This window comes from Mixophyes fleayi, chromosome 9 (assembly GCF_038048845.1).
Source record: "Mixophyes fleayi isolate aMixFle1 chromosome 9, aMixFle1.hap1, whole genome shotgun sequence".
Taxonomy (NCBI): domain Eukaryota; kingdom Metazoa; phylum Chordata; class Amphibia; order Anura; family Limnodynastidae; genus Mixophyes; species Mixophyes fleayi.
In genome coordinates, this window is record NC_134410.1 from 107,359,053 (window position 1) to 107,431,141 (window position 72,089).

The following is a 72,089-nucleotide window of genomic DNA, read 5'->3' on the forward strand; positions in this document are numbered from 1 at the left end:
AAAGACCAAAAGTGATTTGTATACTATATGATCCAGTCACACAGCAATGATGGTTAGGGGGTCAGAGTGCTTTTCTCTTGTGTGAATTGTTTAAACAGTGGTAATAGGGTAACCTAGTGATATTAATGGGGTGGTAGAGGAATATTATAAGCTTGCCTGAAGAGGTGGGTTTTCAGAGAATGCTTGAAGGTTTATAGGTGCGTGGTAGGGGAATTCCACAAAGTGGGTGAAAGCCTGAAAAAAGTCCTGTAACTGGGAATGGGAGGATCTAATAAGTGGATGAGACAACACTACTACATAATAGCAGACCCTGCCCCTTTGCAGTTTATAATGTAAATTCCTTATATACACAGACTAGGGTCGATTTTTTTTCTACAAGTCTGTTTTTGGACTGTGGGATTAAATTGGAGCACCTGGAGGAAACCCCACGCAAACATGGGGAGAATATACAATCACAAAACAGATATATCCCAGGTTGGAATCTAACTCATAATCATAGCACTGTGAGGCAGCAATGCTTACCACTGTGCCACTATGTCACCCACCTATTTCCTATGCTGTGTATGCAGCTCAGGTTGGAAGTACTGTAGAGGCACAGAAATCACCATAATTATAAAGGGTTGAAGTGAAACAAGTGCTATATTTTGTGCTTCTTAAGTAGTACAACAAGGATATTCCTGTGTTTGAGAGATGCCTAATTGAAACGTTGGAAAGCCAAGCAAGCATTTCGTCCATGACAATTGTAGGTCTCTATTCCATGTTTTTCTATTTAGTGCTATTCACACTCCATAAATAAAAAGTTTTAAATGGTTATTATATGTTAAGAAACTGCAGACTTCTTTTAAATGTCTGTATTTCCCTCTTAACGTATATATGTACAATACATCACCGACTATTGCTGGTTCCTAGTGGATGGTGCTCTTGCCATGTGTTTTTCGTTACAGAGGTAGAGGTTACTTATTTTAGGCTTTACTCATTTATACACTTATTAGAATACATTTTGCAAAGGTTTTTTTTTTTGTGTTTTTTTTAATGTTTTCAATTACACTCATCCCAGAATAAAGGTGATGCTTACTGGGGTCGTGGGAAAGTGTAAGACACGTGTGTGGTATGATAATCCCAGCTTTACGAAGGTTCACTTTCCACGCACCTTACTTACTGGTCCTCTACGATTCAGGTTGCCCTGTTGAAATATAATTAGTGGTATTGACAGTGAAATCAATACCAGATAGCTGCAGTAACAATATACCGCTATCTCTGCTTTTCTTTCTTATCTTAACTATCGCAAACCGCAACAAGTCACTAGAGACGCAGCCGCTGGTTAGTAAGAACCAGGGAAAATGGACCTACCGCACTGGAAGCAAACATCAACTATTAATATTATTATAAGTTATCCCCTTTCTCTGCCTCTCCTATGATCTTTTCTCATCCTACTACCGAGTACCAGTTAAAAGGTGGATTTTAGTTTTTTGGGCATAAGATTTTAAGAAAAGCTTAATACAAGAAAACTAGAGAAACACATAAAATAACGCTTAATCTAAGTATCCCTGCTAACAATCCCAAGGGTTTGGTACATAAAAATGGTGTGGTCTAATGTGGAAGGGGCGTGTCCTCATCTGCCAGGCAGATATGGTCTTGGTTTCGGGGTATCAGTTATTTGGACGATCTGGGTGTGGCCTAATTAGTCAGGATTTTCCAGGTGGGAATATTTCCAGGTATGTATGTAAGTGACATTTCTTACTGGTATAATCATATAACCGTGATCAAAGTGGGCTGATATACAGTGGTATCCCATATAGCCACTTCTCCTACTGCCTTCATTGTAAAACTATCAAATTCCATTCACTTGTATTTACCGTACAGCCACATTTCCACGCGACGACTGATAATAAACATATAATAATGTTGTTGTTTTTTCTTTAAAAAAAAATATTTTATCTTTAAATGATACTAACCACAGTTCAGAATAGAAGTCTGGGAAACTAGGCTGGTAGCTATTAATTAAACATTTGCATCCCCAGATATCACTTCTGGGCACCAAAGCTTAACGATTGGGGGGATTGCTGTGGTAAAATACAAAACACTGTTGCACTCTACGGTGCAATGTGAAATCAGATAGTGTGCGGCTGACTTTGCATTTTGCTAGTTCGGCAAATAGTGTTTGTAAGTGAAATGGCAAAAGGTGTGGCGTGTAAGGGGATGTTGCAAATATTTGTAATACAGTTTATATACAAAAATTGGGTTAATAAATGATAAAAGCAGTAGCTGTGCTCTAAATCAAGATAAAACAGTGAAATCTGCAATTTAATGCATTTAAAATTAGGAGTAAATCCACCTGGAAGGTATAATTTTGCACCTTGGTAAAACCCTATTGTACAGCATAAAATATCAAAGCTTACTGTAAATTAACAGAAAGTGATGTGTTTGATTTTTAAATGTTTAATGAATAAAAACCGATCAACAGTGTCACTAATCAGTTGTCTATTGTGTTAAGCTGAATACACACCTATGCAATCATACTTCACATGCAATGCCTCTAACGATTTTACAAACGATGAAGTCCCGATCAGCATGCCAATCCATACGTACACACAGGGCCACCTTAACAACAGTATGGGCCCCCGGGCACAGCAGTGCACTGGGGCCCCTATATATAAATATATTAAGTAAAAAAAAAAAAGGATTATATATACTTACCTTTCAATCGCAATGCGTGGAATCCTCTTCTGTGCTCCTCCATGCTGTGCTCGCAGTGAATGTCGGGCGTGATGACGTCATCACGCCTGACATTCACTGCAAGCGCATCACGGAAGAGAGGACCAGGGAGTGAGCCGAATCGTCACCTGACCTGAACGGTCAGATGACCGCAAAAAGTAAGTTTTTGGTTTTTTTGGGTTTTTTTTCTTTACAGGATTTTTTTTTACAGCAGACCTGCCAGGGCCCCCTTTCCCCCTGGGCCCCCGGGCACCTGCCCATCGTGCCCAATGGGAAAGATAGCCCTGTACACACCTACACCATTTATCTTCAGATCTGTGATCTTTATCTGTTATAACCATCTGCTGACAAAATATTGTTCTATTGTTGATCGTGAGTTTTAGGAAGTTTATGAAACCAAATTGACAGATGCGATGTGATTTGATGCCATGAAGCATGATTGTGGCGTACACACTATTGTTGTGAATCATGTGGTCTGCACGATAATTGCATGGGTGTGTACCCTGCTTAACTGGATACAACAAGATTTGTGCTTTCTGTTAAAGCGGACTATTTGTAACACAGTTAAAATTTGGCAATACATCTCATAGCTTGGCATAAAGGCTAGAGGTGGCTTTTTTTTATTAGTGGACACAGTAACAGCTGAAGTACTATCCGTTTCTAATGACTGTCATTTGTGGGGAACTGTGCTGTGGCAGACCAAGCAGTTTTCTTGTGAATTTGTGATTGTGATTTGAAGTTATTAACATGTACTGTACACCCCTCTTACCATCTGTGTGTTAATACCCAGTCTTGCATTATTACTGTGTGTGTTTGTGCTGGAGCTATATAAATAAATGTTGATAATAATGATGATGATGTACTGGGGCAGCACAGTGGCTAAGTGGTTAGCACTTCTGCCTCACAGTACTGCGGTCATGAGTTTGATTCCCAACCATGGCCTTATCTCTGTAGAGTTTGTATGTTCTCCCCGTGTTTGGTGGGTTTCCTCCGGGTGCTCCGGTTTCCTTCCACACTCTAAAAACATACTGGTAGGTTAATTGTCTGCTATCAATATGACCCTAGTCCGGCGGTTCCCAAAGTGTGCGCCGCGGGACCGCTGTCACTGGGGTGCCGCAGGCCAGCCATAAAAAAAAGAAAGAAAACAGAAACTTACCAATCCGCGCGGCGCCGGGCGGATTGGTAAGTTTCTGTTTTCATTCTTTTTTTATGGCTGGGAGAAGGATCGTGACAGTGGGCAGCAGAGGAGGACAGAGGGCAGCAGAGGAGGACAGCGGGCAGCAGAGGAGGACAGCGGGCAGCAGAGGAGGACAGCAGGCAGCAGAGGGGGAACAGCGGGCAGCAGAGGGGGAACAGCGGGCAGCAGAGGGGGACAGAGAGCAGCAGAGGGGGACAGCAGGCAGCAGAGGAGGACAGCAGGCAGCAGAGGAGGACAGCAGGCAGCAGAGGGGGAACAGCGGGCAGCAGAGGGGGACAGCTGGCAGCAGAGGAAGACAGCGGGCAGCAGAGGAAGACAGCGGGCAGCAGAGGGAGACAGCGGGCAGCAGAGGGAGACAGTGGGCAGCAGAGGAGGACAGCGGGCAGCAGAGGAGGACAGCGGGCAGCAGAGGAGGACAGCGGGCAGCAGAGGGGGACAGCGGGCAGCAGAGGGGGACAGCGGGCAGCAGAGGGGGACAGCGGGCAGCAGAGGGGACAGAGGACAGCGGAGGAGGACAGGGGGCAGCAGAGGGGGACAGTGGGCAGCAGAGGAGGACAGAGGGCAGCAGAGGGGGACAGCGGGCAGCAGAGGGGGACAGCGGGCAGCAGAGGGGGACAGCAGGCAGTAGAGGAGGGGAGAGGGCAGCAGAGGGGGACAGCGGGCAGCAGAGGGGGACAGCGGGCAGCAGAGGAGGACAGCGGGACAGCAGAGGTGGACAGCAGGCAGCAGAGGGGACAGCTGGCAGCAGAGGAGGACAGAGGGGAGAGGGCAGCAGAGGGGGACAGCGGGCAGCAGAGAGGGGCAGCGTGACAGAGGGGGGCAGAGTGACAGAGGGCTGCAGAGGGGGCAGCGTGACAGAGGGCTGCAGAGGGGGCGGCGTGACAGAGGGCTGCAGAGGGGGCAGAGTGTCTGGATACAGAGGGGGCATTTTTGCATACAACTAAATAAGTATTTCTGTCCTGACCTAAATACTTATTACAATTTTTTGACCCAACTACTTCTAAAACAGGACTGCTCAGTAATTATTTTGGAGGGGTGCCTTGAAAAAATTTGGAGACTCTAAGGGTGCCATGAACTGCAAAAGTTTGGGAACCACTGCCCTAGTCTGTCTGTGAGTGTGTTAGGGAAACTAGACTGTAAGCTCTATTGGGGCAGGGAATGATGTCAGTGAGTTCTCTGTACAACGCTGTGGAATTAGTGGCGCTATATGAATAGATGATGATTATGTACTGTACTTTTAAATTACTAGCATGCACTTCAATAACAAAGAAGCACAAAGAATAAAAACACAAAACAAATGAAATTTATTCAGGTTTGTAGCACTTCATTAGTATGATCACTTTTTAAGTACTGTGACTGAAATAAATTTCTACTTCATTTTTACTAAATCCCTACTTCCATCAACACTACTTTGCTTAGGGACCCCGGCCCCAACATTCTCTATATACTAGGTCCCAGCATTTACATATAGTATACATGGCTTTCAATCAAAGCCACTATGTTGGATCTGCCCTGCAATGGAGAGGGTTGAGTGGGGCCAAAGGTGATTGGCAGAGGGACCCCAATAAATACAGCAAATGGTCGAGTCTCAGGTGAAAACCCCTTTAAATCATGGGTAGGTTGTGTGTTTTTCTGGCCCACTAACCAGCATTTGCCCTTCCAAATTCAAGCCAGAACCTCTTGAATTATAATTTGAAAATTGTGATTAGTAGATGACAGTTACTTGAGCTCTTGTGCATTGGTTTTCTGAGGATTACTTTATAATAGAGAAGTTCAATCATTTGGATCTGTTTCGAAATATAATCAAACTTCACAGTTTGGATGCCATGATCATGTTCGCATTATAAATGTAAATAAACACCTATTCAAATTTGTGGTTCAAAATTTCCATTTCGCTTTGGATTTTCATCACTCGCATTTGGGGGTAAATGTATCAATGTCCGGATTCTTCAACTCCGGCGTGTTCAGCGTCTTCGGCGATTACATTTAAAGCGGCGCTGTATTGTAAAGGGAAGTTTCCCTTTACAATGCAGCGCCGCTTTAAATTTAATCGCCGAAGACGCTGAACACGCCGGAGTTGAAGAATCCGGACATTGATACATTTACCCCTTGAAGTTTGTTGTCTGTGTTTGAGGTATGTGGTCACTGTCTTAAAATTAATGTGTTTAATTTTTTTTAAACACTATTAAATGAATATTCTTAATAAACAAAAAAAGTATTTAAACATTTAAGATCAAATCTTGATAACGCGTTTGAAGTTCGTAGCTTGAGATTTGTCATTTTGTGTGCGAGGTTCGCCAGCTGCATTTATAAATCACCAAAATTGTATACATTTTCGCTTCAATGTGTGCAAACCGGCTAAAGCTGACTCAAATATGGCCAATCCGGCTGGAATATATTCAAACCTGTTTAACTATCTTGAATTTAGCTCTATTATTTTAATTGGTCTAAAATTTTGGCAAACATTAGATTTTTAAAACAAATTCTTTGATTTGGTTTGAGAACCAATATGCAGCCAGTTTCACATCTCTACTATATAAATGAACATACATTTTGTGTTTTACTCTCCTAAATCTGATGCTGATAAAGGTAGATAATATTATCATCAAATCTTAATGGATTTGGCACACTCATTTCAGACATAAATGACATCAGACTCTAGTTCTTTTCTGGCTGTGATGATTAACAATACCCCCCACAGTCTGAGGAAATCACCGGTGTGGTTGAAACTTGTTCTGAAAATCTGTAAGATCTATAGTACGAGCGATCCAGACCTGGGAGGCAAAAAACGTCTCTGGAGTGTGAAAATATGAAACACCGAGAAACTGTAGCAACAGGAATTATTAATGGGACACATCATTACGTTACAAACTTACACCCTTTCCCTGCCAAATAGGCAGCAAACACATTAGATATTCAACTACTTATGGAAATTCATTCTGTAATGGAATTTTAACACCACCTTAAATGATTAGAATTGTAGCTGCATTCTAAAATCTTTCAAGTAGTAACTTAGCCACAACATGAACGTGTTCCTGCTCTCTCATAGTACGCAATACTTGAATACAAATTCTAGGGACACTGCCGCGGGACACAGGTACAGTGGCTGCATGACACTCACTGTACGCTCCAGGACTAGCATATCGAACATGGACGCATTCTGGTGAAATTTAAAACCGTGTACTAACCGTAAGATTCATTTAAACTTCCGATGGAATCCCACAAATCTTACAAGTTGTTTCATACAGAGCAGCAACATACATCATAGTCAACTGTCACTTTCTAGGTTCCTGTCTTCTGTGCGTTTCAAAAGTTACTTTATTACAACTTTACAAAACACAGAGTGCAGTAGTTGTTGCAATAAGCATATAAATAACAATATTCTAACATATCACTCGACAACGGCTTATATAATTCCCATCTTGGTTATGAGTTCTCCAAGTCTGGGTCTTGGTTGTTGCTTTATCAAAGCATCAACTAAAGCAGTGGTTTCCAAACTGTGTGATGTGGCTCCCTGGGGTACCGCAGCGATCTCGCAGAGGTGACGCAGCCAGGGCCGACGATAAGCAAGGGTGGGGGACTACTTGGTAATTATTTTATCTTTGGGTGTCTTGAAAAAGTTATGGAGACTCTAAGCGTGTCTCGAACTGAGAAAGTTTGGGATCCACTGAGCTATAGACTAATCGGTCTCAAAGTAAACAAGCACAACCAAGCCACATTCCACTAGGTCCCCTTCCAACCTCAGATAATGCACCTTTGGTTACTTACTTTATCACCTTAAGCTGCACTGATATTTGCATTCTGGTTGAGTAGAAAAGTTCCATCGTCCTCTGTTGGATTCCCAGATAGTGAGCAACATCTTCCAGGCCCTTAGTTTCAAAGCCTTTCTTGAGAACTTTACTTTTGACTATTTTGTGAGCTATGATCTGATCATCAACATAGAGAAGAAGGTACATCTATTTTTCATCTTTACACTTGGGGCACAAGTTCAGTGACTGGAGCAAGTGTCATCATAAATTCTACTACTTTTTTTGAAAATATGCCTCTAGCCTTGAATCTGTGAACTTCACCTTCAGAGTCACACTTTAACTTAAACCCATTTACATCCAATTGCATGCTTGTATAGTGATAACTTGGTAAGTTTCAAAGTCTGGAGTTGGTTGAAAGGTTTAATTATATCGTCAGCATCTTTTATCCACTTCTGATTCTCGTTGATAGGTCTTTCAATGACTCTTACTCAGGTTGTGGTGTTGGTCAGACCATGTAGGCGGGGGTGGGCTGGGCCGGGGGGCAGGGGGGCATCGCCCCCCCGGGCCGCTCAGAATCACGGCTGTTAGGGCCGGCCGCCCCCCGGAAGTAATATAAATGGGATGCGGAAGCGCAGGCATGTCATGTGATGCGGCCGCCTGTGCGGCGTGTGCCCCCCGGGCTGACGGACGTCAACCCGCACCTGCATATAGGGCAGAAAATTAGAATGATTAGAATGCTCTTCTACCTTCTTGAGGTTCTCCTAACTGTCAGTTTGCTCATTTCCTGTATTTCTGGTTGAGCTCGCTACTCTAGAACTAATTGTGATATTTTGTAAATTTTTCACATATTGGTATCTTGGTGCAGAAATTTTGTATACTTTGTGGATCTCTATAGCTTACCAAAACTCATTCCTTTGCATTAGCTTCTTCACACTTGGCCCAATTTTTTTTGGAACGTGGACATTGTCTTTGCTTCCAGACATTCTAATATTCTGACTTTTTTTGTGTTCCACTGCTCATATCTAGGTTTCTATGCTGCTTAATGCGGTTTTGGAGATAACAGTGTTCTTATTATATCTGTTTCAAAGAACATACTGTGTCTGCTTTCACTAAGCTCTCTGTCCTATACCGTTCTAATTAGGTTTGTTTGGTACGGTGATCTAGAACACAATTCTGATTTTTTTCAAGATGCCTTGTACTTTACCACTTGGGTATTCAAACCCATTATCTGTACGTGTTATGTTTAGCCTTCTACCAAACTTGTTGCTTACATGAGCAATATAAACTTTCAGTTTCTCCAGAATTTCATCCTTGGTGTGAAGCAGGAAGAGTATTGTGTATCTTGAATGATCATTGATGAACATAAGAAAATACCTTCCTTCCTGGGTCTCAAAGCTTATTGGTCCACATACATTTGTGTGTATTCATGATGTTCAGCTCTACTAATGCTGGATCTTGTAAAAATGTCATTTTTGTTTTCTCTTTCAAGCAGCTACTGCAATTCAGCATCTGATTGCACTGGTCAATCTTGATGACAATGTTAATGAGCTATTATTCATCTAGCTTTCGTACTGCCTCAGGATTCCTATGTCCTAGCTATCAGTGCAACATATATCATTGGTGACTGGCACTTGTGTGCAGCTATTGGTGGTGTAGTACGGTTGGTTTAAGAAACAGCAGAAGACAGAGACATGAAACTTGAACATTGTAGAAATCTTTGGACAGTAAGCTGCTGGCAACCATAACGGTCCATCATCATCATTTATCTTCACTGAGCTCCTTCCTCCGCTGGCGCTAGAGGAGGCTTTTGCTTCCATGCCGCACAGGCTCTCTTGTGGTTCTCTGTCAGTATATATACAGCTCCTGTTTGGTGGTATTGACTTCTTTGTATTTCAGATGGTTCAATTCATCAGTGGTCTTTCCTTCTACAAGAGTGGGATTCCCTTTTGTAATAATTAGCGATATGCGGGCTCGGTTCCCCGAGACCCGAACTTTGCATAACCGAGTACCGAGCCGAGGAGGCTCGGTACTCTCCCGCACGCTCGGAATCCAAATCGAGGCCGAACATCATCGTGACGTCGTCGGATCTCGGGGCTCGGTTCTCCCGATACTTGGAAATTATAAATATCTGCCTCCACAGCAATCCATCGCCATTTGACAGAGGGAGAGAGCAGGGTGTAGTCCCAGGCTGATTAGAGCAGGGACAGACAATACAATTCTGATTCCATTTCTGATAACAATCGATAGAGAAGAGAGGAGGATAGAGGAGTCTTTTTTTTTCTTTCAATATTTGGCACTACAATTGCTTTGGGGTGTCCCCCATTCTTTGGCATTAATATTTCTGGCTGTCAAAAGTACTATCTGTGAGCAGATTTAAAAACTAATTTTTAGCACTCCCAAGTGCTTTTTTGGGTGTCACCCATTCTTTAGCATTAATATTTCTGGCTGTCAAAAGTCCTATCTGTCAGCAGACTTAAAATATAATATTTAGCACTCCCAAGTGCTTTTGGGGTGTCCCCCATTCTTTTGCATTAATATTTCTGGCTGTCAAAAGTCCTATCTGTCAGCAGACTTAAAATATAATTTTTAGCACTCCCAAGTGCTTTTGGGGTGTCCCCCATTATTTTGCATTAATATTTTTGGCTGTCAAAAGTCCTATCTGTCAGCAGACTTAAAATATAATATTTAGCACTTCCAAGTGCTTTTGGGGTGTCCCCCATTCTTTTGCATTAATATTTCTGGCTGTCAAAAGTCCTATCTGTCAGCAGACTTAAAATATAATATTTAGCACTCCCAAGTGCTTTTGGGGTGTCCCCCATTCTTTTGCATTAATATTTCTGGCTGTCAAAAGTCCTATCTGTCAGCAGACTTAAAATATAATTTTTAGCACTCCCAAGTGCTTTTGGGGTGTCCCCCATTCTTTTGCATTAATATTTCTGGCTGTCAAAAGTCCTATCTGTCAGCAGTATCTAAAACAATTTGTAGCACTACAAGTGCTTTGGGCTCAGAATTGATTCAAAGCAGTCCACATATGAGCAGAATGAGCAACCAGGTTCTGTCACCAGTCCTGATGTTAGTGTTCCCAGTACGTCATCTGGGAAAGGTGATGTCACACTACACAGTCTTTTGAAATCTGTCAAAAAAACACACACTGAAAAAAAAATTACCGTGTTGAAGGGAAAAAGAAGTGTAACTGAGAAAAAGTTAACTGGCGATAAAAAAAAAATTGCCAACATGCCATTCTACACACGCAGTGGCAAAGAAAGAATGAGGCCTTCGCCTTTCTCTATTAGTGGCAGATCAAAAAATGTTACCGAGCCTTCTTCTTGTACAGACACTCGTGAGAAAGCAAAACCAAGTAATTTGGAGTCTAAAAGTGGTGCACAAGTACTGTTACGCGTGAAAGCCGAGCTGCAAGAAAACAGTAAGGCATTAGAGGATAATGTTTGCTCTGAATCAGAAATGACACCAATCCCTGTGGAGAGTCCATCCACCAGTGGTATGTCTAATCGTGAGCATTCTGTTAGTGACAGTGTACCCATAAAGAATGGCACTTTCAGCAGTTCTGCTGATGTGTGCCTGAACAGCCCGAGTGTAGATGTGATACACAAATTGAGGATGCCACTTTGGAATTAGAAGAGAATGAGGGGGAGATTTGTGTAGGCGACGAGGGCACTAATGATGATGTTGATGATTATGATGCAGACAGATACCAAATTGCCTTTCTCAATTTCTATTTATATTCTAGACTCTATAACGGCTGAATAGTTTTCTATTTTACTCCTAGTGGAGAGGGGGTCTGATGCAGACAGATACCAAACTACCTTGGTCCATTTATTTTTACTTTCTAATTCCACAGTCTATGCAGGCTGCTTTTTTTTCTATTCAACTACAAGTGGAGGGCGGGGGGGCATAGATAGCCACCAAACTACCGTGGTCCATTTATTTTTACTTTCTAATTCCACAGTCTATGCAGGCTGCTTTTTTCTATTCAACTACAAGTGGAGGGTGTAATATACACCCAAAGACGATGGCTACATTGCCATTGCCAATAGGCAAAGATGGAGGAGGTAGACAACCAGGTCTGTCTGTACAATTTGCAGGCAAGTGTTCGCATTAAGAACGGCCTACCAGGGATTAAACTGTTTTTTTTCATAATTTATTAGCTTTCTAATTCCACAGTCTATGCAGGCTGCTTTTTTTTCTATTCAACTACAAGTGGAGGGCGGGGGGGCATAGATAGCCACCAAACTACCGTGGTCCATTTATTTTTACTTTCTAATTCCACAGTCTATGCAGGCTGCTTTTTTCTATTCAACTACAAGTGGAGGGTGTAATATACACCCAAAGACGATGGCTACATTGCCATTGCCAATAGGCAAAGATGGAGGAGGTAGACAACCAGGTCTGTCTGTACAATTTGCAGGCAAGTGTTCGCATTAAGAACGGCCTACCAGGGATTAAACTGTTTTTTTTCATAATTTATTAGCTTTAGAATTACCTCACTTATCCAAGAAACTAGTGGAGTATTAAATTAGGTTATTTTAATTTAATTGTATTTTTTTCGAAAATGGCAAAACAAAACCAAGCAAAACCAAAACCAAAACACGCAATGGCGGTTTTGCAAAACCAAAACAAAAACACAACGGTAATCCAGATCTAAAACCAAAACCAAAACCCCGGGGTCAGTGAGCATCTCTAGTAATAATGCAGCTGTCGTCCTAGAAAGTCACAATATTCCCTTATTTTGTGAGTTTGTTCACTGAAAGCACTTTGCTATCAAGCCTAGATAAATAGAGGGTAGGCTCGGCCATTAAACTATTAACAGCATTTTGTTCCTGAACAGTTAGTATATTTCCTAAAAACCTTACACATAATAGTTTCATGTAAAATCAGGTTGATGAAGAATTCCAGCAGGACAACAGTTTTCTAAGGGGTATATTTACTAAACGGTGGGTTTGAAAAAGTGGAGATGTTACCTATAGCAACCAATCAGATTCTAGCTGTCATTTATTTAGTGCATTCTACAAAATGACAGCTAGAATCTGATTGGTTGCTATAGGCAACATCTCCACTTCTTCAAACCCGCAGTTTAGTAAATCTAGCCCTAAGTCTTCAATGGTTCAGTGCTGCAATGCTCTCTTCCACTACTTACCTAGTATAAACAGGCAGCAGGGTTGTCGATGCCCCTCCCCCTGTGACCTTGCCATCCATGCGCATAAGGGCTCCTGTAATTTTGAAATTATAATCTGGGACACTCATGTGACTGCAATAAAATCTAGCCCATACTTTCTTTTAGTTCCCAAATGTTGTTACATGACATATTATTATGTTTGTTATTTTGGTTCCTTAAGAGTTTAAATTATAAATATTGCAAGTTAAAAGATTTTGGGTTGAAGAAAAAGGGAAAAAAAACAGGACATATAGGTACCCTATAGGTAAGGGGTATAAATGGCACTGTTAGTTTGATAACGGCCTGCATCACGGCAGGTGAGAGGTGACAGGTGAGAGGTGACAGGTGAGAGGACCACACAGCATTTAAAGTTGAACCTTTCAAGGAGACTGATTTATCAATGTAACACCAAAGGGGAGTAGAACTTGTATGTTATCTTTTCTTAGTAAATTCCAACAAAAACTATTTTTTTTATATTTTGAGTGGTGTTATCTTTTACTTTTGTCTTTAACTCCTTATTTAGTAGTGGATCTAATCTCCAGGCACACAACAGGACCATGGAGGACTTCAATATTCCACCACCATCTAGGTTGACCTCCTCATACCCTCACTCACTCTTCACCCTATACTCACCAAATATTGCTTACAGAAGCTTTACAAACTTGAATACTTTTTCGTGTTTTAAACTTTTTTCCAAGTACATACAGGCATATTTATTAAATAAATATTATATTTATTAAAGACCGCATTTTTAACACGATCCCTTTCAATCTTTATCGCAAAGATGCGGATTGAAAGTTTGTGTGTATTTATTAAAAATCTTCAACAGGAACAGCAGTCACGAAAAACTGCTGTTCCTGTGGAGACCCCTCTCCTATCTCTTCCATGGTCACTATCGCAAAGTGACCTCCCTCTACCGCAGTGCTCTCCCCAGGAGCAGAGTTGAAGAATTACACATCCGGTGATGTACGCCAGCCTGAGCCGTATGTGTAATTGCATTTTCAGAACTTGTTAAATTATGGTACAGAGCAGTCCCCGTACACATTTATGGGGACTGCTCTGGATTCCGAAGCAAAAGGCAAAGCAGCAGATTGCTACGTTACCTGCAGTGATGCGCTGTTCATAAATTTGCACATTACTTAATGCTATAAAACAATAAGAAATAGACCCCAGCGTCTTAAACTTGCCACTTGGATGATTTTTTTTTCCTAATCTAATATACATGGCACTGTAAAATGTATTATGTTTTTATGTTTCAAAATATGCTTTTATTACCTAGATTCAACAATTAAGATGCCTGCTTCTGTGATATCATTGATGTTCATGTGTGTAACAGTGTGTTTTATCAATGCCTATAGAGTGGCCATAGCACAATATATATATTATGTATTTTGATACACACACGCATGTATATGGTAAACAAACACATTTTTAGTGTCTCCATTCATTGAGCAGAGAAGTGAAATATTTTAAATTCTTGGACCTTTGGTAAGTTTTTCACACATCCTTATCCTGCTTTCTATATAAAAGAGCTTTATCTTGAGTGTTAGGACAATATTTTCATGTTTAGATTTTTATCTTCTAATAACACTCTTGAGTTTCAGAATCCAAACTGCCCTTTGCTGAACAATTAATACCAGATTTGCGGTGAGGCCGGCAGTCATTCCTAATTAATCCAGGGGTTTAAGTCCAGGCCAGTGAGACGTCATTCATTAGCAGCAGAGATAGAAAACCTCTACTAAATGGCTGGTTTTTTGTGTGTGTGTGTTTTCTTTTTTCACTTCAAAACATCGGTCTGACTCCTACTGCAGTTATCATTTCAGGAGCATTGGAAGGACTGGTATAGACTAGCTATAGTCATATATAGATAAATAAAAGTGAGTGTGTGTGTATAATATATATATTTATATATAAAAAGGGGCAAAATAGCAGCACTAACTACCTAAATCCAAAAGACCTGGTGCAAGGGGAAAGAGATATTATCAGATCTTTGCTGAACACAAGTAGCCAGCATTTGCTAAAGTAAAAAGTTAAGTAAAAGTACGGTTTTTAGTGTTCAGCAAGGATCTGTATATATACAGAATACACTGATGCCGAAAACCAGAAGGGAGAAGAAAAAAAAGGTTTACTTTGCTTTGGTTATTATGTTATATGCACAGATATGTTAATCAAGGGTCTCCTTCTACATTATTACAGTTAGATGGGAGGCAGTGTAGTATAACAGGACAGGGATAATGTTTAAAATATAATGTATTCGATTTTCGGCAGGGTGCTCCAAATTATGGCAGAAACCTTTATCTAGAAAACTGTCAGATAGATATATAGATAGATATATAGATAGATATATAGATAGATAGATAGATAGATATGAGATAGATAGATAGATATGAGATAGATATGAGATAGATAGATAGATAGATATGAGATAGATATGAGATAGATAGATAGATAGATAGATAGATAGATAGATATGAGATAGATAGATAGATTGATATGAGATAGATAGATAGATATGAGATAGATATGAGATAGATAGATAGATAGATAGATAGATATGAGATAGATATGAGATAGATAGATAGATAGATATGAGATAGATATGAGATAGATAGATAGATAGATAGATATGAGATAGATAGATAGATAGATATGAGATAGATAGATAGATATGAGATAGATATGAGATAGATAGATAGATAGATATGAGATAGATATGAGATAGATAGATAGATAGATAGATAGATATGAGATAGATAGATAGATTGATATGAGATAGATAGATAGATATGAGATAGATATGAGATAGATAGATAGATAGATAGATAGATATGAGATAGATATGAGATAGATAGATAGATAGATATGAGATAGATATGAGATAGATAGATAGATAGATAGATATGAGATAGATATGAGATAGATAGATAGATAGATTGATATGAGATAGATAGATAGATATTAGATAGATAGATATTAGATAGATAGATAGATAGATATTAGATAGATAGATAGATATCAGATAGATAGATAGATATTAGATAGATAGATATTAGATAGATATTAGATAGATAGATAGATAGATAGATAGATAGATAGATAGATAGATATGAGATAGATAGATATGAGATAGATAGATATGAGATAGATATGAGATAGATAGATATGAGATAGATAGATATGAGATAGATAGATATGAGATAGATAGATATGAGATAGATAGATAGATATGAGATAGATAGATATGAGATAGATAGATATGAGATAGATAGATATGAGATAGATAGATATGAGATAGATAGATATGAGATAGATAGATAGATAGATATGAGATAGATAGATAGATATGAGATAGATAGATATTAGATAGATAGATAGATATCAGATAGATAGATAGATAGATAGATATCAGATAGATAGATAGATATTAGATAGATAGATAGATAGATAGATATGAGATAGATAGATAGATAGATAGATATCAGATAGATAGATATATATTAGATAGATAGATAGATATCAGATAGATAGATATATATTAGATAGATAGATATTAGATAGATAGATATTAGATAGATAGATAGATAGAGAGATAGATATTAGATAGATAGATAGATATTAGATAGATAGATAGATAGATAGATAGATAGATAGATAGATAGATAGATATCAGATAGATATCAGATAGATATATATTAGATAGATAGATAGATATTAGATAGATAGATAGATAGATAGATAGATAGATATTAGACAGATAGATAGATAGATAGATATCAGATAGATATCAGATAGATAGATAGATAGATAGATAGATAGATAGATAGATATTAGACAGATAGATAGATATCAGATAGATATCAGATAGATAGATATTAGATAGATAGATAGATATTAGATAGATAGATAGATAGATAGATAGATATTAGACAGATAGATAGATAGATAGATATCAGATAGATATCAGATAGATAGATAGATATTAGATAGATAGATATTAGATAGATAGATAGATAGATAGATATCAGATAGATATCAGATAGATAGATAGATAGATAGATAGATAGATATTAGACAGATAGATAGATATCAGATAGATATCAGATAGATAGATATTAGATAGATAGATAGATAGATAGATATCAGATAGATATCAGATAGATAGATAGATATTAGATAGATAGATATTAGATAGATAGATAGATAGATAGATAGATAGAGAGATAGATATGAGCATGCCTTGTCACTCTCCCCTTTTCTTTATCAAAAATGCGCCCTATAATCGCAATAGGCTTTTGCTGCTGCCACCACTGGACTCCTTCACCGGCACCTAGAACCGCATTCTTCTGGGTAACTCCCGCTGCTAGTGTACCCCCTTGCTGGGGACCTCTTCTGGTACTCCTGACCTCTTGCCTTCAGATCAGGGTTGCTGTGGATGGTTCCCTCTGCCCTATCCCGCTGGCCAGAGCTGCAGGTTGCGGGCAAAGCTTTGGTACTGGAATGCTGGATCCCAACATCAGAACAGCCGGATAACGGATTAGATTGAGCTAATCTGTGGTCACGGGAATTACAGCACGTAAGTAGCCGTCAAAGCAGGTTCTTGAAGCAGTGATGTTTTATTAGCTCAAGTGTCCTAATAAGGACAGTTACATACACTAGTTTAAGGTACTAGTGATATCAAGAAGTACAGACGGTATAATACATTTCAGTGTAAAACAGGGCTCCTTAAATACAATTTTGGACACTAGCTTGTCAGGATTGCCCCTTTAACCAATCCAGACTGACTCATGCAACCTGCACTTAAATCAGCATGGAGGGGTTTAACACCTTTTTACATTGCTACTAGCGGTGCTTCTACATATGAGGTTTTCTATTGAATGTTTACCATCGAAATATAACATTTCTATAATCTTGCTTTTAACGCAACTTAACTTGCAAAATTCACATTCATCTGTGATCACTTGCATAGGGAATCTACCAGCAAGTATAATTACATCCTCCTGTCTTTCAGGCTCAAAAGACATTTTGGTCACTGAGCAATGAAAAGGTCTAATTAACATGAGATTACCTGTGTCTAAACAGTTGCAAAACCCAAACATGACATACTGTCTCAGAAGTCCATACATTTCCATACAAAACACATATCAATATAAAAGGATAAGTACATTTGCAATGATATACAGAGGTGCATTGCACTCCTAATTAAAATAAATATATTCAATCAGTTATTTCTATGTGATCTATCCGCAAATAAGTTATTTATAAGTGATCCAGTGATAGAGGCAATATGATTTGTGGGATATTTTAGTCACAGTATAGTGAGGGGCACTATAGTTTACAGGTTTTACAGTAATAATATTATGAAGTAAGTAAGTCCCTTGCATCCATGTCACATTCAGTTAGACATCACCAGTTCTGTGGCAGATTTGTTACCTATATGTGCTGCCAAGTCTACCACAAATCTATTTCATATTTGCCAACTCCGGAGAGGGGGCGTGACTGGAGGGCGGGAGGGGGCGGGACGAGGCCAATCGCGGCATTTTGGCCCCACCCCCACTAAACCGTAATTTACGTCGCAGGGACGGGGCCAAAATGACGCGATTGGCCTTGCCCTGCCCCCTCCCTCCAAAATGGTGTGAATCACTGAGAATCGCGTCAAATGACGCGATTCTCTGTGAAATCCAGGATGCGGGAGAAATGCCAGCTCGCCCGGGAGACTCACCCGAATTTCGGGAGTCTCCCAGACTTTCCGGGAGAGTTGGCAAGTATGATCTATTTGTCATTTAGTCTAAATAGATGGATCTGAATAGCTTAGATTTATAAACAACATTCCAGGAAGTGGTTTAGTATCCTAGTTATTTAACAAAAGCCTAATGCACGAGCTATCACTGATATTTCCTGCATTAGGCTAAGTATTGCAGAATACCACAGTCCCCATCATTCCCAATGGGGGCTGTGGTCGGGGCTTAACTTTATGGACCTTGACCCCGATGGTTAACGCCATCTGAAGATGGTGTTAGCTGTTCTGTCCTATAGGGAGAGCGTCATAGCAGAGGAATCTGCGGATCCCTTTCCAGCAGGGTTTGTGCTCTCGCCTCAAAATAAGGAAACTGAGTCTGCACAGTAAGGTCGGGCTTCAGAAACAGAATTTGTCAGTAAAGCAGAGTTATTGCTAGGACAGCCTTTTATTGGAAGGGATAATAATAAACAGGGGCAGGGGCGGGGGTCCGTCAATAATAAATTGGCCCCTATGTATTGGAGAACGGCCAATATCATTAAATACTGACATCTAAATTCAGGAGGATAGAATGCCAGTCATGTAATAAGCATCAGAAGGAATCAAATAATCCCAAATGCAGCGAATGACAATTACTAATATTAATGAGGCCAGTCCAGATCATATAGTGCCACAGAAATGTCTTGAAGGGTCTCAGCTGGCCTGTAATGCTCAGACTAATACTACTGTGCAGATAGACTATATATTTATTAGTCATAGACTAATTACTTGACTTTTACTTTCAGATACTTCTTTTTTCCCCAGTAAATATAAAACATCAACTACAGCAATATGAAGATAAACCATATATAATGACAAGATTATAATATAAACAAACATCATATTTACACAATATACTGTATGTGACAGAGTGTTTTAATAGACATATGTTAAATGGATGTTTTTACACTAAGGGCTAGATTTACTAACTGCAGGTTTGAAAAAGTGGAGATGCTGCCTATAGCAACCAATCAGATTCTAGCTGTCATTTATTCAGTACATGCTACAAAATGACAGCTAGAATCTGATTGGTTGCTATAGGCAGCATCTCCACTTTTTCAAACCCACAGTTTAGTAAATGTACCCCTAAATCTGTGGGGTACATGTCTATAGGAATTCACCAAAAATGTTTCTGATTTATCATCGTTAAAAAGTTCGAGTAATTTAGTTTTATTACATGGTCTTCAAGTCACACCCTCGTTTCTGCAGATGATGTATTTTTATGGGGTTAGGATTCATTTTTATATATAAGGAAACTTGAAAATAAAGGGCTAATATAGAAGAATTTGTGGGCAATGCTTATCAACCAAGAATAGAGATGAGTGTTACTGTTCAGTAATTTTGGTAGAGTTGTTATGAATAGCAGTATTTTCTGTTAGTTTAGTTTGAAGTCACACCGAAAAAGTTAAAAAATTCTGAAGGAAATTATCCTTTAAAATGTATGATTTTTACCAAATATGTCTTTTAGGGGGGTATTCAATTGTTAGCATTAACGGAAAAAAACGAGCGCTCAAAAAATATTACCGTTTATAAGGTAATATTGCACGAGAAAAGCGTTAATACGGTAGTTTACTCGCGGAATTTCAGCTCGCTGCTCAGGGAGCGGCGAGCTGAAATGCCGCGAGCAATTACCGTATTAACGCTAAGATTTTTTGAGCGCTCGTTTTTTTCCGTTAACGCTAACAATTGAATACCCCCCTTAGAATGTTGTTTTTAAACAAACATATCTAAAAAATAAAATAAAATAAAGAAATGCTTATTAAAAATGACCTTATAACAATTTGATTATGAAATTCTAAATTCATTGTATTCTGTTTTACCTTAATAATTCTGACTTCAGTTTTGGGGAAGAGATTGCTGTCCTCTTTTACCATCCCCCTCTTCCCTCCCCATTTTTTTCTTCCTATATTTATATGTATATTTATATAATATTATTAACAATGTATTGTTTTCTAATTTTTGTTTATTATACTTTTGAACAAAAATACACTTTATTTTAATTGATTATAAGGTTTTTGTAACATTGTTTTTTTTCTCTGTCAATGAAAATGTATAAAATCTTTATTTAAAAAATTACTTTAAAAGGTATACTAAAGGGTATTATCATAGGAGCAAACACAGGATGTTTATGCTCACCATTCTTTTTGTTGTTTTGACATACAAATAGTATAAACACAAGTGTGGTATATAAGAATCCAGTCCTAGAGTAGTCTACAAGCTACATTCCACTCCAGGTCCCGGGTGCCCATAAGAATTATGGGGCCACTGATAAATTTCGGAAAGCTTTGAACTGGGTATTCCCAGTTACTGCAGGTCAGTAGATCAGCTGTAGACTGTAGCTGGTAGCAAATTTCCAGGAACAAAAGTAGCAGAACGGTGTATTGGTGGTTGGGTGCAGGGTCCAGTGATCTTCTCACTTAAGAAAGGACAAAGCTGCAGCTGGCAGCCACACGTCACTTGACAGACATGTGGCTGTGCCACATTGGACTTGGGGCTTCGGAAGCAGGGTGATTGAATGCCAGCAGCATGTTTGAATTCTTCCAGGACCTATAAGATTACAGTTTCAGTAGTAGTTGCCACGAGCCCCCAAACATGATGGGCCCCACAACAGTTGCCCCACGCCATGCAGAGGTAAACGCAGGATTTGTAAAGGGGGGTTTCCACACCATGCCACCAGAGGGCGTGACCAGCATGCATGTGGGTGTGGCTATAATATTAGACAGTGCTTGGCTGTTCTCCAACTCTTCCTAGCACTATAATATACATACATAGGCAATGCTGCATGCACTACTGTTAGGTGCACACAGCTCTTCATTTTCAAGCAGAGCCGTGTGAAGCAGGGGCAGGGTCCATCCACCTCAATTATACAATGCCCCAGGCTTGGAGGGGGGTTTTCACGCACTAGAACCCCCCGCCCCCTCAGTTTGCCTATGCCAAGTGCACAAGGTGTCTGTAGAAGGGCTCTGCATCACTAACTTGTAAAGGGTGCAATGGTATTTCTTCTTCACATCCCATGACTTGGGAGTAATCAAAAAATCGGTATGTCTCCTTATACTCCAAACACTTCAGAGCTCACATGTGCCCCCAATTTAAAGTAGAGTTTATATGACACCTCTCCTGACGTTAATGCCATCTTTGGGAACTGTCTGTATTAAGTCCTCTGTCTACAGCTGACCCCTTCCATCAAATAATCTTTCCCACATTGCCGAATCTGAACAAAGTAGTGCAAAAATCTCTTCATGCTAATCCCTTTAAACCCAACAACATCAGGTTTGCGACATGAGGGTAAATGTATCAAGCTGAGAGTTTTCCGGCGGGTTTGAAAAACCACTCAGAATCTAGCTATCATTTATTTAGTACATTCTACAAAATGACAGCTAGAATCTGATTGGTTGCTATAAGCAACATCTCCACTTTTCAAACCCGCCGGACAACTCTCAGTTTGATACATTTACCCTGTGGTGTTAGGGGCCTGCTGTAGACAGCGGACTCACTATGATTATTCCCAAAGATGGCAAGAACTTAAGGACGGGGACTATATTTGTAAAATAAAACCTTATGGCCTATTTTGCAAATATAACCATATAAAAACCAACCTAGATTATGGCTCTACTATTCTCTAGATGACACAGGTGCATGTTTATAAAACAATGCAAGACTGATAAATCTGAATAAAACATACACAGTTTATAGGTGCATGCAAAATATTTTACCAGACCAATTCTTATTGATTTTTAGAAGGTATTAAAATCTGTATAAAATGTCACATTTTTGTACCATGTTATAATCTTCTTGGAAAAGGTCTAATACTAATCTGAAGTCTAGCAGCAAATTAGATCATATTTTCCTCCTGTCACTAATATAAACTAAATACATCTTGTTAAAGAATATGTGCCATCTGGTCACAAGCTTTCAAACTCCTGATTTTTTGGACACATTTGTTTTGATAAATCTGACATGAAAAGCTCTCCCAATGGCAAATCAATAACATGCAGCAATTTTGAACTTGGTCCTGCATGCAATCAATCCTTTTTGAGTCTCTGTACAATGCTATATCAAAATATCATTTATTAACATGGAATTTCTGGCTGCTCTTTACACCAGTGGTTAAAATTTCCTGGGCGTTTTGTTTCTTCTTCGCTAACTTCCAAAATAATAAAAGAAAAACTTTTTATTTTTTTTCCTGCAGAGTCGCAAATTCCTCAGCTTGGAGAGGAGCACTGAAGAAAAAAAAGGGGGCCTTTTTACGACGTGAAAAGAGAGCGCATGTTTTAGATCCTATAAAAGACTAATCCATCTTTTGCTAAGACACTTCATTGCCTTAAAGCAGAAGACAAACTACATCATAAAAAAAGAGAACCTGCATAGAAAAAGAAAGAAGTGAGTCACAGCTAATTTGGGCAATTTGCCCGAAAAACAGAGATTTTCATTTAACCCCGGCAATTTCAGAGCGGGGCGCTCGTACAGCAGATTTTTCTCAGCCTTTGGTTATTCAGCTATTGTTAAACTACAATTCCTAGAACGCTCCACCAGCCAGTTTCAGTTCAATAAATGTTATACGGCCTGGCGATGGCAAGTCAACGGTTGTGACGTGATTTACTCCTCGCTGTGATGATACAAAGTGAAAAAACGGAACAAAGCGATAGACGGTAAAGTTGCCTCCATGCCGCTTGGATTCATTTGAAGGCGGCTTCTGGTGTAATCATTTGAGCATAATTATAATAGCCATGCCAGACCACAGTACCTTATTACCTTTGTTTGCAATAAATAAACACATTTGGAAGTCTTCTTTTCTTAGGTAGTATTGGTACAATAGAGTCACTCTGCCCATCTCCTAGTTCTCAATATGGATGCGGCAGAAAGTTTTCAGTCCTCCATCAGGAGGACAAGCTATAGTGCTCCACCCAGAGATGTTACCAGACATGAATAGTCTATGTGAAGAAAAGAACAAGAGTACAATCCTTTGATATTTTAATATAAATTACAGGAGCAACGTACGTACGTACATATATGTATGTATGTATGTAATATTGGATTTTCCCTGCATTTCTGCTACTTAGATGGCATTAGCATTAGAGATGCCTAGGCTCGGTTTCCCAAGAACCGAACACACCCGAACTTAGCAAAACCGAGTACCGAGCCGGCTCAGCTCAGTACTTTCGCGCGCCCTTGGTATTGAAAGCGAGGCAAAATGTCATTGTTACATCATCGAATCTCGCGAGTTTTGGATTCTATAAGTACTGCCCTCCATGGCGATCCAGCGCCATTTCACAGAGGGACACAGAAGAGGTAGCACAGTTCTTGGCAGCCCCAAGTGCAGTTGGGCAACGTCATAGGTAGAACAGAAAGAGGAGGGGGAGCAGTGTTCTTTAAAGTCTCCAGTGACATTCAGGAGAGCTCCATTGCTCCATTGCTAATTGTCATTGCTGAAGTAGAAATAATAGGGCTGGCAGTGTCTTGATCTAAATCTGCAGTCAAATTGTACGGTGTTATATAGGTAAGACACAAAGAGGAGAGCTCCATTGCTAATTGTCATTGCTGAAATACAAATAATAGGGCTGGCAGTCTTGGTATTCTAAATCTGCAGTCACATTGTACTGTGTTATATAGGTAACACACAAACAGGAGAGCTCCATTGCTAATTGTCAATCACATTGTACTGTGTTATCAAAATTTATTCACAGCAGTACACAGAAGACCAGGCGCATCAAGCAGCTGCTGGCACCAGTCATGATGATAGTAATCCCTCTACGTCATCTGCTAAAGCCCATGTTATAGTGCATAGTTTTTTTAAGTCAGGGAAACAAAAATGTAAAAAAACACCTTTAACCTTGGTCAAGAAAAAAGGCCTTTAATCCAGGCAAAGTTATCTGCAGAAAAAAATAAAATTGCCAACATGCCATTCTAAACACGCAGTGGCAAGGAAAGAATGAGGCCTTCGCCTTTCTCTATGAGTGCTAGTCCTGCAACTATCACTGAGGCATCTTCTTGTAAGGTCAGTCATGACCAAGCAAAACCTTGTCATTCTGACTACAAAAGGTGGTGTCCAAATACTTTTACGTGTAAAAGCAAAGCTGAAAGAAAACAGTAAGGCATTAGAGGAAAATGTATGTTCAGATTCAGAAATGACACAAATCCCTGAGGAGAGTATATCCACGAGTGTTATGTGTAAGTCTGTCCTTTCTGATAGTGTACCCATAAAGAAAGCCCCTTTCAGCATTTCTGCATATGTGTGCATGAACAGCCCAAGTGTAGCTGGTGATACACAAATTGAGGATGCCAATTTGGAATTGCAACAGGATGAGGAGGATATTCGTGTAGCTGACGACGGCGCTAATGAGGATGTTGATGAGGATGATGTTGTTTGTGTAAGTCCTGCACCAGTGGAAGCAGTTCTTGCACATGATAAGAAGTAGGCCATTGTCATACTTGGACATAAGACCAAAAAATCCACCTCATGTGTGGAATTGTTTTTACCCAAATCCTGACAACAGTTGTATAGCCATTTGTAGTGTTTGTAAAACCACAGTCAGTAGAGGTAGGGACCTTAACCATCTAGGAACCTCATCCATGTTACGCCATTTGAAGTGAGTTCATGGCAAGTTGTTGAGAAAATTGGAAACATGCTAAAAAATAAAAACAAGCAGTCCATCATCAGCTAGGTCCCTTCTCTCAGCTAGATCCCTGCAATCTACACCCACAACACCGTCCTCATCAATATCCTCAGTAGCGATCGGAGTTAGTCCTGCATCCAAGTTGCTAAGGCTAGATGGCTCATCCACTATCCTGGATTCCTCAGAAGAATTCTTGAGCATTAGTCACACTGCTGCTGCTGCTGGGGGTGGATCTTCATCCCAGAAGCAGACCAAGAAGAAGACTACTAGTAGTTTACAACAATTGACTGTTAAACAATCCTTTGCAAGAGGAAGCAAGTATGAAAGCTGTTACCCAGTCTCAAAGCGGATCACGGACGCCATGGCGACTATGCTATCAATAGATCTACGTCCATTATCCACTATTAATGAAGCTGGTTTTAGACAGTTACTTGAGGTCTTGCGTCCCCGTTACCAAATTCCATCACGACACCATTTTACTAGAAAAGCTATTTCTCACCTCTATAAGAAGGTTTGTAAAAATGTAATTATTGGGCTATAAAATGCCATTCTACCACAGTACACTTAACCACAGATATGTGGACAAGTGGAACTGGGCAAACTAAAGATTATATGACTGACAGCCCACTGGATTCGTGATTCGCCTTCCCCAGCAGGAACAGCAGCAGCATGTACCTAAGAACGTCACATTTTTCAGAGGCAGGCTACTCTGTGTATCACTAAGAAGCATACAGCTGACAATCTGCTACAATAACTGAGGGTTGTCATTGCAACATGGCTTTTCCCGCTTGGACTCTCCTCAGGATATGTCATTTCTGCTGGGTGAATTACATCACATTCCCTGTTTTGCTCACACAATAAACTTGGTGGTGCAGAGCTTTTTCAAAAATTACAGGGACATGCAGGAGATGCTGTTTGTGGCCTGCAAAATATCTGGACATTTCCAGCATTCGGCAACAGCATGTAGGAGATTGCAGCAGCTACAAGAGCAATTTAATTTGCCCTGCCGCCAACTGAAGCAAGAGGTGGTGACAAGGTGGAATTCCACCCTGTATATACTTCTGCAGATGGAGGAACAGTAAAAAGCCATCCACGCTTACTCCACAAGCCATGACATAGGGAAAGGTGGGGGGATGTATTTTACTCAAGAGAATACTTTTCGTTTTGTGCAAGGTGCTGAAACCATTCGAAGTAGTCATCTGTGAAGTGAGTTCAGACACTGCTAGCTTGAGTAAAGTGATTCCCTTGATTAGATTTTTGGAAAAGCAACTTGAGAACCTGAAGGAGGAGATGAAACAAAGCAGTTACGCTAAGTATGTCGGCTTGTAGATCAAGTACTTTATTCGCTTTGCTTGAATTCAAGAGTCATCAAAATCTTGAAATCGGATCACTACATTTTGATGAATGTGCTTGATCCTAGGTTTAAGAGCTATGTCTTCTCTTTGTTTACAACTGACCCAGATGTGAAGAGATGCAAGGAGCTCCTGGTGAGCAAGATGACAGCTCAAGCGTTGCGTGACAGGATGGCGTCTCCTCCTTCAGTTTCTCACTCAAGTGCTGCTAGGAAAAAACTTAGCTTTCCCAAGTGACCCAGGGATGATGCAGATGACTCAGCACAACATTTTGACATCTGGTCTGGTCTAAAAGAATTGACCAAAAAACCTGACACCTCCTCCGTAACTCCATCTGATCCTACTACCAACATCCAAAGTATGATGAGGGATTATTTTAATGACAGCATAGAAATAGACACATCAGACAGTCCCTTTACATACTGGGAGGAAAAAAGGGAATTTGCTGCCCACCCTCCAGTGTGTACTCGGAAAGAGTTTTCAGCCCAGCTGGGAACCGTGTCAGTGATTGGCGTAGGAGGCCACTTCCTCAAAATGTGGAAAAGATGATGTTCATAAAAATTAACTTCAATTTCCACGAAGAAGGCCTTTCCTTCATAAAAATACTGAGACTTCTGTAATGGTGGATTCCAGCGTGATCAATTAATAATGTGTGAGGAAGATAAAAGTGGACTTGCACTTTAAATACTGTCCCAGGACACAATGGATGGAGAGTTGCAATAGAGACTGCTGGCTGAAATAATGTCTGCATGTGAATAAAATGTGCTCCCATGCTACCAAAATGTAATGTAAGAAGTATTCTTAGTTGGGATGAAGAATTTGTTTTGCTTTTCATAAAATAACTAAAAATACACAGCACACATGAATAAAAAATATAAAAATGTGCATATTATTTTTTTTTAGCATTAAATACTTTCAATATATGTACAATGTAGATAGAATAAGGAAAAAGTATATCTGATAATCCAGCAAATACTGTAACCTAATAGGATGTTACACATCACAGGAGAATTCAGTGACCACATAAAGGCACCGAGCTGCCACACAGGATGTATTATTTCTTATATTACATATGGTTTCTTAGTAAACACCAAAGTGATGACATCACAAGAGGTGAGTGATGACAACACAGCATATACTCTACATAAGGACCTCACTGTTTCTAACACTTGAGCAAAAAAAAAATTAATTACTTTTCAACATTTAAAACGCCAATATTGAGAACATTCTAATGTGTCTTCACTGTAAACAACCAGCTCCTAATCTCCCCATTGTGGTGCTTTTGCACATCTAGTCCACACATGATTAGTGTTAATGGAGTCATGCTAGATTTTATAAAATGCGTCGGGTCATTGTAATTTTTGTGAGTATGAAAGGGCCTAACTAATTATTACTTTTACAGGTCAATTGTAGGAACAGATATTGCTATACATTCCAGGGCTATCACATTCCTTGCATTAAACAAGATTTCCCTAAAGAAATTGCATTGGCGTCTAGGGGGTATATTTACTAAACTGCGGGTTTGAAAAAGTGGAGATGTTGCCTTAAGCAACCAATCAGATTCTAACTGTCATTTTGTAGAATGTTCTAATGATAACTAGAATATGATTGGTTGCTATAGGCCACATCTCCACTTTTTCAAACCCGCTGTTTAGTAAATATACCCCTAGTTTTATTGTATTTATTTATTTTTAATAGAGATGGTCACTGACCCCGTGTTTTGGTTTTGGTTTTGGATCTGGATTACCTTCGTGTTTTGGCTTTGGTTTTGGGCTAAAATAACATAATTTAGGTATTATTTTGTACCTAGATTATTATTAACCTCACTAACACTCATTTGCAGTCATTTTCATTTAATTTTAACCACCTCACAGGTCACAATATTATTTTCATATACTTTCAGCTAAATACTGCAGCGAGCTGGTTGGATGTTAAGCGACAGAGCAATGACACAAAGACCATGCAGTTTATATCACATCTAGAAAACATTGCCACACACCAGTGTCACAAACTCACCGGTACAGGACTTACACAAACAACATCATTGTCATCAACATCCTCATGATATCATAGCATGATACTGCAACAGTAAAAACGCACTTTTTTTTTAATAACGTTTTTAGAAAATAATATTTTTGAAGTTTGGCAATCCTACATCATATGGCGGAATTGTACAAGAAAAATACATGTTTTCCTAGAAAGATCATAGAAACCTGTATTTCAACATGCTAATTGCATGCAAAGCATCTCATATCTTGGGCTATTTATCATTCAAGAAGAGTGAGTGTGTGTTTGATTTATGCTTGTTGCTGATAAGTGTAACCCTGCCACTTTTTCTTAATTCTGACATTTCTTGATTAATGTCAGCGTCATTTGTACACAAATGATAGTAAGGCGACTCAATAGACCTTTAGGGGCATATTCAATTGGCTGTGTTACTGTCAAAAGTAACGCGGCTTGCGCACTAATACCGTTATTACGGTAATAGTGCGCATAATTACCGTTATTACGGTACCTTTAACGCCGGCTTTCTGCTCGCAGCTCAGGGAAATCCAGGTTAGAATTACCGTAATACCGGTAATACTTTTAATGCTGCGTTACTTTTTCGAGTAACGTGGCTAATTGAATATGCCCCTTAGTACTATATAAAGAATAAAATTCACTGCATTACAACAGTTTTGTTTTTGGACACATAGTAAATATTAGGAATCCATACACAATGCCATAACAAAACTAATGTAGGAATCATCATAAAGCCATATATATCACTAAACGTACAATTGACAACTAAAATATGGCATTAAAGGAGATATTGTTTTCATGGCACCAGCATATCTGCTATGCCTGTGAGAAAATAATCAGACACAGGCACAGTTAAAGTAATATCCCCCCTTTATTCATTTACAAAGACTTCACCATTGGTTCTTATAAGGTGTATACTTTATGGAAAACATTATTGGCATCAAGTACTGTGATGTGTTCACTACAGCGACCACTAAGCTCATATAAATACATTATTTATCAGATAATAATCTTACACTGTTTCTTTCTTTTGTGTAGAAGACACCGGGCGCTTATTGAGAGTTGCTTTGTCAGCACTATTTTCAATGGTTTGCTTTAGTGATAATCCATCATTTGTATTTAGATCCTTGAAAAGACAATCTCCCTATTTGAACAAAACTCGCGAGATCCGAGATCCGACGACGTCACAATGACATTCGCCTCGATTTGGAATCCGATTTGGCGGGAAGGTACCGAGCCGACCCGGCTCGGTACTCGGATTGCCGAAGTTCGGGTGGGTTCGGTTCTCGGGGAACTGAGCCCGCCCATCTCTAATTGTAAATGACTGAGGTGGCAGGGCATTAAAAAAGTCTACTATATTTGCTTCTGGAGCTTAGCAGTCATCCAAAACTATATTTGGATATTTAAACCTACCCCCAGAATTGCCAACTTGCCAACTTTGACAAAATACAAACACTGTGTTTAGATGAGTATCACTCAGTTGGGGCAGTTATACAATTGAAGTCCTTCTTCGATTTACAACTTGAACGCAACATTTTACAGCACAATTTTCTAGATCCAGGTGTTTATAATGCAGACTTGAGGATTACATGGCAGAAGACTAGCGCAACCCCATAGTGTAAAAACAAGTGAACACTAACGTTAACAAGATTAGATGTACCTACACATACTTAAGGTACAGCTGCTAGTGGCTTGAACCATATGGTATACCAGCACTGCAATCAGCAGACTCAGGTGTTTGGAATCCACTGAAGTTCTATGAGAAGATAAAAGAGATGGACAGCACAACCAGTACTCAGTGATAACATGTAATATAAACCAAGTCAGACAAAGCTAAAAATACTAAAATTAAATGAGTTTTAAATCATTTGGCAATATCATGATAATAATAATAGAAAATGAGAATTAGAGCTAAAATAAGAGAAGATGCATTGTGAATATTAAAAAATGACAATTAGGGATTCAAACTGCCTACTAGTTAAGTCTCCGTACCCATGTCAAGTGCTGCCTGTATGCTCAGCCATTAACAGGCTGGCTATTGAAGTTACCACAGTTACCACAGAATCCTCCAAAGGACCCCGATCTGAAGTGGGCACGGATACCAAACTTCATAAAAGGGAAACACGAGAGAAGGGAATCTGTTTCTCTTCCACACACAGAATTATTAATCAAATAAGCCCACGGTGTGGCTCATTGTGTATGTAAAATATGTGCGCTGCAACCTATTCAGATACTGATACTGACTAACCCTAATCCGATACCGGCATCAAATCCTAGTCTCTTCAATTAATGATGCACCCTCACAAAGACTGCAATCCTGCAACAATCTGGATAACACTAAGGTATAATAAAAATTTACCTGCATTATTGTAACCATAGCAACACTATACATTTATACTTTTTAAGTAGTAACTTGATAATGAGATGGGATCATCATATATACTTTTTTTTTTTTAATTAGAGGATGTAAAAATATTTGCTCATAATGGTGTCTGTAGATGACTGGACAATGCACTATTGGGCAATTCCTTATAAAGTGAGGATGTCTGCAGTAAAGCACATTATATTATTCCATGCCACAAAGACAATGGGGCATATTTAACAATTCACGGTATTGCACTATCGTGCACTTACCGTGTAAATAGGTAAACGAAGTGTCAAATTGACATTTATGAAAGGCCCATCGCACTGTTGAATCTTGAAAAGGAGTCATGTTCTCTGCACTTCGTTTTTGCGAGCAGTCACCATACAACAGAATGGTGACTGCTCGGGGCCGCCATTTAACAAGTCCCGAAAAAATATATTTTTCGGGAACTTGTTATGTAAATGCACGCCAGCTGAAGCTGGCGTACATCATAGGAACTGTTGCTGAAGCTTTTCTTCTTCGTTATGTCCAGCTCTGCTCCGGAGAGCAGAGCTGGACAGCGCATGTGTGGAGGGATCACATGATCCCTCCCTGTCACTCAGCGCGCTCTCTCTGCAACTATCGCTGCAGAGACAGAGCAGGGACTTTGTGCGCATGTGCACTGGACATGCGCAATTGAATGAACAAGAGGAACGAAGAGGAGATCCCGAGACAGCGCATCCGAAGAGGGGGGTAAGTGTGATTTTTTCTATCACAGAAACAGCAGTTTATCGGAACTGCTGTTTCTGTGACCCCTTTTTAATAAATTTGAGAAATAGTTCAATCCTTATCCTTGCGATAAGGATTGATAACTATTTCTCACTTTTGCCGATTAATGATAAATGTGCCCCAATGTTTCGTTTATCAGCTTAAAATGCGAGGCGAAAAGGGTCACCTATTAGGAGTCATCTCTGATCTTGCAAGACTCTGCAGAGCTTTTACGGTGCGCATATAAACTAAAGAGGCATCTCGGAGTTGGCAGAAATTCATTACTTTTAGGAGGATGTCCCTTGCTCAGTCTAGCTAAATAAAATGAAGGTTGACCAATAAACCAAGGTACTTGAAATAATAAAATGCAAATTCATGACAGAGCTCTAATGCCCTCTTCCGTCCGTGAATAATTTGGGGTAAACAAGCAGTATTTATGAAGAGAAGGTGGACCATGAACTTGCTGCACTCAGATTTGCAAAAAAAAAAAAGGTCTTGTTTTCCATATACTAATTACATGCGCCCCACAAAGTGACCCCGTGCTCTTTCCTAATCATAAAGGAGACAATGTCCTATGTGTACTATAATTTACATTGCAGAGAAAAGACTATGTGTCACACACTTTGTTACTTTCAAGCAATAGGAGGACAATACCTATTTAAGAAAACAAACAAACACTGAAATGCTTTGCTGATTGCTAGACCGTGAATGAATTCATCCCACAACAAGACACACAAGTCTGTGTAATGTAGCTGTGATATGTCCTCTGGAACATACAAGGTCAAACTGATGTTGGATTGAAACACTCAGTTCTGTACAGAACAATTATGCAGCAAAGTAATGACAGAAGAAAGAGAGCCAGGGGTAGCAGCAGGGGAAACAGAGGAGGGTGCACCATAAAAGAGCATCTAAATTATAGGAGTGTATACTGTCACAGCAAATCTTAACCATTGTTATTCCAGAAGAGCAAAATCCAAATGTTAGACGATGCTCTAAAATGTGAGGTTTTTTTTGGTAGATGATTTCAGTAAAGACAAATCAAGATGAACTGTAATTACATTGTACTAGCAATTGTAATATGTAGACGCAATTCAATGTGATTGTACCACAACGTTGTGAATGTGTATAGCGTACTTGGGACAGGAAGGTCTGTTTGTGCTCTGTCACACAACAGGTTAAATGTTGTTTCACTAGCTGCAGGATGTTTTCAGAGCTCCAAGGAGTGAAGTCATGGCTTCAGTGGCCAAGATTGCACTAGCTGGAGAGAAACTGAATCATTCAGCAATTTTTTGAGCTTGGTGACAGGTCGAGGGGTTGTCCTGTAGCCAATGGTATAAAGGCTGTCTATTGCAAATTTCTAGAGCATTGTAAGATGTGGATTTGTATTCCAAAGCAGACCATTTTAAGGCAAGATATGTATTATCCTTTTTTTTTTTATCTAGCCAAGAAAAGAAGACAAACTTCTGGAATCCTTATTGGACGCTAGTTTGCAGTCGGAAGCTAGAGGTGGATTTGCTAAATGTTTTATAACTGGCCCAAGAGAAACTTTTCCAGGTGTATTCTGTCTGCTAGGAAATAATTTTGATTGTGTTTCAGCCAAGTGTGGACAATGCCAGGAAGCCTTATTATACCTGGAGGGAGCTTAATGTGCAGAAGCGGAAGATGGCTTCTCCAACAACCATCAAATTCTAAGAAGTCAAATAGCTGTAAAAAATAAAGCATCAGTGCAACTACTGAGCCATAGGCACTAAACAATGACAATGCAAGTAAACTGGACTTAGCAATCTAACCCAGGTCTACAGATGTTACACCGTGTGACTCCTTGGCACAGCTTTGCCTGGAAACAAAATATTAATCGGACTCCTGTGGAGCGGAAAGATGTTGATGCAGAAAAATAGAAACTTGATTACATCTTCATTGCAGTCTTTGTAGATTTTATTGCATCATGGACAGCAGATAGCAGATTGTAGATAATAGTGTGCAGACAGTAAGAGTATTGTCCTCCATCATGGGCAGCACGGTGGCTTAGTGGTTAGCACTTCTGCTTCTCAGCACTGGGGTCATGAACTCAATTCCTGACCATGGCCTTATCTGTGTGGAGTTTGTATGTTCTCCCCATGTTTGCGTGGGTTTCCTCCGGGTGCTCCGGTTTCCTCCCACACTCCAAAAACATACTGGTAGGTTAATTGGCTGTTAACAAATTGACCCTAGTCTGTCTGTCTGTCTGTATGTCTCTGTCTATCTGTCTGTGTGTGTGTTAGGGAATTTAGACTGTAAGCTCCAATAGGGCAGGGAGTGATGTGAGTGAGTTCTCTGTACAGCGCAGTGTAATTAGTGGCGCTATATAAATAAGTGGTGATGGTGATGATGATTAGTGTGTTCATATCATAGCTTAGACCCATACCTTATACTATTAACTGTATGTGAATCATGGAAGAGAAATTAATCCACACTTTGTATATATACAACGCTGGCTGACTTCAAAACAAAGGGCTTTGGACTCGCTTTTCCAACTCGATTGAGAGGACCCTAAGCTATTGGACAAAGTAGTGACATAGTTTGAAGTTAGCAATAGGGACTGTATAGGTCTGTATAGTCCTTGGTCCATTACGACAACAGTAAAAAGTTATAGGCAACAGTTGTTAGAGGATGATAAATGGCCATCTAAAAATGCTGGAGAGACAGTCAGAGAGACATCAGGAGCTACCTGACTTTCTGAAACTATAGTTATTGCATTTTCTAGAGTACTGAAGCAGATGCTGGGCCTGATTCATTAAGGATCTTAACTTAAGAAATTTCTTATTTAAGTCTCTTGGACAAAACCATGTCACAATGCAAGGGGTGCAAATTAGTATTCTGTTTTGCACATAAGTTAAATACTGTCTGTTTTTCATGTAGCACACAAAAATCAACTTTACATTTCAGTGTATAAATAAGTATCAAGTATTTGTGTGCTACATGAAAAAACAGTCAGTATTTAACTTATTTGCAAAACAGAATACTAATTTGCACCCCTTGCATTGTAACATGGTTTTGTCCAGGAGACTTAAATAAGAATTTTCTTAAGTTAAGATCCTTAATGAATCAGGCCCGCTGTGTTTTACTCTTGGTCCGTTGGAACGTTTTCTCTTGCAGATTATGTCCAAAATGAACAATATTGATCTGCCAAGTTTGTGCTATCTATGGATGACTGATTTGGGGTTTTGCACAGTATACCCAGAAAGTCAACAATGTGCACAGTTATTGTAAAGTCTACTATCTACTTTCTAGTTGTCTGCAGCCGGCCAGGAGCCATATCTGATTGGCTGTTATATTACACTATTCCTGTTACCCCTGATTGCTGACTCATCCGATCAGGGACTAGCACTCTATGCTTAATCTAGGGGGACAATAGTGCATCAAAGCTGAGATGGATTTTTAATAACATGACTTTTGGGAATGTTGCTACTTTTGGAAGGGTCGGAACCTTAAAGATATGTCAACCTGTTAAAGAACAGTAACAAATGTTCATATTTTTAGTGCAAATAAGCTTATTGTAGCACTGAAGTAAATATTTCAATACGGGTATTTTAGAACTATAGATATTATGTGCATTTTCTGTTTGTCTTTTGTGAAAGCTGATCTAAGGCTGGAATGACACCTGGCATCCATACTGCTGCCAAAAAGAGAACGGTCCTCTGTTATTAAAATTGAATATTGATGTATCATGCATTTATACTGATGAAATAAAATATATTACATTTAGTGAATTTAAAATGTCATTAACTTAGGAAACATGAGCAAGGAGTGTTTTATGAAATGGCTCATTAGCTACAATAACCTGATTCCATCACCGCAATTATTGATACTGGGTCTGCCGCTTCCATTCTCTAATACAGTTTACAGTATACTTCAACGTTTAGTTACAATAAAGTATTTCTTTATTGATTTAGGTGATAGCTGACTGGTTTAAATCTGAACCACAAAATGTAAACTACTATGTTTACCAATACATGATTGTAGGTCAGGCAATATATAGCTTGCTAGATGTCAAAGGGCCTGAGTCATTGAGGAGAGTAAAGCATAAAAAAGGAGTAACTTTGTATCTGGGCAAAACCATGTTGCATTGGAGGGGGAGATAAATGTAAAATGTGGGGACAAAGTGTTCAATATAGTTCCAATAGTCAGCAATAGCTAAGCTAACTAAAGAAAGTATTATACGAGAATCCTGAATACTTGATACTATCCATAATGTTTTTGTGTTTATTGCTATTCATGTGATATTGTTATCATGTCAAATATGTTATGCTGATATTATTATTCATTTCAATTTGTAACATTATTTTTCCTTCAATCTCTCCCCCCCTTTCCAATTCACTGTCATTTAAATTTCCACAGGTCACTGGCTGGTGATTAATATTTACTGCATCTACGGTCCTCAACTTTGCATGTTTATTTGTGCTTCTTCAAAAGAGCTTGGACAACACATCTTGAGACCCAAGTCTGCTTTAAAATCTTGCCTTGCTGATGCAGTATAACTACCTTGTGTCTTGTTGCTGTGCTCAGTCTTGCCATAGTGCAGTGTTTCCCAAACCCAGTCCTCAGGGCTCCCCAACAGTGCAGGTCTTTCACATGTGACAATAATTAACACCACTTGTGGATCTGTTACAATGTGTCAGTCAGTAATGAATACACCTGTGCTCCAGCAAGGAGATCTGGAAAACCTGCACTGTTGGGGAGCCCTGAGAACTGGGTTTGGGAAACCCTGCCATAGTGTATGACCTAAGAGGTGGAACTATCTTCCACAACCTCACCTTTACAGCAGAGTTTGGCTGTTCCTCACCCAGTTTTAAGCCTCCTACACAAATGTTTCTATTTCAGTTAATGACTATGTTTCAAGCTACATATGAACATGATAATCATTATCACCTGTTTGGTATTATTAGTTAATCATACAGCTGACTGTAATCCTACAAAATCCCTGACTTTGTGCAAGTGTACCTAGAAGAATTGATGCTGTTTTGCAGGCAAAGGGTGGTCACACCAAATATTGATTTGATTCAGATTTCTCATCTGTTCATTGACTTTGCATTTTGTTAATTGATAAAAATAAACTACTAACACTTCTATTTTTTAGATCATTCTTACTTTGCAGCATTTTTCCCACGCCTGCCTAACACTTTTGCATTGTATTCTATATATATATGAAAGGGAAGCATACAACTTTAAATTCTTCTAAAAATATATCCAATTATTATTCATTGTTATTTTCCATTTGGTATTTTAAATTATTTATTTTCTTCTCAGTTTCAATTTCTCTTTTCTCACAAAAAAAAGACAGAGGCTCAATGACGAGCTTTTGTTCCCATAGATTGTAAGCTTGCGAGCAGACTATGGGCAAATAATAAACCCATGGGGATAAATGTATCAAGCTGATTGTTCCGGTAGGTTTGAAAAGTGAAGTTGTTGCCTATAGCAACCATTTAGACTCTAACTGTCATTTTGTAGAATGTACTAACTAAATGATAACTAGGGGTCTGATTCATTAAGGATCTTAACTTAGGAAACTTCTTATTTCAGTCTCCTGGACAAAACCATGTTACAATGCAAGGGGTGCAAATTAGTATTCTGTTTTGCACATAAGTTAAATACTGACTGTTTTTTCATGTAGCACACAAATATCAACTTTAAACATCAGTGTACAAATAAGCTATCAAGTATTTCTGTGCTACATGAAAAAAACAGTCAGTATTTAACTTATGTGCAAAACAGAATTCTAATTTGCACCCCTTGCATTGTAACATGATTTTGTCCAGGAGACTGAAAAAAGAAGTTTCTTAAGATAAGATCCTTAATGTATCAGGCCCTAGAATCTGATTGGTTTCTATAGCAAAATCTTTCCTTTCAAACCCGGTGGAAACTCTCAGCTTGATACATTTACCCCATGGTTACTCTCCTACATTAGTAAATATCTTTAAAACCCACATCACATTTTCCTATGCAAAACACCTCTGCTCAGAAATCATTTCCTGTAAAATTTAAGCTGAATTGACTATTTTTTAATTAAACAGAATCAACTCTTTCATATTTCTGGGGTCAGTTGTGTGGATTATAGGAACACAAGACGACTGTGAATAGCTTAAAAAAATAACAACACGGGTGAATATATTAAGTCTCTATAATTTCACTTTTTAATTAACTGGATTACTTACAGATTAGTATTATATTACATTTCACACCACTGGCCAATAACATCTCAGCTGAAACACAAGTATTTTCAATTATATGTAAGATTTGCAGTCTGCACAAGTTAACCCATCATTTGCAAGACATCTTTATATACATACTATCGTGAGCAATTCATATGATTTGTTTTTATGTTTCTAATTGTAGGAATCCAATTCAGTGACACTGTATTAAAATTGGTATAGGGAGTGGTTACCTAGAATACTTATAGGGAATTTTGTAATAGTAATAAGATTCAGACATGGATCAATTCAAATAAAGTTTAAAGGACTACTAAACCTAAGATATAAGTTGGCCTGTATGCAAGATATGTTCACAAATTTATATGTAGAAGTTTCAGGAACTTATAAGAAGTGAAGATGTTTCAGATAAATTTGTAGTTGTGGAGGGAGATATTTTTCTGCGCACAGCAGACTTCCTGTCACTAATAGACTGAATAACACCTCACCCTACCTCTATTGAGTTGGAAACTCTCCAATCATTCCACAACAGGATCAGTGTGAAATTTTACCACCAACGTAGACTGCCAAATCAGGCCTGTTTTAGACTCACACTATGTGACATCGGGCAAGTTGGGCAGGGTCTGTAGGGATTTTTTTTGGTGGGGAAAAATGATTGAAGACAAAGATGGGCACACGGTGGCTTAGTGGTTAGCACTTCTGCCTCACAGCACTGGGGTCATGAGTTCGATTCTCAACCACGGCCATAGCTGTGAGGAGTTTATATGTTTTCCCCATGTTTGCGTGGGTTTCCTCTGGGCGCTCCGGTTTCCTCCCACACTCCAAAAACATACCAGTAGGTAAATTGGCTGCTATCAAAATTGACCCTAGTATGTGTGTGTATGTTAGGGAACTAAGCCTGCGGAATCAGTGGCGCTATAAAAATAACTAATGGGTGATGATGATGAATTATAGCTTGCAATCAGCTGCTTGGAAATGCAAACAGAAAGCCAAAAATCCTCTGTTCTATCCACTTATGGTAACTTTTACATACACCGATCAGCCACAACATTGCTGACAAGTGAAGTACATAACACTGATTATCTCGTTATAATGGCACCTGTCAAGGGGTGGGAGATATTAGGCAGCAAGTGAACAGTCAGTTCTTGAAGATGTTGTGTTTGAAGCAGAAAAAATGGCAAGCGTAAGGATCTGAGCTACTTTGACAAGGGCCAAATTGGGATGGCTAGACAAGTGGGCCAGAGCATCATTAAAACGATAGGTTTTGTGGGGTATTCTCGGTATGCAGTGGTTAGTACCTACCAAAAGTGGTCCAAGGAAGTACAACCGGTAAACCTGCAACAGTGTCTTGGGCACCTAAAGCTCATTGATGCCTGTGGGGGGTTAAGGCTAACTCTACTACCACAGAAGAGCTACACAAATTGCTGAAAAAGTTAATGCTGGCTATGATAGTTGTCAGAACACACAGTGCATCACCGCTTGTAGCGCATGGGGCTGCGCAGCTGCAGACAAGTCAGAGTGCCCATGCTGACCCCTGTTTACCGTGAAAAGCACCTACAATGGGCACGTGAGCGCAAGAACTGGATCATTGGCCTGATCTGATTTCTTTTAAATCAAGTGGATGACTGGGTGTGTGTGTGTGTCGTTTACCTGGGGAAGAGATAGCACAGGATGCACTATGGGAAGAACTCAAGCCTGCAGACGCAGTGTGATGCTCTGGGTAATGTTCTGCAGAATGGCTTTGGGTCCTGGCATTCATGTGGAGGTCACTTTGACACGTACCACCTACCTAAACATTGTTGCATACCACGATCACGCTTTATAAAAATGGTATTCCATGATGACAGTGTCCTCTTTCAGCAGGATAATGCGCCCTGCCACACTGCAAATCTGTTTAGGAATGGTTTAAGGAGTTGACTTGGACTCCAAGTTCCCCAGATCTCAGTCTGATTGAGCATCTGTGGAAGGTGCTGGAAAAACAAGTCCGAGCCATGGAGGCCCCAGCTCATAACCTTACAAGACTTAAAGGAGCTACTGCTAACGTCTTGGTAAGAGATACAACTGGACACCTTCAGAGGTCTTGTGGAGTCCCTGTCTTGAGGTGTCAGAGCTATTTTGGTGGCATAAGGGGGATCTACACAATATGAGGCAGCTGGTTTTAATGTTGTGGCTGATCAGTGTATCTAGCTATCAATATATATATATATATATATATATATATATAGATATATCCAGTGCTTTTTTTGTAAGAAGAAAGGTGCCGGTACTCACATCACGTAGTCAATCACTGTACACACACCCACAAACGTCATTTGTGTAACGAAACATAACGGTCGCCGCCCGCAGTAAGTACTCAGCACACGACCACACGACCAATCACAAGCTGAGCAGTGCCACAAGCTGAGCGGTGCCATCACAACCAGCGCAGACGATGTACGTATGCATCGGACTCGACACACAAGCAGCCCGCATGCACCGTTCTAATGATTTTGCCGCTGACCTGCTACGCTCGACAGGGCGATTCAAGTCCACGTGGACCAAGCATCAAATGATCAAAGGTTACTTTTAAAACTTGTAAATTCCGTTGAAAAAGGGCGAATTCTATGACAAAAAAAGCACTGCATATATCTGTCAATGTTTTACTTCCTCTTTTATGAGGTGACTAATATTTTAGGTTTACTGGTCACAAATATCTAGATACCTAGAGTTACATATCTGAATAAGGCTTTGTACACTTCTGATAGGCAAGTCACATTTTGAAGGTATTGATTAATCTATAGCAATGACAATATTCTCCATCCAGAGTACATACTATACCTGCACTGGGGAACATGAAGCATTTAGGGGTGGATCTACTTCAGGGGCAGACTGGCCCGGGGGGCAGGGGGGCACATGTCCCCAGGGCCGGACCAAAAAAGATAAATTCGGGCCGGGTGTGGCAATAGTGACAGGCCCCTCCCCCGGGCCAGCCACCTTCTCCAATTGTCCGCACGCAACTTTGACCTCCTCCTAGTGGCACATGGGACGCGCACCACGTCATAGGTGCCATCCCATGTGCGAACAGATGAAGAACTGCACAGCGCCGATGAACCAGGTGAGTTTGTGTCAGAATAATAAATGAATGTGTGTATGTTAGGGGCAGGGCCATCTTAACAACATTATGGGCCCCCGGGCAAAGCAGTGCACCGGGGCCCCTACATATATATATATATATATATATATATATATATATATATATATACATATATATAGATATAGATGTATAGAGATACAGATATAGATATAGATATTTAGAGATAGAGATAGATTGATGTACTTGCTCAGTGACCCTTGAAGGTTTATTTTGCAGGTTTGTTTTTTTTTCAGTATTATTTATTCTAATTAAGAGACCTGCCTATGGGGCCAACTTGTCCATGGGGCCCCCGGGCACCTGCCCATCGTGCCCAATGGAAAAGATGGCCCTGGTTAGGGGGCCAGTATATGAATGTATGTATGTGTGAGAAGGGACCAGTGTATGAATGTATTGTGTGTGTGAGGGGGCCACTATATGAATTTATGTGTGTGTGAGGGGGCCACTATATGAATGTATGTGTGTGTGAGAAGGGGCCACTATATGAATGTATGTATGTGTGAGAAGGGACCAGTGTATGAATGTATTGTGTGTGTGAGGGGGCCACTATATGAATGTATTATGTGTGTGAGGGGGCCACTATATGAATGTATTGTGTGTGAGAAGGGGCCACTATATGAATGTATTGTGTGTGTGAGGGGGCCACTATATGAACGTATTGTGTGTGTGTGTGAGGGGCCACTGTATGAATGTATTGTGTGTGTGAGGGGCCACTATATGAATGTATTGTGTGTGAGAAGGGGCCACTATATGAATGTATTGTGTGTATGAGGGGGCCACTATATGAATGTATTGTGTGTATGAGGGGGCCACTATATGAATGTATTGTGTGTGAGAAGGGGCCACTATATGAATGTATTGTGTGTGTAAGGGGGCCACTATATGAATGTATTGTGTGTGTGAGGGGGCCACTATATGAATGTATTGTGTGTGAGAAGGGGCCACTATATGAATGTATTGTGTGTGTGAGGGGGCCACTATATGAACGTATTGTGTGTGTGTGAGGGGACCACTATATGAATGTATTGTGTGTGTGTGTGTGTGTGTGTGAGGGGGCCACTATATGAATGTATTGTGTGTGTGAGGGGCCACTATATGAATGTATTGTGTGTGAGAAGGGGCCACTATATGAATGTATTGTGTGTGTGAGGGGGCCACTATATGAAAGTATTGTGTGTGTGTGAGGGGGCCACTGTATGAATGTATTGTGTGTGTGTGTGTGTGTGTGAAGGGGCCACTATATGAATGTATTGTGTGTGTGTGTGAGGGGGCCACTGTATGAATGTATTGTGTGTGTGAGGGGACCACTATATAAACGTATTGTGTGTGAGAGGTAGGCTGTTAATTTAATCGAGAAGTGCAGGTAGGGGCTAATTATTAGGTGCTATTTTATTTGTGGGGTGAAGGTGGGGCAATTTAATTTAATAGTGGGTCCTATGATTTTAAGATGGAGTAATTGGACCTTTAATTTAATGCTGAGGTGGTGAGCTATTGATTGTGGGGTTGTTTGGGGAGAATGAGGTCTCTTTATTAAATCTGATTATGAATTATTTAATGCCTGGGATTGTTGTGGGAAATGGTTATATTTGTTAAATGTAAATGCTATTTAAATTATTGCTGGGGCTGTTTGGAGAGGGGGAAATATGTTTATATATTAAATGTGGGTGCTATCAAATGTCAGGGTTGGTTGGAGGGAAATAGATCTATTTAGCAAATGTGAATATTATTATTTTAATGTTGTGGCTGAAGGGAGACCTAATTATAAAACGTGGGTGCGATTGATTTAAATTGGGACTGGTTGGGGTTTTCTAAATTTTATGTACCCATTTTTTCTCCAAATAGGGCCTCCAATATTCCATTGTCCAGACAACCAGCAAATAAGCTAAAGAAACCAGCAGCCTCAAGTGGTGACAAGAACAGGTAGGAGAGAGCAGGACAGTCTGCCAACTGTCCTGAATCTGGTGGGACAGTCCCGAATTTGGGTGACTGTTTCACTTAGGACAGTTGGGAGGTATGTCCCGCTTCACCGTGTACTGCTCGTGAAGGCAGAGCTGTATGCACCTAACAGTAGTGCACACAGTATTGCCTGTGTATTTGTCTAAAATGATAACCATGCTACATCACAGGGGGTTACCCTGTTTAAAGTGCCCAGGCCCCCCAGAGCCTTAATCCAACTCTGGGCCTAGGCATAAAAATATATATATGGATTAAGCAACACTAAAATAGCTTCTTTTTATATATATAAATATATATTGTACCAAAAAACACCCTTTAAGGATGGGCCGCTACTTATGGGCCAGTGCGGTGTGCTTGCCCCCTGGGCCAAAGTCTGCCAGCCCTCCCCTGATCTACTTGTTCTTCTACCATTAGCTGCAACTGATTAGAAGCCCCTATCACCCTTTATACACATAAGCATATACATCTTGTGTAGAGATGAGCGCACTCGGATTTCCTGAATACGAGCCCACCCGAACGTTGCCGATCCGAGTCGGATCCGAGACAGATCCGGGTATTGGCGCCAAATGAAAAATTGAAACCGAGGCTCGGAGTCATAATCCCGCTGTCGGATCTCGCGATACTCGGAACCTATAAATTCCCCGCTAGTCGCCGCCATCTTCACTCGGGCATTGATCAGGGTAGAGGGAGGGTGTGTTGGGTGGTCCTCTGTTCTGGTAGATCTCGTGCTGTGCTGTTCAGTTCTGTGCTGTGCTGTGCTGTGCTCTGTTCTGCAGTATCAGTCCAGTAGTGCTGTGTGCTGTGCTCTGTCAATTTTGAGTTCAGTGGTGCTGCTGGGTCCTGTGTGCTGTGTCCTGTTCAGTCCAGTGGTCCTGTGTCCCGTGCTCTGTGCTTCTAAGGGCATAGTTATTTCCCCAATATTCCCAAGTATTTAAAAAATTAAAAAAAAGTTAATAAAAAAAATATTCAAAAAACTAATTAAAATTTTTTATAATTACAACAAAATTTGCCAAACCAATCCTGCAGTATAAGCCCATTGGTACTGCAATATTACCAAGTTCACACATTCAGCAGTAAAAGTCCAGTGGTACTGCTGCAATATTACAAAGTTCACACATTCTGCAGTATCAGTCCAGTGGTGCTGTGTGCTGTGCTCTGTCAATTTTGAGTTCAGTGGTGCTGCTGGGTCCTGTGTGCTGTGTCCTGTTCAGTCCAGTGGTCCTGTGTCCTGTGCTCTGTGCTTCTAAGGGCATAGTTATTTCCCCAATATTCCCAAGTGTTTAAAAAATGTAAAAAAAGTTATAAAAAAAAATACAAAAAAATAATTAAAAAAAATTTTAATTACAACAAAATTTGCAAAACCAATCCTGCAGTATAAGCCCGTTGGTACTGCAATATTACCAAGTTTACACATTCTGCAGTATCTTGTGCTACATATAATGGAGAGCAAAAATTTGGAGGATAAAGTAGGGAAAGTTCAAGACCCACTTCCTCCTAATGCTGAAGCTGCTGCCACTAGTCATGACATAGACGATGAAATGCCCTCAACGTCGTCTTCCAAGCCCGATGCCCAATCTCCTAGTACAGGGCATGTAAAATCCAAAAAGCCCAAGTTCTCAAAAAAAAGCAAAAAGAGAAACTTAAAATCATCTGAGGAGAAACGTAAAGTTGGCAATATGCCATTTACGACACGTAGTGGCAAGGAACGTCTTAGGCCATGGCCCGTGTTCATGACTAGTGGTCCATTTTCACCCAAGGATCTTAGCCCTCCTCCTCCTCCCCCCCCCTACAAAAAATTGAAGAGAGTTATGCTGTCAGCAACAAAACAGCAAACAACTCTGCCTTCTAAAGAGAAATTATCACAAATCCCCAAGGCGAGTCCAAGGGTGTTGGTGGTTGTCAAGCCTGACCTTCCCATTACTGTACGGGAAGAGGTGGCTCGGGAGGAGGCTATTGATGATGTAGCTGGCGCTGTGGAGGAACTTGATGATGAGGATGGTGATGTGGTTATTGTAAATGAGGCACCAGGGGGGGAAACAGCTGATGTCCATGGGATGAAAAAGCCCATCGTCATGCCTGGTCAGAAGACCAAAAAATGCACCTCTTAGGTCTGGAGTTATTTTTATGCAAATCCGGACAACCAATTTATGGCCATATGTAGCTTATGTAAAGCTCAAATAAGCAGGGGTAAGGATCTTGCCCACCTAGGGACATCCTCCCTTATACGTCACCTGAATAACCTTCATAGTTCAGTGGTTAGTTCAGGAACTGGGGCTAGGACCGTCATCGGTACAGGGACACCTAAATCCCGTAGTCCAGTTGGATACACACCAGCAACACCCTCCTCGTCAACTTCCTCCACGATCTCCATCAGATTGAGTCCTGCAGCCCAAGTCAGCAGCCAGACTGAGTCCTCTCCAATACGGCATTCATCCGAGGAATCCTGCAGCGGTACTCCTACTACTGCCACTGCTGCTGTTGCTGCTGTTAGTCGGTCATCTTCCCAGAGGGGAAGTCGTAAGACCGCTAAGTCTTTCACAAAACAATTGACCGTCCAACAGTCGTTTGCCATGACCACAAAATACGATAGTAGTCACCCTATTGCAAAGCGTATAACTGCGGCTGTAACTGCAATGTTGGAGTTAGACGTGCGCCCGGTGTCCGCCATCAGTGGAGTGGGATTTAGAGGGTTGAAGGAGGTATTGTGTCCCCGGTACCAAATCCCGTCGAGATTCCACTTCACTAGGCAGGCGATACCAAAAATGTACAGAGAAGTATGATCAAGTGTCCTCAGTGCTCTAAAAAATGCGGTTGTACCCACTGTCCACTTAACCACGGACATGTGGACAAGTGGTTCTGGGCAAACGAAGGACTATATGACTGTAACAGCCCACTGGGTAGATGCATCGCCTTCCGCAGCAACAGCAACAGCTGCATCAGTAGCAGCATCTACAAAATGGCTGCTCGTGCAAAGGCAGGCAACATTGTGTATTACAGGCTTTAATAAGAGGCACAACGCTGACAACATATTAGAGAAACTGAGGGAAATTATCTCCCAGTGGCTTACCCCACTTAGACTCTCATGGGGATTTGTGGTGTCAGACAATGCAATTTCCAGCACGTCCCATGTTTTGCCCACACCATTAATTTGGTGGTGCAGCATTACCTCAAGAGTGACAGGGGTGTGCAGGAGATGCTTGCGGTGGCGCGCAAAATTGCTGGACACTTTCGGCATTCAGCCAGTGCCTACCGCAGACTAGAGGCACATCAAAAAAGCATGAACCTGCCCTGCCATCACCTCAAACAAGAGGTTGTGACGCGCTGGAACTCCACCCTCTATATGCTGCAGAGGATGGAGGAGCAGCAAAAGGCCATTCAGCGCAGTGGAGACTGATTTCTGGACTCCAGCCGTTTGAACTTGCCACACGAGAAGTCAGTTCCGACACTGCCAGCTTGAGTCAGGTCATTCCCCTGATCAGGCTGTTGCAGAAGCAGCTGGAGAAAGTGAGGGAGGAGCTGGTAAACCATTGCGATTCCACCAAGCATGTAGCTCTTGTGGATGTAGCCCTTCGTACGCTTTGCCAGGATCCGAGGGTGGTCACTCTTTTAAAGTCAGAGGAATACATTCTGGCCACCGTGCTCGATCCTCGGTTTAAAGCGTATGTTGTGTCTCTGTTTCCGGCGGACACAAGTCTACAGCAAAGACCTGCTGGTCAGGAGATTGTCCTCTGAAGAGGACCGTGACATGCCAACAGCTCCACCCTCATTTTCTTCCACATCTATGGCTGCGAGGAAAAAGCTCAGTTTACCTAAAAGAGCCGCTGGCAGGGATGCTGATAACATCTGGTCCGGACTGAAGGACCTGCCAACCATTGCAGACATGTCTACTGTCGCTGCATTGGATGCTGTCACAATTGAAAAAATGGTGGAGGATTATTTTGCTGACACCATCCAAATAGACATGTCAGACAGTCCATATTGTTACTGGCAGGAAAAAATGGCAGTTTGGAAGCCCCTGTACAAACTGGCTCTATTTTACCTGAGTTGTCCCCCCTCCAGTGTGTACTCGGAAAGAGTTTTTAGTGCAGCGGGGAACCTGGTCAGTGAGCGGCGAAGGAGGTTGCTTCCTCACAACATTGAAAAAATTATGTTTATAAAAATGAATAATCAATTCCTCAATTAAGTACAGCACTGCCCTCCAGATAGTAGTAGTACAGAGGGACCTGTGGTTGTGGAGTCCAGCGGGGACGAATTGATAATGTGTGAGGAGGAGGAAGTACACACTGTAGGGGGAGAGGAATCAGAGGTTGAGGATGAGGACGGCATCTTTCCTCAGTAGAGCCTGTTTAGTTTGTACAGGGAGAGATGAATTGTTTTTTTGGTGTGGGGGCCCAAACAAACCAATCATTTCAGCCACAGTTGTTTGGTAGGCCCTGTCGCTGAAATGATTGGTTTGTTAAATTGTGCATGTCCTATTTCAACAACATAAGGGTGGGTGGGAGGGCCCAAGGTCAATTCCATCTTGCAACTATTTTTTTGGCATTATGTGACCATTCAACAGTCATTTGCCATGTTCAAAAAGTAAAAGAAAATGTCAACAAATTCAAAAAATTTAATCAAAAGTTAAATGCCCTGTCATTATTTAACACAAGAGGTATTGACGTGCTAGAATTAGTGTAGTGTTAATATGTTATAAACACTACACTTGGAACTTGGAGGCGGTATTGTGGCCCCGGTATCAAATTTAGTACCGGGGCCATCCCACTACGCAGTCCAGATACTTGTTTAGTGGCATTCTGACCAGTTGAGGGTGTAGCTATTTATTATATTGTGGCCCCGGTATCAAATTTAGTACCGGGGCCACCCCACTACGCAGTCCAGATACTTGTTTGGTGGAATTCTGACCAGTTGAGGGTGTAACTATTTATTATATTGTGGCTCCGGTATCAAATTTAGTACCGGGGCCACCCCACTACACAGTCCAGAATTTTTTTTGGGGAAATTCAGAGCCGTGGAGGGTTTTTTATTAATTATATTGTGGTGACCACTCCTCTACGCAGTCCAGGTACATTTTTTGGTGCGATTCATACCAGTTGATGGTTTTCTTATTATATATATTGTGGTGACCCACTCCTCTACGCAGTCCAAGTACATTATTCGGTGCGATTCAGACCAGTTGATGGTTTTCTTATTATATTGTGGTGACCACTCATCTACGCAGTCCAGATACATTTATAAGTGCGATTCATACAAGTTCAGGGTTTTTAATTTATATTGTGGTATGTGACCACTCCTCTACGCAGTCCAGGTACATTTTTTGGTGCGATTCATACCAGTTGATGGTTTTCTTATTATATTGTGGTGACCACTCCTCTACGCAGTCCAGATACATTTATTGGTGCGATTCATACAAGTTCAGGGTTTTTAATTTATATTGTGGTGAGTGACCACTCCTCTACGCAGTCCAGGTACATTTTTTGGTGCGATTCAGACCAGTTGATGGTTTTCTTATTATATTGTGGTGACCACTCCTCTACGCAGTCCAGATACATTTATTGGTGCGATTCATACAAGTTCAGGGTTTTTAATTTATATTGTGGTGAGTGACCACTCCTCTACGCAGTCCAGGTACATTTTTTGGTGCGATTCAGACCAGTTGATGGTTTTCTTATTATATTGTGGTGACCCACTCCTCTACGCAGTCCAGATACATTTATTGATGCGAATCATACAAGTTTAGGGTTTTTAATTTATATTGTGGTGACCACTCCTCTACGCAGTCCAGGTACATTTTTTGGTGCGATTCATACCAGTTGATGGTTTTCTTATTATATATATTGTGGTGACCACTCCTCTACGCAGTCCAGGTACATTATTCGGTGCGATTCAGACCAGTTGATGGTTTTCTTATTATATTGTGGTGACCCACTTCTCTACGCAGTCCCGATACATTTATTGGTGCGAATCATACAAGTTCAGGGTTTTTAATTTATATTGTGGTGAGTGACCACTCCTCTACGCAGTCCAGGTACATTTTTTGGTGCGCTTCATACCAGTTGATGGTTTTCTTATTATATATATTGTGGTGACCACTCCTCTACGCAGTCCAAGTACATTATTCGGTGCGATTCAGACCAGTTGATGGTTTTCTTATTATATTGTGGTGACCACTCATCTACGCAGTCCAGATACATTTATTGGTGCGATTCATACAAGTTCAGGGTTTTTAATTTATATTGTGGTGAGTGACCACTCCTCTACGCAGTCCAGGTACATTTTTTGGTGCGATTCAGACCAGTTAATGGTTTTCTTATTATATTGTGGTGACCACTCCTCTACGCAGTCCAGATACATTTATTGGTGCGATTCATACAAGTTCAGGGTTTTTAATTTATATTGTGGTGAGTGACCACTCCTCTACGCAGTCCAGATACATTTATTGATGCGAATCATACAAGTTCAGGATTTTTAATTTATATTGTGGTGACCACTCCTCTACGCAGTCCAGGTACATTTTTTGGTGCGATTCATACCAGTTGATGGTTTTCTTATTATATATATTGTGGTGACCACTCCTCTACGCAGTCCAGGTACATTATTCGGTGCGATGCAGACCAGTTGATGGTTTTCTTATTATATTGTGGTGACCCACTTCTCTACGCAGTCCAGATACATTTATTGGTGCGAATCATACAAGTTCAGGGTTTTTAATTTATATTGTGGTGAGTGACCACTCCTCTACGCAGTGCAGGTACATTTTTTGGTGCGATTCATACCAGTTGATGGTTTTCTTATTATATATATTGTGGTGAGCACTCCTCTACGCAGTCCAGGTACATTATTCGGGAGAATTAGGGATGTGCACCGGCGACTTTTGAGGTCTCGTGTTTTGTGTTTTGGATCCGGATTTTCGTTATTTTTGAGGTTCGGATTTGTCTCGCAAAACACTTGACGAAAGGTCTCGGTTCGGATTTAAGGTATTGGATTCGGATTTTTTTTGAAAAAAACATAAAAAGTTTAAAAATCAAGTTTTTGGGCTTATTTTCACTCCTAGGCTATTATTAACCTCAATAACATTCAATAACAAGCATTTCCACTAATTTACAGTGTATTCTGAACACCTCACAATATAGTTATTAGTCCAAAACGTTGCAACAAGGTATCTTTCTGGACTGCGTAGAGGAGTGGGTCACCACAATATATATAATAAGAAAACCATCAACTTGTTTGATTCGCACCAATAAATGTACCTGGACTGCGTAGAGGAGTGGGTCACCACAATATATATTAAAAACCCTGAACTTTTATGAATCGCACCAATAAATGTACCTGGACTGCGTAGAGGAGTGGGTCACCACAATATATATTAAAAACCCTGAACTTTTATGATTCGCACCAATAAATGTACCTGGACTGCGTAGAGGAGTGGGTCACCACAATATATTAAAAACCCTGAACTTTTATGATTCGCACCAATAATTGTACCTGGACTGCGTAGAGGAGTGGGTCACCACAATATCTTAAAAACCCTGAACTTTTATGATTCGCACCAATAATTGTACCTGGACTGCGTAGAGGAGTGGGTCACCACAATATCTTAAAAACCCTGAACTTTTATGATTCGCACCAATAATTGTACCTGGACTGCGTAGAGGAGTGGGTCACCACAATATATTAAAAACCCTGAACTTTTATGATTCGCACCAATAATTGTACCTGGACTGCGTAGAGGAGTGGGCACTGGGCACCACAATAAAATATATAAAAAACCTTCAACAGATCTGCATTACACTACACATACGGCTGCTCCTCCATCCTCTCCATCATATACATGTTGGAGTTTTAGCGTGTGACAACCTCTTGTTTTTGATAATGTCAGTGCATTTTGAATATTTTTCAATTTGCCCCACACCACTGAATGTACTTTATCTATGATACGCAATACGCATCTATCTATCTTGACTGCGTAGTGTGGTGGCCCCGGTACACAATTTGGTACCGAGGCCACAATATAATTAAAAAACCCTCCACGTGTCTGAATTCCACCAAACAAGTATCTGGACTGCATAGTGGGGTGGCCCCGGTACCCAATTTGATACCGAGGCCACAATACCTCCTCCAAACATGGTACAGACAATTCGTCATTGAGATCCCAGACAGACAGGGTCAAAGTGTTATTGTTTGACTTTGTAAACCCAAAAAAATGTCCCTGTTGCACTTGCACATAGTCGTGCAATGAAGACTGACTTTTTCATTTAAAGGCACGATCTTTAAAGTGTCAGAAAGAGAGAGAAGACACAGGAGAGGAGAGTTGTAGCTGGGGACCTGGGGTGGAAGCTCCCAGGCTCCCCCAGCATTGCCTGGAAGTCTGAGCGTGGTGACTGAGCCAGGGCAAGGAATGTGTGCCCTGGATGAGGGGGAGAACTCCATGCCACTATAGTGAACCCAAGAGAGAGGGGGACACTGCACATGGAAGAGGCCCTGGAGTGAGGGCTGCTACAAGAGGCATGGTAGCTGTAGTGTCAGATCCTGAGGCTGAGAGTACACAGAGTGACGTGTCAGAGCACAGGAGACATTATCCCCGCAGAGGAGGGATGAGCTGCAGTTGAGAGGTCTGTTGTTGAAATAGGACATGCACACTTTAACAAACCAATCATTTCAGCGACAGGGCCTACCAAACAACTTTGACTGAAATGATTGGTTTGTTTGGGCCCCCACACCAAAAAAGCTATTCATCTCTCCCTGTACAGACTAAACAGGCTCTACTGAGGCAAGATGTCGTCCTCATCCTCAACCTCTGATTCCTCTCCCCCTACAGTGTGTACTTCCTCCTCATCACACATTATCAATTCGTCCCCGCTGGACTCCACAACCACAGGTCCCTCTGTAGTATCTGGAGGGCAGTGCTGTACTTCATTGAGGAATTGATTATTCATTTTTATAAACATCATTTTTTCAACGTTGTGAGGAAGCAACCTCCTTCGCCGCTCACTGACCAGGTTCCCCGCTGCACTAAAAACTCTTTCCGAGTACACACTGGAGGGGGGACAACTCAGGTAAAATAGAGCCAGTTTGTACAGGGGCTTCCAAACTGCCTTTTTTTCCTGCCAGTAACAATATGGACTGTCTGACATGTCTACTTGGATGGTGTCAGCAAAGTAATCATCCACAATTTTTTCTATTGTGACAGCATCCAATGCAGCGAGAGTAGACATGTCTGCAATGGTTGGCAGGTCCTTCAGTCCGGACCAGATGTTATCAGCATCCCCGCCAGTGCCTCTTTTGGGAAAACTGAGCTTTTTCCTCGCAGCCATAGATGTGGAAGAAAATGAGGGTGGAGCTGTTGGCATGTCACGGTCCTCTTCAGAGGACAATCTCCTGACCAGCAGGTCTTTGCACCGCTGTAGATTTGTGTCCGCCGGAAACAGAGACACAACATACGCTTTAAACCGAGGATCGAGCACGGTGGCCAGAATGTATTCCTCTGACTTTAAAAGAGTGACCACCCTCGGATCCTGGCAAAGCGTACGAAGGGCTACATCCACAAGAGCTACATGCTTGCTGTAATCGCAATGGCTTACCAGCTCCTCCCTCACTTTCTCCAGCTGCTTCTGCAACAGCCTGATCAGGGGAATGACCTGACTCAAGCTGGCAGTGTCGGAACTGACTTCTCGTGTGGCAAGTTCAAATGGCTGCAGAACCTTGCACAACACGGAAATCAGTCTCCACTGCGCTTGACTCCCCACTCCTTTGCCTATGTCGTAGGTGGCTGTGTAGGCCTGAATGGCCTTTTGCTGCTCCTCCATCCTCTGCAGCATATAGAGGGTGGAGTTCCAGCGCGTCACAACCTCTTGTTTGAGGTGATGGCAGGGCAGGTTCAAGCTTTTTTGATGTGCCTCTAGTCTGCGGTAGGCACTGGCTGAATGCCGAAAGTGTCCAGCAATTTTGCGGGCCACCGCAAGCATCTCCTGCACACCCCTGTCACTCTTGAGGTAATGCTGCACCACCAAATTAATGGTGTGGGCAAAACATGGGACGTGCTGGAAATTGCCCATATTTAATGCCCGCACAATGTTACTGGCATTGTCTGACACCACAAATCCCCATGAGAGTCTAAGTGGGGTAAGCCACTGGGAGATAATTTCCCTCATTTTCTCTAATATGTTGGCAGCGTTGTGCCTCTTATTAAAGCCTGTAATGCACAATGTTGCCTGCCTTTGCATGAGCAGCCATTTTGTAGATGCTGCTACTGATGCAGCTGTTGCTGTTGCTGCGGAAGGGGATGCATCTACCCAGTGGGCTGTCACAGTCATATAGTCCTTCTTTTGCCCAGAACCACTTGTCCACATGTCCGTGGTTAAGTGGACAGTGGGTACAACCGCATTTTTAAGAGCACTGAGGACACTTGATCGTACTTCTCTGTACATTTTTGGTATCGCCTGCCTAGTGAAGTGGAATCTCGAGGGGATTTGGTACCGGGGACACAATACCTCCATCAACCCTCTAAATCCCACTCCACTGATGGCGGACACCGGGCGCACGTCTAACACCAACATTGCAGTTACAGCCGCAGTTATACGCTTTGCAATAGGGTGACTACTATCGTATTTGGTGGTCATGGCAAACGGCTGTTGGACGGTCAATTGTTTGGTGAAAGACTTAGCGGTCTTACGACTTCCCCTCTGGGAAGATGACCGACTAACAGCAGCAACAGCAGCAGTGGCAGTAGTAGGCGTACCGCTGCAGGATTCCTCGGATGAATCCCGTATTGAGGAGGACTCAGTCTGGCTGGTGACTTGGGCTGCAGGACTGAATCTGATGGAGATTGTGGAGGAAGTTGACGAGGAGGGTGTTGCTGGTGTGTATCCAACTGGACCACGGGATTTAGGTGTCCCTGTACCGATGAGGGTCCTAGCCCCAGTTCCTGAACTAACCACTGAACTATGAAGGTTATTCAGGTGACGTATAAGGGAGGATGTTCCTAGGTGGGCAAGATCCTTACCCCTGCTTATTTGAGCTTTACATAAGCTACATATTGCCATACATTGGTTGTCTGGATTTGGATAAAAATAACTCCAGACCGAAGAGGTGCATTTTTTGGTCTTCTGACCAGGCATGACGATGGGCTTTTTCATCCCATGGACATCAGCTGTTTCCCCCCCTGGTGCCTCATTTACAATAACCACATCACCATCCTCATCATCAAGTTCCTCCACAGCGCCAGCTACATCATCAATAGCCTCCTCCCGAGCCACCTCTTCCCGTACAGTGATGGGAAGGTCAGGCTTGACAACCACCAACACCCTTGGACTCGCCTTGGGGATTTGTGATAATTTCTCTTTAGAAGGCAGAGTTGTTTGCTGTTTTGTTGCTGACAGCATAACTCTCTTCAATTTTTTGTAGGGGGGGGGAGGAGGAGGAGGGCTAAGATCCGTGGGTGAAGCTGAACCACTAGTCATGAACACGGGTCAGGGCCTAAGCCGTTCCTTGCCACTCCGTGTCGTAAATGGCATATTGGCAACTTTACGTTTCTCCTCAGATGATTTTAAGTTTCTCTTTTTGCTACTTTTTCTTAACTTGGGCTTTTTGGATTTTACATGCCCGGTACTACGAGATTGGGCATCGGGCTTGGAAGACGACGTTGATGGCATTTCATCGTCTATGTCATGACTAGTGGCAGCAGCTTCAGCATTAGGAGGAAGTGGGTCTTGATCTTTCCCTACTTTATCCTCCAAATTTTTGGTCTCCATTATATGTAGCACAAGATACTGCAGAATGTGTGAACTTGGTAATATTGCAGTACCAATGGACTTATAATGCTGGATTGGTTTTGCAAATTTGGTTATAATTATTATATATTTTTTTTTTTTTTTAATTTTTTATTTTTTTTTACTTTTTTTTTATTTTTTACAAACTTGGGAATAATGGGGAAATAACTATGCCCTTAGAAGCACAGAGCACAGGACACAGCACCACTGGACTGAACAGGACACGGCACAGGACCCAGCAGCACTACGGAACTCAGCAGGACAGAGCACAGGACACAGCACCACTGGACTGATACTGCAGAATGTGTAAACTTTGTAATATTGCAGTACCACTGGACTTTTACTGCTGAATGTGTGAACTTGGTAATATTGCAGTACCAATGGACTTATAATGCTGGATTGGTTTTGCAAATTTGGTTATAATTATTATATATTTTTTTTTTTTTTAAATTTTTTATTTTTTTTTACTTTTTTTTTATTTTTTACAAACTTGGGAATAATGGGGAAATAACTATGCCCTTAGAAGCACAGAGCACAGGACACAGCACCACTGGACTGAACAGGACACGGCACAGGACCCAGCAGCACTACGGAACTCAGCAGGACAGAGCACAGGACACAGCACCACTGGACTGATACTGCAGAATGTGTAAACTTTGTAATATTGCAGTACCACTGGACTTTTACTGCTGAATGTGTGAACTTGGTAATATTGCAGTACCAATGGACTTATAATGCTGGATTGGTTTTGCAAATTTGGTTATAATTATTATATATTTTTTTTTTTTTTTAATTTTTTATTTTTTTTTACTTTTTTTTTTTTTTTTACAAACTTGGGAATAATGGGGAAATAACTATGCCCTTAGAAGCACAGAGCACAGGACACAGCACCACTGGACTGAACAGGACACGGCACAGGACCCAGCAGCACTACGGAACTCAGCAGGACAGAGCACAGGACACAGCACCACTGGACTGATACTGCAGAATGTGTAAACTTTGTAATATTGCAGTACCACTGGACTTTTACTGCTGAATGTGTGAACTTGGTAATATTGCAGTACCAATGGGCTTATACTGCAGGATTGGTTGTGAAAATTTTGTGGTAATTAAAAAATATTAAAGTAGTTTTTGGTATTTTATAAAAAAACTTTTTTTTATTTTTTTAAACACAGGGGAATATTGGGGAAATAACTATGCCCTTAGAAGCACAGAGCACAGGACACAGCACCACTGGACTGAACAGGACACAGCACAGGACCCAGCAGCACCACTGACCTCAGAAGGACAGAGCACAGCACACAGCACCACTGGACTGATACTGCAGAACACAGCACAGCACAGCACTAAACAGCACTAAACAGCACTAAACAGCACAGCACAGCACAGCACAGCACAGCACAGCACTAAACAGCACAGCACAGCACAGCACTAAACAGCACAGAACTAAACAGCACAGAGGACCACCTAACACACCCTCCCTCTACCCTGATCAATGCCCGAGTGAAGATGGCGGCGACTAGCGGGGAATTTATAGGATCCGAGTATCGCGAGATCCGACAACGGGATTATGAGTCAGAGCCTCAGTTTCACTTTTGAATTTGGCGCCAATACCCGGATCTGTCTCGGATCCGACTCGGATCCGCAACGTTCGGGTGGGCTCGGATTTCAGAAATCCGAGCGCGCTCATCCCTAGTATGAGGGATGAGCGCGCGAGATCTCCTCAGTAAGCAGATTACTGCTGCTCAGCAGCATTGATCGGGCTGGGGGCGCCCCCGCCCCCGGACCGATCAATAATGCTGCTGAGGACTTTGAAGGGCCCCCTGGATGCCCGAGGCACCTGGGCTATAGCCCAGTTAGACCTCGGGTTAATCCGGCCCTGCCCGTGACACCTTCTTAAATTGTGGAGCCTATAGCTAGATTCCATATATATTTTACAAGAAAACACTGTAAAGTAAATCTAGCCAAATAGCTAATCGTAGGTAGTCCTACACTAACCACGGTAGATTTTCATTTATCCTCCAATATCAATCCCTCCCCCCGCCCCCTCTTCCTTACTTTTAATTTTTTAAAGTTAACTCATACTTACCAACTCCCGGAAACAAGAGGGGGCGTGACTGGAGGGCGGGAGGGGGCGGGACGAAGCCCAATAGCGTCTTTTTGGCCCTGCCCCCCGCGAAACCGTAATTTGCGTCGCGGGGGGCAGGGCCAAAATGACGCGATTCACAGAGAATCGCGTCAAATGACGCGGTTCTCGGTGAGAATGGAATGCGGGAGAAATGGCAGCTTGCTCGGGAGCCCGGGAGACTGATCCGAATTTCGGGAGTCTCCCGGACTTTCCGGGAGAGTTGGCATGTATGAGTTAACTATTGAAACAAGTACTGGTACATGTGCAAGGAAATGTGTATAGCAGCTTATGGATGTTATTACATAACAATAACTATAGTCTATAGTAACATGCAGTGTATTACTACTGTTATTACTAGTGAATGAGTACCCTATTCCTGTTAAATCCTCTGTTCCTCATTCATTGGCTCCCAATCCAGCTTCCTCTGTATAAGGCACCTCCTCCCTATGTGCTCTGCCTATTCCTTGGGTTACCAATACTGCTGGAGCTTGATGTGGATCACTATTATCTACTCTGCAATCCGCAGACTATTGCATCTCCACCATTCCAAATGGTATCTAGTCTGCTTTCCGCAGACTATTGCATCTCCATCATTCCAGTTATGACAACTCTGCAATCCGCAGATTCTTGGACTTCCACCAATCTGGTGGTATCTATCCTGCTATCCGCAGGCTGTCACACCTTCAGTAGCTTCTATCCTACAACTTGCTGACCGCCACCCCAGTATCCCTTGTGTTCCTTTCCTATTGTGTTTTCCCCGCAGGTTTCACCAAGTATTCCTGAAGAGGGCCGCAACCTCCGTAGTAGAGGCAGCTAAGTCCAAACCTACTTGAGGGGTTCACTGGCGAAGACCATCTGCTATGTTACACTCTGAATCAAACTTGGCAGACCAGGATCCAATTATTACAGGTACTGTGACACAGTATTAACAAAATCAACGGATGATGTGAGTTGTAGAATATTGAAATCTGATTATGTCATTTCCTAATCTTCTGTAGCTCATTATTGGTTATCTGACATTGCAGAAGGTTAGAATGTTATTTTGCAGCATTTGTATTGTTAACATGATATATATTTTTTGTAACGCTTCGGTCCCGCAAGTAGTACCTTGTCCCATTACCCCCATTTCATTTATTGGGAAACTGCCGTGTTCCAGCATCAGACTAACTTCATTCATTCAGCTATATTCAGATCTGTGCGGGTGCAAGTCTATTGCACTTCAGGACCTCCTCCCTCTTTTTCATTGGCTAAGCACTTCTAGAGCACTATTTAAACCTCCTGGATTCACCTGTCTGATGCCTGTTCTGCAAGCTCACTTCCTGCAGTCTGTGGTTCTGGTTCCTGTTCTCCTTGTGGTTTGCCTGTGTTCCAGTCTGCTCTCAGTCTCCTGCTGTGTTGAACTATCACTGCTCCAGCACTGCTACTACCATCTCCAGTGTACTTCATCGTGACAGCTTCAGTTCTCTCACCGTCGCCACTCAGAGCTGCTACTACTACTGTGACTCATCAGCTGTTACTACGAGTTACCTCTGTTACTTCAGTTTGCTCTCAGTCTCCCGCTGTACTGAACTATTGCTGCTCTAGTACTTCTATACCATCTCAACTGTACTTCATCGTGACAGCTTCAGTTCTCTAACCGCTATCACTGTGAGCCGCAACTGCCTTGGTGACTCATTGGCTGTTCTCCCTCAGTTACCTCTGCTTTCCCGTGTGTGCTCAGCATACTCCAGTGCTGTACTCCCGCTGTTCTAGTATCTCTACCAATAACCATTGGATACACCATTGTGACAGCCTCTGCTTTCCCTCGTTGTACCACAGGACATCTATTCTCCTTGTGCCTCATTTGTCTCTACCCGTGTTACCTGGCTCCTCCACACCGTTCTGCTGTTCACCCACTCACAGGACCGCAACCTGCAGGTTTGGTGCCGCTAAATCCATACCTCCCTGCGGGGGTTCCTGGTGAAAACCACCTGCCTGTTAGACTCCGCGCCTGTGGGTGGGCTAAGCCATGTCCAGCAAAGCATAGGGATAAATTTCCCATAAGCCAACCTTGACATTTTTTATACAGATACCTCATACTTGCCAACCTTGGAGTTCACCCCTACAGAAGATCTCCAAAGATGGCCGTGTGTTTGGGGCGGGGCCACACTAATCGCGTCATCCTGTCTCCGCCCCTGTTTTACAATACCAATTTCAGCCTATTATAGCAGAGGGCGGGGCCAGGATGATGTGATTAGCCCAGCCCCCACCGACTTCACCGACCAAGCGGGCAGGGTGCAGGAGGTTGCCCTGCTCTCCCAGGAACTCGGGAGAGTTCCCAAAACTTCGGGAGTCTCTCGGATAGTCTCCCTATGAGTTACCTGTTATCCAGAGACATCCACAATCAGAAAGCAATATAGTAAATAATCCATGCTATTGGGTGATTGTATCAGACACAGACATAAGCAGCAAGTGTGTTCTCCTACAATGTCTGTAGGATCGGGCTATACAAAATAATGACTTAGGGCAGTGTGGAAGGAGACAAGGGTAATTTTTAATGATATTTAGTATACTTTAGGTACTGGTGCTCCAAATTGAAAACCCTTTGCCAGACATGTTTTACTCTGCATAATAAACCCAATAAAATAACTAATTTGTGGATTTATTCAGCCTCTGCAAATTGGTATTATCTAAGAACCGCTTATCATTACGCTTTTGTTCTCTTACCACACGGCAATAAAGAGGCAGACTCCTTTGTATTACAAAGATCAAGGCTTTCAATATAAATTAAATCTTGATGTCATAGTCTGTCACATCTATATGCCCAAATCTTTTCACTTAATTATTTATACAATTGAATCTTCCGTCTAACATTGAGACTTCTGGCCCTAGCGTGGATGCATAATGGTTTCACACACACACCTGAGAACTGTCTGCAGATGCAAGGACAGTCTGACACACGTCCACTGTTAAGTTATTAAATTAAAGAGAGACGGTGCCTGGAGAAGCGGCTTGATGGACGGGACACAGTCAGTTGTCAGGGATTTCATCAGCTTCTCTCGACTGTCACCAGCAAATCAGCTTGATGTCCTGTGTGGACGACTGGTGACAGATGCCGTAACTGTGTTTAAGGACAAAGCACAGTTCTATAATGAAGGTGAAACTAATCCTGACAAACAATTTAATGGAATAGAGTATGTGATATGCAAATGAAAGGAATCGCTTTTTGCAGATTGTAAGCTTGTTAAAAAAACACAAGGATGTATGGGTAGAGGCAAACACACCTGTTAATGGGACATAGATGTACAAGGAAAAGATACCACATTTTAACTAGAGTTTCTATTGAATATATTTTTTCTTTTATTGCTCATTTATATATATGGTCATATGGCATTCTGCTTATTTATCTGCATTGTATTGATTTTTTAATTGTATTTATTAATATGAGTCAGAATTAGCATACTCCTTGCTATCATCCATAGACTCTACTCATGGGCAAAAGCAGGATTTGTAGAGGAGGGGGGCATGGGGCCATGGCTATAATTTTAGACAGTGCTTGGCTGCTCTCCAACTCTTCCTATCCCCATAATATACATGGGCAATGCTGCGTGCACTACTGTTAGGTGCACGCAGCTCTCCTTTTTCAAGCAGAGCTGTGTGAAGCGGGAACAGGGTCCAGCCACCTCAATTATACAGTGCCCCAGGCTTGGAGGGGGTTTCCAGGCACTAGGAAACCCCCTCTCGATTTGCCTATGCTACTGAAACACTGCCCCTAGTGGCCAAGCGGGGAAGGGAAAAACACTTTCTTGATTTTATCAGGAAAAAATGGATCATCTACTAAAGGTTGATTTGCCTCAATAGTAAGTTATATAGCAGTTTAGTGATTTCCAATTGATGACAGCAACAACAGGCTTGGCTTACAATACATTATTTATCCATTTCAGCCAGGTGTTAAAATAACTTTGATCCAAAGCAGAGAGGTTTTCCATTTGAAGAATCTCAGTGGAATCGGCTAAAAATGTTTATTTTTAGGATATCGTCATTCCCAAACATGATAGGGGCAATTGATTGCATGCGGATTGGTCTTTGTCCACGGTATGTAAAAGCAGAACTATATTGGGCAGCACGGTAGCTTAGTGGTTAGCACTTCTGCCTCACAGCACTGGGGTCATGAGTTCAATTCCCGACCATGGGCCTGATTCATTAAGGATCTTAAATGAAGAGGTATCTTATTTCAGTCTCCTGGACAAAACCATGTTACAATGCAAGGTGTGCAAATTAGCATTCTGTTTTGCACATAAGTTAAATACTGACTGTTCTTTTCATGTAGCACACAAATACTTGATAGCTTATTTGTACACTGAAATTTAAAGTTGATATATGTGCGCTACATGAACAAACAGGCAGTATTTAACTTATGTGCAAAACAGAATCCCTTTTTGCACCCCTTGCATTGTAACATGGTTTTGTCCAGGAGACTGAAATAATAAGTTTCTTCAGTTAAGATCCTTAATGAATCAGGCCCCATGTCCTTATCTGTGTGGAGTTTGTATTTTCTCTCCTTGTTTGCATCGGTTTCCTCCCACACTCCAAAAACATACTGGTAGGTGAATTGGCTGCTAACAAAATTGACCCCAGTCTGTGTGTGTGTGTTAGGGAATTTAGACTGTAAGTTCCAATGGGGCAGGGACTGATGTGAGTGAGTTCTCTGTACAGAGAATTAGTGGCGCTATATAAATAAATGGTGATGATGATGGTATATCACTGTATGAATAATAAGTGTCCCTGACTGAATTTCCTGGGTCTTCTCATGATTGGTACATTCTTCACCAATCAGCCTTGTTTGAAAGGTTTAAGCAAGGTAGGATGTGTGAAGATTGGCTACTACGTATATATATATAGGGGCTCATTTAGTGTGCAGGCAAAAGACACGCAAATAAAGGGTATTTACATGCAGTGTTACGTTGGACATACCTCAAGCTCAAAAACATAAGCATGTACACCGGATGTACCTCAGGGGTACAATTCAGAATACTTATGCACCAGAATAGCATAAGGATGGTGTAGAGAAAGTGCAGAGATAGCATAGAACTGAATTTATAGTGTTAAAGTTAAATAACTGGATGTAGGTGGTAATCGATATTTTCTGTGCACTACAATCAGTAGCAATGTGATCGATATGCAACATAATTATTTTCACAACAACCTTTTATTAAGCTTAACATTTATTAATCTTTTTATATAAAATAAAGTGGTAAAAAAGCTAAAATATGTTTCCGTTCGCAGTTGCATGAGGTTTCTGGTATTATTTGTGTAGCGTTCGCACTCAGTGAACGCTAGTTATAAATAATATCACTTTTTCATACACTAAATGTCCAGCTCACAGGGATCATAACAAACTGTTTATACAGGTCTAGAGGCAGGAATCTGAAGAAGGACACCTGGCAGGTTCCAGGAACAATGACCAGAAGAATCCACCAATGCCATGTCCAGTTCTTGGGAGGTCAAGACCCTTCAGCCTATGAATGAAGACTTTAATACTGTAACTGTGTATGTCTGTGAAGTCACTGCTTTTTACATATGTACAGTGTTAATCTCTGGCTTTGGAAACCAGATAATTCTGAGAGAAGCTTGTGCTAGTGCTAGCAGAGGCATGTATATATGTATACCAAACCTTGTTGTATTACACTTTGCGAATAAAACCTATGTGCTCTGGAACTACAGCGATCACAGAGGACAATTGTTATTTGAAACAATAGTTACGGACGCAACAATGGTGTCAATTGTAAATCCTAAAGTCGTATTACCCTATTTGTACACAATATAATAACATAATGAAATGTCATGTGCACAAGAGAGAATATTGTCTAGACTGTCTTAGTAATAAATGTGAACGTTTTCTTTATAAAGTGTAATAAAATGCAAACACAAGTACAAATTATATTAAATATAATCCCTTCAAAAGTCCAACGGGAATCTCCTTTCCTGCAGAAGCCCAAATGGAAATGGAAATGAAGTGATGAGACTAGATGGCAGCAACTTCATATAATAAAGCCTATAAATATTTAAGTATTATCAGCTGAAAGAGGCCAACACGCAATCAGCCAATCAGAAGCGCTAGATAGTCATCATCATCATTGCATATTGTTGCACCAGTCCTTAACAAGAGATACACCTCCTAAAAGGCTTATCTGCATATGAGTCCATGTCTAATTGTTTTGCAACCAGGTGAACATGACCCAACTGTGCTCAGCCTACACTTGCTCATCCCCACCCACCCCGATTCTGTCTCTCTAGACGTAAGGAAACGCAAGTCAGAGATACGTAAAAAAAAAATATATACGGACATACGCTACACCCATAATATTGTATATCACACTATGTACGATTACCTAACTAGAATTATAGTTATTCTTATTATAGATATTGGGCATTCTCTCTCTCTCTCTCTCTCTCTCTCTCTGTCTGTCTGTCTGTGTGTGTTAGAGAATTTAGACTGTAAGCTCCAATGGGGCAGGGACTGATATGAGTGAGTTCTCTGTACAGCACTGCGGAATTAGTGGCGCTATATAAATAAATGGTGATGGTGATGATGATTCTCATGAATATCTTAAGAGCAGCCCTTACAAAAAAATATAACGCATGTTATATTTTTAAAAAAATTTAAGAACTGAAATGAATGGGTCTATTGAAACCTCTGCCTGTGGAGTTTTTCATTAAAGGTGACATTTGTGATATTCCATTTATTTTATTATAATACTGTAATAATATTAGAATTATAAATTAGACCTTGAAATCTATTTGCTTTATTCTTTAATTATGTTATCATGACCTAGGGGCAAGATATAACTGTGTATTATTGTCCATTGTTACAAGAGCAATAGGTTAAAAGACAAAGCAGATGTTTTGCCTTAAAAAAAACATAAGTATTAGACAGCAAGTCCATCAAGTGGTAATAACTTCTTTTTTTTTTACCTTTTTGTTTAGATGATACAGGGCATGGCTGTCGGACGTGGTTGTTGAAGCCTCGTACCAATCCTTGTGCTATAGAGGGCCGGACACAGGCAAACCGAGGGGGGGTTTCTAGTACCAGGAAACCCTCCTCCAAGCCTGGGGCACTGTATAATTGAGTTGGCTGGACCCTGCTCCCGCTTCACACGGCTCTGCTTGAAAAGGGAGAGCTGCGTGCACCTAACACTAATGCATGCAGCATTGCCCATGTATATTATGGGGATAGGAAGAGTTGGAGAGCAGCCAAGCACTCTCTAAAATTATAGCTACACCCCCATGCATGCTGGTCACGCCCACTGGCGGCATTGTGTGGGAACCCCCCCCCCTCTACAAATCCTGCGTTTGCCCCTGCCGGAGGTGTAATGAAACACACATCCAGAGCCAGTCTCTAACTGAGAGGACCTTAGGCTTGGCCAGAACTTCATTCAGGTGCCTTGGCGGCTCTGAAGGTGTGCTGCTGTACAGTCCTGGGCAAGGGGGGATATTTACTAAACTGCAGGTTTGAAAAAGTAGAGATGTTGCCTATAGCGAGCAATCAGATTCTAGTTATCATTTATTTAGAGCATTCTAAAAAATGGTGTCTAACATCATATCAGCATAAATAGTATATATATATATACATATATATATATATATATATATATATATATATATATATATATATATAATAAAAGTTTGAAAACAGCAATAACATATGTTTATTCGTTTTCATTTGAAATCAATCACACGCTCTCATAGTGTTTCGATAAACAACAGTCTAAAGATCTGGTCATAATACATAACAATTTTGCTGATCAACGCACAATTTTAATTGTATGAAAATCGGATGTTGCCACCAGAAGTGTTTTTTCCACTACCCAATATAACCTTTGTTCCTCCCTTTCCTGGTTGTCTTCTTGACTCCTTAATAATATTTTCTTTTTTTGGGGGGTTCGTGTTAGGAAAATTGACCTTAAATAGATCCCCTGAAAGACTTTTGAACCTGGGTGTTTTCTTGTTTAGATCACAAAACAGAGCACCACAAAACAAGTATTGCTTTGAAAAGAAGTAAAATGTCCCTTTAAGTCTGCGCTTACTTAATGACCTTCAATATTCTCTTTAAACCATCTGTGTGGCTGCAAACTGCCCTCTCTCTCTGTGCAACGTATACTCCCACTTCACAAAGAATAAATCAAGAAATCCTTTGAATGACAAAACAAATACAAATTTTAGCAAGATAAAAGAACGTCTCTCTTTTGAACATGCAAAACTAGCTTATTTTGCAAGATTTAATATTTCCCCTTAGGTTTTGCTTTTATTTGATGAGCTTTCAGAAGAATTGAAGTGACAATGTAGTGGTGTGAGGAAGTCCACAAGTACTGGATTTCACCATCCTATCAAAGAAACAAAAAAATAGACTGGGTTGATTAATACATTCTACAAGATTTACATTTGTCAGGGGGCTGTAATGTATTACACTGCATGCAGGGAGAGCAGGAGTACACAGTGACAGCAAGAACTCTGTCTATGAAGGATTATGCAATAGTTGTATCCAGTCAATATGTTATTGTTTATAAACCATGCTGTTGTCCTTGATCCATTCATTATAACCAGTGGGCTGTTTGCCATCAACTTATTGGTTCTCCAGCTCAGAGAAATTATACAAAATATGACTCTATCGGAGACATAAATTAACAATATGGTACAAGAAAGGGGTGCTATAAAGCGGGGTACACCCTACAGCTTTACCAATTATCGTACCGATCACAGGATAGACGACCGGTTGGTCAGATATTGCATCAGTGTGTACGCTCCAACGATCATGTTCTGTTGTACCAAAGCACGTTTGATTTCATCTTATAAAACTTACTGAAGATCATGATCAACGATGGAACGATGTCGGGCAATTGTGGAAGTGTGTACGTACTTATGACCAGCAGTGTAGGCAGATCTCCATAGAGTGTGCAGAGTAGAGATGTTCACTGACCCCCGTGTTTTGGTTTTAGATCTGGATTAACTAAGTGTTTTGGTTTTGGCACAACCGCCCTCATGTGTTTTGGTTTTGGATCCCTATTTTTTCTAAAATCCCTATTTAAATAAAAAAAAAATCACATAATTTGGCTCTTTTTATTGACCTCAATAACATTCATTTCCAGTCATTTCCAGTCAATTTTTGTCAAGTGACAAGAACACTGCCACCCCCCCCTGTTTCTGTGTGAGCAATGGCACTGATCAATGTCACTGGAGACTGGAGAGTGACAAGAACACTACTACCCCTATTTCTGTGTGAGCAATGGCACTGAGCAATGTCACTGGAGAATGGAGAGTGACAAGAACACTGCTACCCCTGTTTCTGTGTGAGCAATGGCACTGAGCAATGTCACTGGAGACTGGAGAGTGACAAGAACACTGCTACCCCTGTTTCTGTGTGAGCAATGTCACTGGAGTCTGGAGAGTGACAAGAACACTGCTACCCCTGTTTCTGTGTGAGCAATGTCACTGGAGACTGGAGAGTGACAAGAAACCTGCTACCCCTGTTTCTGTGTGAGCAATGTCACTGGAGACTGGAGAGTGACAAGAACACTGCTACCCCTATTTCTGTGTGAGCAATGGCACTGAGCAATGTCACTGGAGACTGGAGAGTGACAAGAACACTGCTACCCCTGTTTGTGTGTGAGCAATGGTGCTGGATCTCCTGGGGAGGGAAGTACTTTTGGAATACAAAACCCGCGAGATCCGACAACGCAACAATGACGTTTTGCCTCGATTCAGATCCGAGGAGGTGCGAAAGTACCGAGCCAGCTCGCGAGCCTACTCGGATCCCCTAAGTTCGGGTGGGCTTGGTTATCAGAAAACCGAGCCCGAGCATCTCTAGTGATAATCTTTTCAGCAGATGGTTATGACAGATGAAGAGCACAGATCTGAAGGTACATCGTGTAGGTGAGTACACATAAATCTACATGCTCATCGGGAGTTTCAGTCCTTGGTTAAATCATTACAGAAAACACCTCTGCAGTCATTTTCTATAGTATGTACCCAGCTTAACTTATGCAACCAATCAAGACATTTGCTTTCATTTCCTAATTTAAACTAGAAAACTGACTGTTAGATTTGGTTGCTAAGGGTTACAATATATTTTTCCTGTGCACCAGTTTTCATACAGGTCAACCTGTATACCTGGCCAAGCTGCCTCCTATAGTTCCATAGTGTTAAACATCTGTTCTGCTTCGATATTTCTGATGATATATTCTCCTTTACTGTATTTACTATTATATGATATGATACAAATATTTATTTTATCATGATTGGTAATATTGTATTTGTAACTAGTCTTTTTTTCAGAGGTCTTCCTGTCAGAGGTCATCTTCCTATGATATAAACTCACTTCTTCATCGGGTTGTTTGCCTGGACAATATAACATTTTTCTTAAACTCCCCGTCCCTATGTTGCTGTATGGACTATTAGCTTCTTGCTACTGACCTGATTTATTTCTGACTTCAATTGTTGGCACGTGGCCTTGACCTTTCACCTGTCTCTTTGTACCTGCACTGCCCAGGCCTGTGGAAAAGCCACATCGTCTCCGGCTATACAGTAAGTATCCGTACTTCTGCTGGGGCTGGTGAGCTGCTATTTTGGAGCACCTCTTTTGCTTAAATATCTGTGTTCTCTCATTACTGGTACAATACAATCTTTTTTCTGTTATACTGGTGGAATGTGGTGGAGGTTAAAATTCAGTACCTGTGCTGCCCAGCCTGACATTAGCTTGTATCCATACTTGCCTAATTAGGGTAGGTGACGTCCGGGAGAGGGGCGTGACAAGAGGGTGTGAGGGGGCAGGGCCAAAATGACAGAGAATCGCGTCATTTTGCCAAGGGATTTGCAGGATGCAGGAGAAATGCCAGCTCTCCCGGGAGTCTGGGAGACCGACCCGAATTTTGGGAGTCTCCCGGACTTTCCAGGAGAGTTGGCAAGTATGCTTGTATCTAGAACCTTCAGTTGCCTAATCCCAAGTCCTTGGAATTTATAAAGCAGAAATGAATCCCTTTCCTGTACATCAGACATGCAATATTTCTATTGCTATGTTTCGTATAGCATGGGTATACTACACTATAAAAAACAAAGATACTTGAGCATTCTGGTACTAGCCAATTAGCAGATCGGTGATCCATCCAACCAGTTACAGCCTTTTGTTCTACACACTCTCTGTAAGGTTGGGTACACAGTACAGTGTTTTCAGCAGATTATTGGGCAATCACACAATAAACGACCGTTTGGCCCAATATCTCGTACAATGATGGAACGATGTTGCTCCAATCCTGCAGTGTGTATGCACTCAGGACCGGCAGTGTCCTTAGATCTCTGTCCAGAGTCACCGTCTTTTCAGCCGATGGTTGTGATGGATGAAGAGCACAGATCTGATGGTAAATCGTATAAAACGTGTTTAGTGTGTACACATGAATCGGCATGGTGATCAGGACTGGTTTTATTTCAGTCGTTGTTAAATCATTCACTAAATCGCATCGGGACAAATTTTCTATAGTGTGTACCCAGCCTAACGTGAATGGATACGTAGACATGTTCCAGGAAGCAGTGACCTGATGATAGTACTGTAGCTGGTTCTTCTTAGTCAAAGAGAAGAGTGTTTGGGGATAGGAAACATTCCCTGACCTATCAGGGAAGCTGTAGCTGGCTGTAAATTGGTCAGTGCCTCAGTATACAGTAGTTTGTTCTATAATATTTAATTGCAGATCACATCTCTCTTAATTCACTTCAATTTGCTGAAAAAGTACCCAACTCTTATTAAATTTAGACGTTAATGTGCTTTAATCTAATATGCTACAATCAGGGCGTTTGCAGTTTAAAGATTTGCGATGAAGGTCACAGTAGCGGTTAGTCGATGTCATCTACTAAATAAATCAAAATAAATAAAACACAATGGTCAGTTATTCCTCCTTCCTATATAACTATTGGTATTTTTTGATCATTTACAGACAGTCCGAGACCCCTGTTCTCACCGAGCAAAAGACCCTCTCAGAGAGGATTTATTAGTGATATTACAGTGTGTGATTCCCAATAATCTGCTTGGTACAACATTATCACTCCACAGAGACACCCGATTAACTGCTGTACAATCAATAGACCAGTAAAAACACACAAGTAATCTCCTGCCACTCAATTATTTAGGAGACACAGATTCCCCGGAGTCTGGAATTAAACTGCAATTTAACCATTCTGCTTCTGCCACTGTATTGTTAAGTGACACCATGAAAATTTAGTTTTAGGTAGTCCTAGAATCGCTTGTGTAAGACAATATAGCAATAATCTTTTCAATGGTTTATTGGTTGTTTTAGTTTGAAAGGCTTTTATTGCAACTCTGACCTGGCATTGAGGTCTCCTCTTATGTATTTTGCTATTATACTGCAACAGCAGATGCAATCATGTATTGACATTTATTTTCTATTCTCAACCAAGAATTTTTATTCCAAGTCCAGTTTGGCATTTTTGGTCAATTGCATGCATTATTAATATTATCGTTTATTTGTAGGGCGCCACAAGGTTTCCGCAGCACCGCACATAGTACAAACAGTAGACTATACAGTAGACTATACAGGGTAGAACAGTACAGAACAATAAACACACAGTACCAGTACTTCAGAAACTCCGGGAGGGCAGATACAGTAGAGACGGAGCAAAAGAACAGGTATGGAGACTGGAGGGAAGAGGGCCCTGCTCATTCCAGCTTACATCCTAAGGAGTTCTTACATCCTAAGGGGTTCATCATTAAAAGGTTAAATAAAATGCTAAGCTAATATGCAATCATTAGTCTCAAAAGAACATACATTAATCTGAAAAAAAATAATGTATCCATGTGGCCATAGCCACGTCACTCTTATAATGCACATGTCGCCTACAAACAGTGGAAGCGGCATTGTGGCACAGTGGCTAGCACTGCTGCCTGCCAGCACCGGGGTCAAGGATTTAATTACAACCAAAGCCCAATCTGTGAGGGGGCTTTTGTCAAAATTGACCCTATTGTAGGTGTGTGGTAGGGAATTAAAAATGTATGATGATAACATATTCACTGTACAGCGCTAAATAAATAATAATAATTGCGTGATCTGAGCCAATACTCAAGCAAATGTATCCAATCAATTCACACTTTACACCGCAGTTATATATCACTGTGATTTAGTAAATTGATAGTCTGTGTTTTCATGATCACAAAATAGCTGCATCTCTCATGTGCAACACACAGGTACACCATACTTGCCAACTTTTACTCGTTGGCTTCAGGGAGATGCCAGGGGAGGTGGGCGTGTGGGGGCGGGGCTTGACGAATTGCATCATTTTGACCCCACCCCCTAAACGATTGTCACAATTTTGGCCAATTACAGCAGGAGGCAGGGCTAAGATGACACAATATTTGCATTATTAAGCCCCACCCCCAGCTTATCTATTGTGGGGGCGAGAACCAGGAGGTTGCCCTGGGAGCCAGGGAGGTCTCCCAAAAATGCAGGAGTCTCCCGGGCATTCTGGGAGAGTAGGAAATTATGCATTAAAGAAAAGCAGCTAATGAATCTCTAGAGTGTCTTTTACATTTCTGTCTCCATTGCTGAAGTCATGTTGTCTTACCTGTCAGAATTTGATTAAATCTTGGTCTCCATGAAAATGGCCACCTCCATAGACATTGATACATGGACATAGGACACAATTTCTGAACTGTGTCATCATGCCACAGATGGCGAAGTAAACCACGTCTTGTACTGGCTCAGCATCAGGGTGAATGCCAAACTCTTCAGGGAATGAGGGAGATCACCCCTATTTCAGGGAGTCTCCCTGACATTCAGGGAGAGTTGGCAGGCAAGTATTTGGTACACTTGCTCCATGCTCCAATTTACATCTCTTAAGAAATATTTGCAAGAATTGTCTTGTACTGTATCCTGTTGTATTTGCAAGAACACAAGTGTAGAAGGCATGTGTGAATTTTGCACACATTACATTACATTACATTACATTACATTACATTAAAGTGTGATAAATAAGTACTACAATTTAGAGCCTCTATTGTAAGTCGACAGTTTGTAAATACTTGGCTAAGGGGTTCGCACTTCTGCCTTACAGCAATGGGGTCATGAGTTCAATTTCCAACCATGGCCTTATCTGTGAGGATTTTGTATGTTCTCCTCGTGTCTGCGTGGGTTTCCTCCGGGTGCTCCAGTTTCCTCCCACACTCCAAAAACATACTGGTAGGTTAATTGGCTGCTAACAAATTGACCCTAGTCTCTGTCTGTGTGTGTGTGTGTGTGTGTGTGTGTGTGTTAGGTAATTTAGACTGTAAGCCCCAATGGAACAGTGACTGATGTGAGTGAGTTCTCTGTACAGTGCTGCGGAATTAGTGGCGCTACATAAATAAATGGTAATAATAAAATAATACTTGCCTTTCTTTATTACCACATTATCATCAGTTACCCCATAAAAATCTTAAAAATCTGAAGCTCAATTTTATTAATGTGGTGCTGTTGCTATACCTGCTCATGGATAATTTCCTGAATAACAGGAAAAGCAGAATATTTGAAATTAAATTGTACAGTGAAAGAACAATATATTGTTCACGTGACAGCGCTGCTCACAGACTTACTGCCTCCTCTGGTGGAAATATGGAACTGCACATGTGAAATCTTCACATTGAGATTTGTTAAATGTCCAGTTGGAATGTGGTAAATTGGATCATGCAGAAATCACCCAAGCAGTAAATTGCTTCAGGGCAAATCATTCCTAGTGGTGTTAATTCTGTGTTTCTTCATAGCTAGTTCCTAGATGTTCTATTTTCTGTAAGACAACACAATTATTGCCACTGTAAACAATAGCTATTTTTTCTATGATTCATATTTCTTATGCAGAGTATTCATGAGATATAGATTCCTATAATTCCATTTGACACTGTAAATATTTTCTAGAGAACTTCCTCTCACTGTTCCCTAGAACTCGTTTCTGCTATAAAGAACTTCAGATATTTTACATTGTATTCACATTTGTTATGAAGATGAATGCAGGTAGGTCAATGTTGTTTCTTATATATAGGGGAGAAGTCAATTGGGTGCGTTACTGCCAAAAGTAATGCGGCCTGCGCACTATTACCGATATCACAGTAATAGTGAGTGTAATTACTGTTAATACGGTAATTTCAACTGCGGCTTTTTGCTTGCGGTTCCCTGTGCATGTGCACTAAAGCCTATTTGCTCAT